Consider the following 72,089-nt stretch of genomic DNA (forward strand, 5'->3'; position numbering starts at 1 on the left):
TCGGGTCCTCCGAAGTCCCATCAGTGACATCATCCATGACGTCACCTTGCTGACGTATTTGATGACGTAAGCCCTAACCCTGTTCGGGTCCTCCTATTTCACCAACGGAGCCTCCGAACTCCTCTTTGGATCGTCCGAACTTCTCGGGCCTCCGATCCTGACTCCGATCACGTTCGGGTCCTCCGAACACCAGTTCAGTTCGGAGCGTCCGAACCTCACGAGCCATGCCCACCATTTTTGAGTGTCCTGGATCTATTTTTGGACTCCGTTAATTCATTTGAAATTTCTTTAATCATGTTTTATTTAATTTAAACATGATCACTTGATTAATTTACCTATTAATCATAAAATTTGGATACGGGTTACTACATTCTCTCCCACTTAAGAAATTTCGTCCTCGAAATTTAAGTCTTAGAGGAAAATATGAACAGTCAAACAAATGATCTTTATTACAACTGAACAAGTACAAACTCAATACAAGAAGTACAAAATCTCAAAATAACTCGGGATGCTCGGCTAACATCCGGCTCTCTAACTCCCAAGTAGCTTCCTCTGTACCTCTGCGTTGCCACTGTACCAACACTAATGGTATACGCTTGTTATGAAGTACCTTGTCCTTCCTGTACAGAATCCGCAGGGGTTTCTCCACATATGATAGATCCTGATCTACCTTTACCTCGGTCGGATGCAAAATATGCGACTCGTCCGCCACGTATTGCCTCAACAAGGACACGTGGAACACATTTTGGATCTCCGAAAGATCGGGTGGCAAGGCCACACGATAAGCCACATCCCAACCTTCTCGAGAATCTCAAAAGGACTAATAAATCTCGGTGTCAGCTTATCCTTGCGACCAAATCTCATCACCTTTCGGAAAGGTGACACACGCAAGAAAACATGCTCTCCCACCTCGAAGTGTAACGGTCTCCGGTGAGTGTTCGCGTAGCTAGCCTGTCGATCCTGAGCCGCCTTAATCATGCGTCGGATCAATTCCACTGCATTAGTCATCTGCTGAATCATCTGAGGACCCTCAACCCGACACTCGCCGACCTCGTCCCAAAACAAAGGCGTACGACAACGACGTCCATAAAGAGCCTCAAATTGTGTCATGCCAATGCTGCGATGAAAACTATTGTTATAAGCGAACTCCACCAAGGGTAAATGATCATGCCACGCTGGGCCAAAATCCATCACCGCCGCGCGAAGCATATCCTCTAAAATGTGAATAGTACGCTCGGATTGTCCATCCATCTCTGGATGATAAGCCGTACTCAGGCTCAAAGTAGTACCAAGGGCTCGCTGGAAACTACCCCAAAATCTCGAGGTAAATCTCGGATCTCTATCGCTCATAATGCTCAACGGAATCCCATGCAATCGAACAATCTCCTGCACATAAAATTGCGCCATCCTATCAAAGGTATAATCCCGGTTATAGGGAAGAAAATACGCTGACTTCGACAATCGGTCCACGACAACACAAATAGCATCACAATTCCTGGAAGACATAGGCAAGTGAGTGAAAAAATCCATCATCACATGCTCCCACTTCCACTCAGGAATCTCTAAGCTGTGAAGTAACCCTCCGGGTCGTCTAAACTCTGCCTTGACCTGCTGACACACAAGGCATCGCGATACAAACTGATAAACACTGCGCTTCATCCCTTTCCACCAAAAACTTGTGCGAAGATCCTTATACATTTTCATGCTGCCTGGATGTACAGAGAATCGACTGCGGTGAGCTTGCGACAGGATCTCATCCCTCAAAGCAGAATCCTCGGGTACAACCACTCGTCCAGAAAGAAACAATAGACCGTCACCTTGCAGATGGAAACCAGAAGTACTATCACCCTCAGCCAAACGGGACAACTTCTGAATCTTCAGATCAGAATTCTGAGCTTCCCGAATTCGTCGATACAATGCTGGCTCTGCAAGCACAGAAGAAACACGAATTCCTTGCTGTTCTTTCTTATGAAGGAATGTGAATCCCAAAGAACAACACTCCTCTACTGCCTTCGAAACTGAACTGGTACGAAGGGAACTCATATAGACCTTGCGACTAAGCGCATCAGCAACGGGTTTCGAAGAACCTGGATGGTACTTGATCTCACAATCATAATCCTTCAACAGATCCATCCAACGATGCTGCCGCATGTTCAACTAATCTTGAGTGAACAGATACTTCAAACTCTTATGATCGGTGAAGATCTCAAATCGTTCTCCGTACAAATAGTGACGCCATATCTTCAAAGCAAAGACAATTGCTGCAAGCTCTAGATCATGTACGGGATAGTTCTCCTCGTGAGTCTTCAACTGTCTGGAAGCATAAGCGATCACGTGGCCATTCTGAGTCAACACGCACCCCAAACCCTAGAGAGAAGCATCGGTGAAGAATACAAAACCACCTGATCCAGACGGCAAAACAAGAACTGGAGCTGTCGTCAAACGATGTCTCAACTCACGAAAACTGTCTTCACAAGCGTCAGACCACACGAAAGAAACATCTTTCTTCGTCAACTGAGTCAAAGGCTTAGCTATATGAGAGAAGTTCTCCACAAAACGTCGATAGTACCCTGCCAAACCAAGGAAACTACGAATCTCAGAAGCTGTAGTCGGATGCGACCAATTCAAAATAGCCTCTGTGTTGCTAGGGTCAACAGATATGCCCTCCTGAGAAATGACATGACCAAGGAACACAACTCGGTCAATCCAGAAGTCACACTTACTCAACTTCGCGTACAACTGTCTCTCCCTCAAGACCTGTAGTACAGTATAGAGATGATAGGCATGATCATCCATGCTGCAAGAATACACCAAAATGTCATCGATGAACACTACCACGAACTTATCCAGAAAGTCGCGGAAAACTCTGTTCATCAGATCCATAAAAACAGCTGGAGCATTCGTCAGACCAAACGGCATCACTAGAAACTCATAGTTTCCATACCGTGTACGAAATGCTGTCTTAGGAACATCCTCCTGTCGAACTCGCAACTGATGATACCCAGACCGAAGATCAATCTTTGAATAGACATAAGTACCCTGTAACTGATCAAAGAGATCATCTATCCGCGGAAGAGGATACTTATTCTTCACTGTCACTTGATTCAACTGACGGTAATCAATACACAACGGCATTGAACCATCTTTCTTCTTGACAAACAGCACTGGGGCTCCCCACGGCGAAACACTGGGTCGAATATAACCCTTATCAAGAAGATCTTGTAATTGCTTCTGCAGTTCTTTCATTTCTGATGGCGCTAAAGGATAAGGAGTTCTGGAAATTGGTGCAGTCCCTGACAGTAACTTGATGCCAAACTCGATCTCCTTCACTGGTGGCAAACCTAGAATCTCTTCCGGAAATACATCTGGAAAGTCACGAACCACTGGTATCTCTTGGATATCTGGCTCTCCCATGGATGCGTCAATGGCGTAGATAAGGTAGCCTTCCCTGCTAGACTCTAAAGCACGGACCTTCAGAGCAGAAACTACTGGCATCGGAGGCCGCGCTCCCTCATCATAAGAAATACCATGACTCGTCATCCTCGGGTCAAAATTGAAAAAACCTCTGATAGCAATCCACTATCGCTCGGTATGCAGTCAATAGATCTATCCCAATGATGCAATCGAAATCCTCCATCGCTAGAATCATCAGGTTAGCACTAAGCTGATGCCCCTCAAAATCCAAAACACAACCCACAACTAGACGCTTGGCTAAAACCTCTCTACCCATAGGAGTAGAAACCACTAATAACACGTCTAGAGGAATATATGGCAACTTATATTTCTTAGCAAAATGTGCTGAGACAAAAGAATGTGATGCACCGGTATCGATTAAAACATATGCAGGAAAACCACAAACTACAGATACCTGCAATCATCCAATCTTTGTCAGCCTCTGCTTGTTCCTGGTTAAGCGCAAAGACCTGACTCTGGGCACGTGGCCTCAAAGAAGAATGACCTTGAGAAGGTGTCTGAGCAGGCTGTCGCTGAGACTGTTGAGGCTGCTGGCGCTGCTGCGAAAACTGCTGCTGGTACTGAGGTGGCTGAACAGATGCCTGAGAACCTCCGGAACCACTCGCTGCCCCAATCAGCATCGAACAATCCCTCTTCATGTGACCCTCCTGGCCACACTGGAAACATGCACTGGTCGATCGACCACACTGCCCTGGTGGATGTCTGCGTCTGCACTGACGACAATGGTTCGGCCTCTGACCGCCAAAGTTATGCACTCCACCAGATCTAGAGGAAGAAGAAGAAGAAGTACCTCCTGGCTTCTTGAAAAACTGCCCCTTAGGGCCCAAGGCACTGGCACTCGCTGACCTGGAAAAAGAAGAGTAAAGTCCCCTGTTCCTTCGAATACTGTCCTCAGCCTGGCGACAACGGTCCCCCAAATCCTCATAGGTCCCATCGCCGCCCACAACAACCATCCGATGAATATCAGGGTTCAAACCCTGAAGAAAATGGTCGTACTTTGCCATAGAACTATCAACAACATGAGGACAAAAAGTTAGTAGATCAAAGAATTTCTGTTGGTACTCCTCGATCGACATCGTCCCCTGTCGCATACTCAGCAACTCACTGGATTTTGCCTGACGAAGAGCTGGAGGAAAATACAACCTTTGATAAGCAGTACGGAACTCAGCCCACGTAGCTGCTCCTCTAGCTGCTATGAATGGTGCGGAAGTAGATCTCCACCACTTCCTCGCGCGTCCCTCTAGCATAAAGGCAAGAATCTCCATCCTATCCTCGGCTGTGCAACGGAACTCCTGGAAACACTGCTCCATCCTTTCAAGCCAATCCTCCGCCTCTTCAGCTGTCTCACCTCCCGAAAAAGGCTTCGGGATAACCTCCTTGAATCTGCACATGCTCACTCGCTTGCGCTCCTCAGGCTGTCCTTGACGACGTCTATGATCATTCGGATCGCCCCAACGACCCGCCGCCTCTGCTATCGTGGCTCTCATCGTAATCTGCCATCTGTTACACAATAACAAATAATAACTTAATCCGCTTTACGAAATTCCCAGTGCAATGCGCTCTGATACCAAAAATGTAGTGACCCAACCCGGATCCACAATCTAATCAGAGTTACAGTAAAAGCGCATGCTATTAAACTTAAAGCGTAAAGAGCGGCTAATTAAAATACAACAAATCCAATCGACGGAATTCAACTGACGATAACAATTGCGTATAAATACTGTTATACAACCAAATCAAAGGTTCAGGGTAAACAAATCCCTACCCTCTACAACCTCACCCTCTCCTAAGCTCAATCCTGCTGAGAGCCGCCTGGACCGTCCAGCCTCAAGCCTGCCCCGCCACAAGGTACACCACAATACCAAACACAGGGGCGTGAGAGACAACGCTCAATACAATAAGCAATGATATAAATACAAATATGCGCACATAGATGATTTAAAGCTCAAGTGAAAACACTTGCTCATGGCGCCGGGAATATACAGTACCGGCTAGAGAGCAACTCCGCGGGGTACTCGTATACTCTCTATCAGGGTTGAGCCAACCCCATCCTGACCCGAATCCAAAACAGGATACAAGCCCCATATGGAAATTGACATACCTGAATCGAGTCCAAAATGAGATCATTGTTCCCTATGGAGACTGTCAATGACTCACATCTCTTCGGATGCAGTCATACGTAAAATCATGCATGTGCTAAGGCGGTAAAACATGATAAAACATGATAAACATATAGCACATACTCATGCAACATGCAAATATATCATGCCGGCTATCTCGGTCAGTACGTACGTACCTCTAACACTGTTGGTCAAAACCTAGCTCCAGTGGCCTATATTCCAAGCCTACTAGTCCAGTCTACTGCTACTACAATGAAAATATCCATGCATCAATAATAAAGCTCTAAAAGCCTTAACTAAGCTAATGCATACTCCTAAATATTTTTAGGATGCCAAAGTTATACCTGCGTCCGTCGTTAGCCCTTTGCTGTCGATAGCCTCAAAACTAGGCCACAGCTCCGCTACGACATCTAGACTGCTATGCCACTTCCGGATTTCCCGTAGGGTGCCTAGGTCTCCCTAGATCTGAGTTAGAAGGCTTAGGAATCGAGAGAGAAGAGAGGAAATGAGCGAGTTACAAATGAACCTCGGCTCCTCTATTTATAGACGGCGTTCGGGCCGTTCGAACTCGGCTTCGGGCCCTCCGAACTTGTTTGGATCCTCCGATCATGACTTCGGATCATCCGAACACAATCGGATCGTCCGATCCTAACTTCGGGTCCTCCGAAGTCCCATTAGTGATGTCATCCATGACGTCACCTTGCTGACGTATTTGATGACATAAGCCCTAACCCTGTTCCGGTCCTCCGATTTCACCGACGGAGCCTCCAAACTCCTCTTCGGATCGTCCGAACTCCTCGGGCCTCCGATCCTGACTCCGATCATGTTCGGGTCCTCCGAATACCAGTTCGGAGCGTCCGAACCTCCCGAGTCATGCCCACCATTTTTGAGTGTCCTGGATCTATTTTTGGACTTCGTTAATTCATTTGAAATTTCTTTAATCATGTTTTATTTAATTTAAACATGATCACTTGATTAATTTACCTATTAATCATAAAATTTGGATACGGGTTACTACAATTATCATGCTCACGAGTCTTGTATTTATCGGTGAATATCCGACTCGCACTTTTCATTTATTTTTAAGCATGCTTGTATTCATATTTTATCCATTATTTTGTATTGTCATGTTAATGAAAATTAACTAATAAAATGCATTGTTATTTTTCTAGTACCACCATGTCAAATTTGGCAAAGCTTGAATTCATTGCGCTCGATATTACCGAGAAAAATTATATGTCATGGACTCTCGATGTAGAGATGCATCTTGAGTCATTGGGTCTGAATGATACTATCAAAGAAAACAATATATCATCCTCACAAGATAAAGAAAAGGCTATGATTTTCTTACGCCGACATCTTGATGAAGGATTGAAATATGAGTATCTCACAGAAAAGACCCAATGATTTTATGGAAAGGGTTAAAGGAAATATTTGAGCATATAAGGGAAGTTATACTTCTGATCGCCCATGATGAATGAAATTCTTTAAGATTCTAAGACTTAAAAAAAAGTCAGTGATTACAACTCTGCTATGTATCGAATAGTTTCGCAATTGAAATTTTGTGGACATGTGATTACTGGAATGGAAATGCTTGAGAAAACATTTTCCACTTTCCAAGCATCAAATATAACTCTACAACAACAGTATAGAGTGCTTGGATTTTCGAGATATTCTGAACTCATTGCATGTCTTCTTGTGGCGAAAAATAACAAAGAATTATTAATGAGAAATCATCAATCCCGACCCACTGGATCAACGGAATTTCCAGAAGCAAATGTCGTAAGTAAAAATGAAAATCAAAATCAAAGGCATAGACAAGATTTTGGTCGTGGACGAGGTTGAGGATGTGGGCATGGGCGTGGGCGTGGACGTAGAAATGATCGCGGTCTTGGTCACGGCCGTGGATATAAAAACAATCGATATAGTTACTTCAATAACTCATCTCAAAAGGGCGTCATGAACCACCCCAACAAAAAGGCAGCATAAAAACATGAGTGAAAATTAAAATCACTCAAAAAGATCTGAGAGTGATTGTTATAGATGTGGCACTCCAGGACATTGGTCACGTACTTACCGAGCCACAAAGCACCTTTGTAAGCTCTATAAAGAATCGATAAAAGGGAAAAAAAAATAGACCAATTTTTTTGAAAATAGTGACCATTTAAGTAGATCAACTCATTTCGATGTTGCTGATTTTTTGAATGATTTTGAAAACATTTATTAATATATTGGTGGGACTAGAATGTAACATATTATATTTTTCATGTATTCTTGTGTTATTATGAAACATTATATATTTTGCATATGTATTGTCCTTAATTTTTCTTTATTGCATAATTTTTTTTGAAGTTAAATATGGAAAATGCTATGAGCAAAGATAAACAAGGAAAAAATCCCATGGAAGCTTGCATACCTGATAGTGGTACAACGCACACTATTATCCAAGATAAAGATATTTCTTGGAACTAAAACCAACAAAAACAATGGTGAATACAATATCAAGTCCTGTAGACTTGATTGAAGATTGTGGTAAAGCACATTTTTTGTTACATAATGGTGCAAAATTTTTTATAAATGATGCTTTATATTCACCACAATCAAAAAGAAATTTGTTGTGTTTTAATGACATATATTGTAATGACCACACCCTCTGCTCTGCCACATCAGACTCCGCTCCGGGTGGGTCTCACTCATGGTCTTCTCACCCCTGGCAGTGGATTTCATACCCTCCCCAGACTCGAACCTTGGACCTCCAGGATAAGTACCAAGATTTACCAAGTCTGGTACTTATCCTGGAGGTCCAAGGTTCGAGTTTGGGGAGGGTATGAAACTCACTTCCAGGGGTGAGAAGACCATGAGTGAGACCCACTTGGAGCGGAGCCTGATGTGGCAGAGCAGAGGGTGTGGTCATTACATAAAAGGCCAGACTTGGTAAATCTTGGTACTTATCCTAGAGGTCCAAGGTTCGAGTCTAGGGAGGATATCAAACTCACTGCCAGGGGTAAGAAGACCATGAGTGAGACCCACCCGGAGCGGAGCTTGATGTGGCAGAGCAGAGGGTGTGGTCATTACATATATTCTTATGGGTATGATACTGAGACAATAACTGATGAAAATTAGAAATATATGTGTATTATCACATATCAATCAGGAAATAAATATGTAGTTGAAAAACTACCAATGCTCCCTACTGGATTGCATTATTCCCATATAAGTCCAATTGAATCAAATATGGTGATTAATAATTCTTCAATATTAACCAATTTTCATGATTGATTGGGACATCCTGGTTCAATAATAATGCAAAAAATTATAGAAAATACACATGGTCATCCACTGAAAGACCAGAAGATCTTTCAGAATAATAAGTTTCAATGTAAAACATGTTCTCTTAGAAAACTTATTATAAGACCATCATCAGCTACAATTTAAACTGAATCATCCATATTTATTGAACGTATTTAGGGTGATATTTGTGGGCCAATTCATCCACCATGTGGACCATTTCGATACTTTATGGTATTGATCGATGCCTCTAGCAGATGGTCACATGTATGCTTATTGTCAACTCGGAATGTGGCATTTGCAAGATTAATGGATCAAATAATAAAATTGTGGAATCAATTTCCCGATTATACAATCAAAAAAATAAGACTTGATAATTCTGGAGAATTTACTTCCTAAACTTTCAATGACTATTGTCTGTCAATGAGAATCACTGTTGAACATCATGTTTCTCATGTTCATACACAAAATGGATTAGCTGAATCATTGATTAAACTTCTACAACTGATTGCTAGACCAATGATTATGAAAATAAAACTCCCTTTTCTATAGGGGGACATGCAATTTTACATGCTGCTACATTAATTCACATCAGACCAAGTGCATATCATAAATACTCCCCATTTCAGCTTTCATTTGGTAAAGAACCAGACATTTCTCATCTAAGAATTTTTGGATGTATGTTATATGTTCCTATTGCACCACCTCAACGATAAAAAAATAGGTCATCAAAGAAAGATCGGTATTTATATCGGTTATGATAGCCCATCAATCATTCGATATCTTGAGCCTCAGACAGGCGATGTGTTTACAACATGTTTTGTTGATTGTCATTTTAATGAAGAAATCTTTCCAATGTTAGGGGGAGAAAAAAAACACATCGAAAAAGAAATTATATGGTATGTACCATCATTGTTACACTTGAATCCAAGAACTAAACAATGTGAGAAAGATGTATAGAAAATTGTGTACTTGCAAAGAATAACAAATCAAATGCCAGATGAATTTGCAGACACAAAAGGGGTAACAAAATCATATATACTTGCTGTAAATGCCCCTGCTCGAATTGAAATTCCAAATAAAAAAATTGAAGACACTCATGATGTCATAAAACTCTTGAAGTTTGGAAGGCCAGTCGGTTCCAAGGATAAAAATTCTCGGAAAAGATAATGCATAGAGAAACACAATGATCACAAAATAGAAAATGGTGTTCCAAAAGAAACACATGATAATGAAAATGTTCTGTCAAAACCACAAAATGATGAGAAACGTGAAATCTCTATCAATTATATTAATACTGGAAAAATATGGAACCAAAAAGATATAGAAGAAATTGATGAGATATTTTCTTATAATGTGGCATGTGACATCATAAATGAGAATGAAGATAATGAACCAAAATCTTTTGGTGAATGTAAAACTCGGCAAGATTGGGTAAAATGGAAAGATGTCATCCAGGTTGAATTGGATTCGCTAAATAAACGTAATGTTTTTGGACCTATAGTCCTTACACCTGAAGGTGTAAAACCTGTTGGATACAAATGGGTTTTTGTTCGAAAGTGAAATAAGAAAAATGAAATAGTGTAGTGACCCGCACCGTGATCACCTACTAATCAGAAACTTAGGTATGCAATTAACAAATAATTAATCTTAATCAGGGTAAATGCGGAAATAACTAAAATAACTAATACCAGTAGTGAAACACCTAGTGATTGACCTCGCAATCCTGCCTTGGTCATCACCTAATATCCAAATCTCCGAGAGTACCACCTGCCACTGCCCCATAGAATGGGGTGTCCAGACAACAGAAATAACTGGACGTGAGCATAAACACTCAATACGCAAATACGGGTAAACATACGTATATGATGCATGCAATGAAGTGATCAAGAATCATATCTGGGTATACTGTATCAATCTCCACTCAGACTGGCGCCTAGAACATGAGCTCGTCACATCGGGGAATCAAACCACTGTGCGCGACCACTCATTCCAAACCGGACGTGGATCTAGAATGTCCACTGGAAACACTAGAGACGGAAAGACCCGTCGGTCGAGTGACTTTCAATGCTCCAAACGTCCTAACAAGGGTTGAGCTCCCTATACATAGGCTTATCTCGAAAGATATATTGGCTCAATATTATATGCAAATGCCGCATAATAATCCATGCAATAACATGCAAAACATAACACGTAAATGCAACATATAAATATGCAACCCGCTGGCTATCTCAGTCAGTACTTACGTACCTTAGTTACTAGGCAAACTACACCAGCTCTAAATCCAATCCTATAGTCCGCACTACAATGCAAAATCTTAAAGGTCAAGTAATAACACATAATAATGCAAAAGTCAACCTTAGTCAACTCTAGTCAAAGTTTGACCGATAAATTGCAAACTTTAATGCGTTCTCACCGCTTCACAGCTTTGAATCTCGACTCGAAACTTGGATATTTGGATCTATCACGTCAAAACGATAAAAAATAGGTAACATGTCGATGGTCATCGGAAAATGGGAAGACGGCGGCGATGCGGCGGCGACACGACGGCGATGGGCAAAGTTGCTCCAAAATTCATGAAACTTGGCAGGCTTGTAGAGCTTGAAGATATGATCACAATGGTATAAAAATCGAGCCGATCGGAGTTCAGATGCGCCGGAGATCGGGAAATTACAGGCGGCGACGGCGGCGTGAGCTTTCCAACTCCGATCATGGCCTGAAAATTGTATGAAATCGACGGGTTAAGGTTGGGAAATGTTCTACACACTTCCTAGAACCCCTTAGCAGCTCAAAAACAACAAGAATCGGCCTCAAATCCATCCATTCGCGCGAGGAATACGATGACCAGTGACCCGACCCCTTCTCGACTTCGTGCTCGCCCAATCGAACACCAAAACACACGATTCTTGGTATGATTGTGACCGCCTTGACGAGAGCTACAAGATAGAGGGGTCAATCGATGGCAACGGCGGCGTTCTGACGGCGGCCGTTGACGGGAAGCGATTTGGGGTTCTAGGGATTTAGTGTGTGTTTTTGGTGTTTGTGTGTGAGAGAGAGTAGCACTTACTATTTATAGAAAGTTGGCCCTAAGATGACCCGGTCCGATCTATTTTAACTCCTGTGTGCTACAAAATCACATATGTATTTTAATATCGTCTATAACCCGATATTTTCTAATACATATTTTTAACACAAATCAATTATTTTTAATCTCATTTAATCCCTTGATTAATTCCTTAATCATGTTTAGCCAATTAATCTTGTAAAATGGAACTGGGCTGCTACATTCTCCCCCATTTAAGATAATTTCGTCCTCAAAATAAATCTTAAGTACTGAAATGAACTGAATAAGAACAACAGATTCTTATCATATCATTTTACAAGATACAACACTGAAATTCAAAGAACCATCAAACAACTTTGGTCCTCAAGTGGTATTCTTAGCGCCTCAACACTGACACTAAACCACAAAAGGCAAAATCTTATTCCACAACACTTTTTCTTATGATTCAGAAAACATCATGGTCTCTCCACACATGTCAAATCTGTATCCAGCTGTACCTCAGACGGTTGCAAGATGTAAGACTCATCTGCCACATACCATCACAACAGTGATACATAAAACACATCGTGGATACTAGACCAATATAGCGGTAATGCTAGTCTGTACTATATCTCCTTCACTATCTGACATCCCAATTGGACCAATAAATATTAAAGATGTCTTTTCTGTAAATCAATTATATCAACATTAAATCTGATTTTTCAATCTGCCGCTCCCCCACTACTTCCCAGAACAGTAGAGTATGATATCTCCGACCGTACAACGCTTCAATTGGTGTCATACCAATACTGTAACACCCCAACAAATTTATTACCGAATTAATTAGCAATTAAAATAATTATTGAGTTGGAAAAAAATAATTATTACTGTCAAATGAGTTATAGAGTGTATTTACAAAATACACGTGCCAATTAGTCAATGAGTTTGACTATTTCTGAATATCTGATAATATTGGCATTTTGAGATAATTATTGAGATAATGAAAATAAAAATAATTATTTATGCCAGATAATTTAATTTGAAAATAATAATAATAATATTTGACCGAGCTGACCAGTCAGAGTTCAAGTTTGACGCAATAATTGTTGGAATATATTTTGAGTCCAATTGACTAGTCAAAGTCAATAATTTTAGAAATGGTATTAATTGATGTTGGGTGTGTGTATCAGAAAAATATCAGGTTGGAGACTAATTTTACCATTTGAGTATCAAATAAATTGGTCCGGGTCAGGAAATTATCGATTTGCTATAAATATCAATACACACACTAAAACACCATAAAGAAAACACAGATATCAGAAATTTTGCCCCAATTTTCGAATTTCCCGATTGGCACTATAGCAGTCCACGTTTTTGATTTTTTTGGCCATTCATCGTAGCTCCGATCGAAGATCCAAACGGTCAAGTTGTAGCTAAGATCAAGACGAATCTATTGGTATAAAGAAATCGACAATCAGACTGTTGGATCATCGGGAAAGTGAGAAAGAAAGACGGGTTTGGGGCGGTACTGCTCATCGTCTTCCTCGGTATGATTTTCGTGATTTTAGGCTCGATTTTGTTGGATTTTGAGGTGTTACTAGATTCTTAATGTTGTGTAGAACATTTCCTAAGCTTTTCATAGCTTTTCGTGTAGAAATCGGACCAAATTGAAGCAAATTTCCCTCGCCGGAATCGGTCTGAAATTTGTAGATCTACGCCGCCTCGTTGATCCGTTCCGGGCGTGGCTTATATGGTTGAATCGTCTCTCCGAGCTCTACAATCCTGCCAAATTTCATAATTTTTGGAGCAGTTTTGACATCGCCGCCGGATGCCGCCGCTTCGCCGTCGTCTTCTCCGGCGAGCCACCGGCCGTCGACATGCTAACCATTTTCGATCGTCTTGACGTGATGGATCCGAATATCCAAGTTTCGAGTCGAGATTCGAAATCGTTAAGCGGTGAGAGCGCAATAAAGTTCGGTAATTTTTGGTCAAAGTTTGACCAGAGTTGACCAAGGTTGACTTTTGACCATTGTGTGATTTTTCACAGATCGGAAGCCCGTTGAGGATAATTAGTGGCAGAAATCAGCAGTTTAGGAATTTTAGCTTCCAAAATTGGATAATTATGAGATTTTCAAGTTCCAATACGCGCAATCGCAACCGTATTAGTTTTTCGTGCGTTTTAAATGCTTAGGCATGTTATATCTTTCCTTTCTCACACCATTTAGATCAGTATATTCACTGTTTTGATGATTAAATTGTGTTGTTGCATTTGTATGGGGATATGGTAGCTCAAATTTTAACTCATGCATCATTCGTGTTTTTATGTATTGTGAATGATTTTTCCGTCATGGCTAGTTCTTAGCTGTTGTTCACTGGTTTGATGGTTGGATTAGGTCCCTTTGGGTGTTGGTTTAAGATGTCTTGAAATAATGTCGGCTAGGTGAACAGTTGGATGATTGTAAGGATGGTTTATCTAGCGGGCAGCTCAGGCAGAGCTCGGGCGAGTGGGTTGTCCGGGTCGGGTAAAGTGTATTAGAGTCATATGTTATGGTTTGGTTCCGGATTATTTTATTTTGGGTTGGATAATTTATTTAAGAGTTTAAGTGTTTAGTTTATTCATTGAGTCGATTTTGTTATTGGGCCTAAGATGTTCATTGGGCTTAATTTAGTTATTGGGTGTAAAATGTTTATTGTGTTCAATTTATTTATTGGGCTTATTTGTTTATTTGGGATAAAATGTTATTTGGTCTTGAATGAATTGATTTAGTTATTGAGCCAAGCTTATTGGGCTTAAGATATTTATTGGAGGTTTAATTTAATAATAGAGCTAAATATGTTAATGAGCCTAAGTTGTTTAATTATTTGGTTGGGCTAAGTTAAAAGTTGGACTAAGTACTATTTTGTCAATATAAGTCTGATTGAGTCATTTTAAGTGTGATTGAGCTAGTATAAGTATTTTTGGGCCAGTATAAATGTTAATGAGCCAGTCTAAGTTTATGAGCTTTAGTTAAGGGGCAGCAACTCGAACTAGCCATTGGCAAACAAAATAGTCCGTAAATATATATTTAATAGATGTATATGTATATTTTGATATAAATATGATTTTTATGGAAAATGAATTAAATATATATTTACGGGCAAAATTTTAAGAAAATGATATTTCTAAATTCATGATTCATGCATGTATTTTATGATGAGATAACGGGCATGTAAAGAAAATATTTTTGGGAAGTTGAAGTGATTTGTGACAAACACGGGACTGGAGGTCGGGATACCGGGCCACATGACCTTTCCACTTACGATTATGAGCCTATGGATCCCCAAAAGTTGGGTGAAGTGGCATAGGGAGTTAGGGGTTATACCCCACAAGCCGCCACCACGTACGATGGATTTAGATTGATCAATCGAATTAGGTTACACTTCACTGATATGACCCACAGAAAATGATTTTTATGTTTATGACATGCCAATGCTTATGTTACGTATTATGATACGTATTATGTTATGATTTAGATTACGACGCAGTTTATACATACGATTTTACGATCATGCATGCATTAGAATCCTCAGGTTATTTTTATATACGTTATGTGTTTACATGTGGTTTTATTTAGTAGTACTCGTTATTAAAGATAGAGCATGCTGGGCCTTTAGGCTCACTAGATCTAAATGGTGTGCAGGTGAGTTTTATGTTATTCAGGAGGTTGTGGTCCCGACTGGTGGTGAAGACCTCTGTGCATCCGTGGCGAGCTAGCACACCCGTGTGTAAGAGTGGGTGCCCAGTGAGCCAACTGTGTGGCTATGGGCTTTGATGACTCTTTGTATAAACAATCTTTTGTTTAATATTATTTACACTTTTATGGCAATGACTTTATATTACTTCATATTGTTATATTGTGATATACTATTGTTGTTTTGATAAAGACCTTGAATATACTATAGTGTATGTAAGATGTGGTAGAACATGGAGATGTCTATCATGAAATACATCTTATAGTCACTGTATGTTCTAAAACCGTTCCTAGTCGATTGAGCCGTCCGATAATAAGGATAAGGATCGCTCGAGTTTGAGACTAGCATTTGCGATGCGGAGTACCACGTTTCATTGGTAGGGAACATGGAGATGTTCGAAGCATGCAAATGGATATTCATAGGATGAATAATCGAACTACCCTATCCGGACTTTCCAAGTGGTTATCACTTATCGAGTGGATTAAGTCCGCGGTTTTGGTTGTACACCATTAGTCCTTACGACTTGAAACATCATGGAGACTCTATATGCTAGTGCTGTGCTTTGACTCGTTTACCGACTCTATGGGGGTCATCAGGTGTCGAGATTGGGTACAGTTACGACACATATAGGAGTCAATGCATTGTTGTCAAGGATTCACCACATACTTGCGAGTGTGGATATCCTATGCGATCTGAGGAGATATTAGTGTGATAAATCTCTGGCCAGAGTAATTGATGTGATTTAAGAAATGGTTTCTTAGTAGCACATGCGATGTCACTAATTTGATCTTCAAGATGTATTGCATAGTTATCGAATCTTGAGCGACTCTCGATATACCAATGGTTGTTGATTCGATCGGGATATATGGATGAAGGGACCGTACTGTACGCTAACCAAAATCTACTGGTTCTTGTAGGCACTATCAGTGATACCTAGGGAATCATGGGGCGATGTTTGCTAGGCGCTTTACCATGATTCATTGGGCAAGTCGGAAAGTGTTGTTCCGAGTCACAAGGAGTTGTGAGCCCACGGCTAGCTGTATCCCTGAACCATTGAGGGTCACACAGTGTAATGGAGTTTTAATCCCCGTTGAGATAGTTAAATTTAAAGAGTTAAATTTAATGAACTAAGGAGTTGGACTTCTTAAATAAGAGTAAGGGAGTAGGATTTCCTAAAATGACATAGGGATGGACATTTTTGGAAACCACTGAATTCGGATTCAGGAAAATTTATTTTGACTTTAAAATGTGCAGAAATGGTTTCTGTGCACATTGGTGAAATCAGTTCATCAATCGGAGTCACGATGAATTTTATATTAATTTCTGAACGAGCGGGCTTTGCTTGTCGGGCCCCAGCTTATGACTAATGGGCCCTAAGGTGTTAGTGGCCTGCATTATAAATAAGTTATTTCAGTACAGAAATTACACACAACAGGTCATAATTTTTGAGAGCAAAAATCGAAAACCCTAGTCTCTCTAAAGAAAATTTCGGCCGACCCCTCCCCTCTGCCCGAGAAAATTCCGGTCTGTGATTTTGAATCGCGGTCAGGAATAACGAATCAGATTCGTGTAATCTCTTCGCAGAAAACTTCTGATAGATTTTCTAGTGCAATCTATCAGAGGGATTAAACCTCTGTTCGTGGACCTGATTGAAGGAGTTCATCGGTTCCAGGGAGAGACAACAAGAGCAGATCAAATCTGTTGGTGTCCATTAATCTCGTTGCGAGATTGGAGGTAAAATTTAATAACTGTTATTTAAATTTTACACACACAATAATTTAATCGTTGAACGGTTGATACCCACACTATGGAATTGTTCCATAACAAAATTTTTAAACTTCCGCTGCACCGGGTATCAATCGTGATTGATCTGATCGCCAGTTTTCCAACAGTGGTATCAGAGCCAGGTTGCTCAGATCAAACGATTAAATTAATCAATTGTACAAAATTTTTGAGTCTCGGTTTTTGAAACAAAATAAATATTTTTAAATAAAAAAATTATTTTTCGGGGCAAAACCCGGGCAGCGATTGGATCGCTGCCCGGTGGGGCAGCAATTGTTGCTGCCCCGGGCGGCGCACGGCGCCGCCCAAAGGGGGCGCACGGCGCCGCCCAAAGCAGCGCTGTGCGCTGCCCAGCGCAGCGCTGGGCGCTGCGCAGGGCAGCGCTCGGCGCCGCCCAGGGGCGGCGCCAGGCGCTGCCCTAAGGGGGCAGCCGGGCTGCCCCCGGCCCGCGCCCCGGGTGCGGGCCGGCCCGGGAGTGTCCCGGGCGGCCCGCGGGAAAAATTATATTTTTATTTAAAAATTAATTTTAATATTTAAAATTTTATTTTTGGTCCGGTCAAAATTGTTTTTGATTGGTTCACGAGATTTCGGATCGAATTGTTCGAGTCCGTAAATTTTAAAATTGATTTTGGATAAATTTGAATTTTTGGAAAATTTTAATATTTTATCCGTAAATTGAATTTTGAAATCAATTATTTTGGTACAATTGATGATAAGATATGATCTTATGATATATTAAGTAAAATATGATTTTATTTGTAAAATTGGATTTTATAGATAAAATATGATTTTATTTGATATAGAGATAAAATATGATTTTATATGTGAAATGAGATTTTATATATAAAATATGATTTTATCTTGTTTAAATTTGAATTGCCACAGCATGTTATCCAATAAATTAATTTTGAATTAAATGTTATTGGATAAGGATGATCGATTGCCATGACCAATTTTGTAGGTGTATGTTAGGAATTTACATTTTGTCTTTATTATTGTTGGTTTTATTAATGGGCCTGGTTTATGGCCCGATATGAATGTCATATGTAATAAAAGTGGGCTTGGTTTATAGCCCGTTCCCACCCCCTAAAAATGTATCCCCTACTTGTCATTGTTATTTATTGTAAATACATTAGATTTAGTGGGAGATCAAGATTTGAAGATGGTGGGCCCAGCAGACAATGAAGACTGAAGAAATGTAAATTGGAAGCATATGTAATAGGATTGCATTTGCATACTGCATATTACCTAGGATTGGACTGAGACCCGTGATTGGCAACCACGGGTCAATTAGAAATGGAATCGATCATCCTATATAATATGTGATATTATGATTGTATGCATGTTTAGACATAAATTGCGTGAATCCGGCAATGCATGCAATAAATTAAATATGATGAGACAAATATTTTTATAAATAAAATCCCTCATTTTAAATATGATTTAAAATTTATATCAAGATAAATAAAGGAAATTTAAATATTGTTTAAATGTTCCTACCTTCCATCAACGGTCAATGTATGTGATGCTACCCGCGGATACGGTCCGGCTCATATTATTGGGGGGGCCCGTCCGTCGGAAAGCTGTACATTGGATCGACAAATGTTGTAAGTTGGGTGGAACTCCCATGGGATCGGCTCATATTATTGGGGGATCCACATGGCGACCGTCCATCACAACTTAATATTGATGGGTCATCTTGACATGTCACTTTAAACGGCGTCATATTATTGGGCCCTTATTGGACATGAGGTAAATACATGGGGGTTGCTTTGGAAGCAATTGGGCTCTACCTTTTGAGAATTATGGTTGGCTGATATTATTCGGGACCATAAGTTTGTCAATTGGACTCCATGTTCTCACTAAGGAAAAAGTTTCCCGTTTCCACTAGAGGGTGGTGAAATCGTTAAAATAGTGGGAGTGAGATTCATAAAATCAAATTCGCCTATTTTATGTCTTAGTAAATTGTTAAACAATCATTGATATATGTCTGTTTTTCTTTTCAGTATTTCATACAATGAATTCGCGAAATCCATTATTCTCGATCCTCGAACAAAACAAGTTGACTGGCGCCAACTATACGGAATGGTTCCGGAAGTTGAAGATTGTCTTAACTTCGGAGAAAATGCTCTACGTGTTAGAGAAAGCACCTCCGAAGGAAGCACCAGCTGACATAAGTCCGGAGGAATTGGCCAAACTTGATGCATGGTGTGACCATGACATCAAGACCAAATGCTATATGCAAGCCTCGATGTCTGATGAACTCCAGAGGCGATTTGAGGACACGGTGAATGCTGCTGACATTCACACGCAACTCAAGGAACTTTTTGGGGCTCAGTCGAGAGCTGAAAGGTTCGCTACTGTTAAGGAGTTGATGACGTGCCGCATGCGTGAAGGGACTTCGGTCCGTGATCATGGGGTACGAGTGATTTGGCTCATACAGAAGTTAGCGACCCTTGATTTGGTGTTGGAGCATGAACTCAATGTGGACTTGCTGCTTCTATCTCTTCCTTCTTCATTTGATGGATTCGTGATAAATTTTAATTTGAACAAGATAGAGGCCACCCTTGAAGAGATGGTCAATATGCTCGTTACATATGAATCCACACTTAAGAAGGATAAGCCAGCTTTCTTGGTGGGCTCCTCATCTTCTGCTAAGAAAGGGCCAAGTATGAAGGGCAAGAAACGTTCTGCCCCACCCAAGAAAGTGGAACCCGAGAAGAAGCAAAAGACAAAGGCTTCAAACAATGGAAAATCCAAGGATGTTTGCCATTACTGCAAGAAGCCGGGTCATTGGAAGCGCAACTGCAAGGAGTATCTTGAGCAGTTAGGAACTGCAAAGGGTATGTTCTATATCGAAATAAACATGTCACTTAATACAACTTCTTGGGTATTGGATACCGGATGTGGATCTCACATTTGCAATGATTTGCAGGTGATGACAAGAAGTCGCAGGCTTAGAATGGGTGAGACCCAGCTGAGGCTCGGGAATGGTTCCAGAGTTGAAGCTACGGCCATTGGAGATGTTTGTTTGATTTTGCAGAATGGTTTTAAATTATTGTTGAGAGATGTTTTATTTGTGCCAGATTTAATTAAAAACATTATTTCTATTTCTATGCTTGATAGAGATGGTTATTCTTGTAATTTTGTGAATGGGATTTGCAATATTTACAAGAATGAATGTTTAATTGGAAATGGACAACTTGAAAACGATCTATACAATTTAAAACTAAAAGACGTTCCAGTGAATTGTATTGACAAACCGGCGACAACAAACAAAAGGAAAATCGATAGTCAAAACCCGGCAAACCTTTGGCACGCTAGACTAGGTCATATTTCCTCAAGGAGGATGAACAAGCTAGTGGGAGAGGGCATGTTTGATATGTCTGATATTAACTCTCTACCTACTTGTGAATCCTGCCTAAAAGGAAAAATGACTAAATCTCATTTTAAGGGGAAGCCTGAGCGTAGTCAAAATCTGTTGGATTTGATCCATACAGATGTTTGTGGTCCATTTAGAGTAGGGACTCAACATGGCCACACCTACTTCATTACCTTTACTGATGATTATTCAAGGTATGGGTATTTATATTTAATGAAATATAAGTCTGAAGCATTTGAAAAGTTCAAAGAATTCAAGGCTGAAGTAGAAAACAAGCTAGGAAAAAGTATTAAAGCACTTCGATCGGATCGAGGTGGAGAATACTTAAGTACCGAGTTTTTGGACTATCTAAAAGAGAATGAGATTCTCTCTCAGTGGACTCCTCCTATGACACCACAGCTTAATGGTGTATCGGAGCGTCGTAATCGAACTTTGTTGGACATGGTTCGATCTATGATGAGCTTCACTGAGCTTCCACCTTCGTTTTGGGGCTATGCGCTTGAAACGGCGGTATTGTTGTTGAACAACGTCCACACTAAAGCAGTGGACAAAACACCATACGAGTTATGGAATGGCAAAGCTCCTAAGTATTCGTACTTGAGGATTTGGGGATGTCCTGCTTACGTGAAGCGGACAGTGGGAGATAAGTTGGATAGTCGATCCAGCTTATGTTATTTTGTAGGGTATCCGAAGAATTCAATCGGATATTATTTCTATTATCCTGCTGAAACAAAGGTGTTTGTTTCTAGGAATGCCACCTTCTTGGAGAAGGAGTTCTTATTGGATAAGAAAGGCGAGATGATGGAACTCGAAGAAGTTCGAGAAGAACCCAAAATACAAAATAACGATCCTACACCTCAGGAACCATTGCTGGACACGCCTGCACCTAGAAGGTCCGAGAGGACTTCTAGACCTCCAGTTCGATATGGTCTTCTTTTTGAAGGGGATCAAGATGAACCCGACATTGGATGTGATCCAAGAAACTTCAAGGAAGCAATTTCTGATGCGGATTCGAATTTATGGCTTGAAGCTATGCAGTCTGAATTGGATTCGATGCATACGAACCAAGTCTGGTCTTTAGTAGATCCTCCCGATGGAATTGTTCCAATAGGGTGTAAATGGATCTACAAAAGAAAGCTTGGGCCTGATGGTAAGGTATTGACCTACAAGGCGCGATTGGTGGCTAAAGGTTATACTCAAAGGCAAGGAGTTGACTATGACGAAACCTTTTCACCAGTTGCAATGTTCAAGTCCATAAGAATCCTAATTGTCATAGCTGCATGGTATGACTATGAGATATGGCAAATGGATGTGAAGACTGCTTTTCTTAATGGAGACATTAAGGAGGAAATCTATATGAAGTAGCCTGAGGGGTTCACATCCATGGGAAGCGAGCATAAGGTATGCAAGCTTCAGAGATCAATTTATGGTCTAAAACAAGCATCAAGAAGTTGGAACCAGAAATTTGATGAAACAATAAAAGATTTTGGTTTCATCAAGAACCCGGAGGAACCGTGCGTGTACAAGAAAGTAGTTAAGGATGCTGTGACATTCTTAGTACTTTATGTTGATGACATCCTACTCATTGGGAATGATGTAGGGATGTTGCAGTCAACAAAGATATGGTTATCAGGTAGATTTTCGATGAAGGATTTGGGAGAGGCATCCTACATTCTTGGGATACAGATCTATAGAGATAGGTCTAAGAGAATGATAGGACTCACTCAATCAACCTACATCGATACCATATTGAAACGGTTTTCAATGGATGGGTCCAAAAGAGGACATCTACCCATGTGTCATGGAGTTTCTCTATCCAAGTCTATGTGTCCAAGACTGATGAAGAGATAGAGAATATGACACATGTACCATATGCGTCAGCTATAGGTAGTATCATGTATGGGATGATATCTACCAGACCGGATGTAGCATTTGCTCTGAGTGTCACGAGCAGATATCAGTCTAATCCTGGTCAAATGCATTGGAAAGCCGTGAAGGACATTCTTGAGTACTTGCGAAGGACTAAGAATATGTTCATGGTTTATGGAGGACGAGAACTCAAATTGGAAGGCTATACCGACTCTAGCTTCCAAAGTGATGTGGATGACTCGAAGTCAACCTCTGGATTGTGTTCATGCTCAATGGCGGTGCTGTCTCTTGGAAGAGTTCCAAGCAGGACACCACAGCGGATTCCACCACTGAGGCTGAATACATTGCAGCATCAGCTGCTGCTAAAGAGGCCGTTTGGATGAGGAATTTCGTCCAAGAGTTGGGCGTCATTCCTGAATTTGTTGGTCCAGTCCCGGTGTACTGCGACAACACGGGTGCCGTTGCTCAAGCAAAGGAACCAAGGTCTCATCAAAGATCCAAACACGTACTGAGGAAATACCACATAATCCGGGAGATTGTGGAAAGAGGAGACATCATTGTCGAACGAGTGGCCTCTGCAGACAATATCGCTGATCCGCTTACTAAGCCCTTGCCAGGACCATTGTTTGACAAACATCGCGAAGCAATGGGTCTGCGTAGTATGACTAGTTGGCTATAGGGCAAGTGGGAGATTGTAAGAGTGGGTGCCCAGTGAGCCAACTGTGTGGCTATGGGCTTTGATGACTCTTTGTATAAACAATCTTTTGTTTAATATTATTTACACTTTTATGGCAATGACTTTATATTACTTCATATTGTTATATTGTGATATACTATTGTTGGTTTGATAAAGACCTTGAATATACTATAGTGTATGTAAGATGTGGTAGAACATGGAGATGTCTATCATGAAATACATCTTATAGTCACTGTATGTTCTAAAACCGTTCCTAGTCGATTGAGCCGTCCGATAATAAGGATAAGGATCGCTCGAGTTTGAGACTAGCATTTGCGATGCGGAGTACCACGTTTCATTGGTAGGGAACATGGAGATGTTCAAAGCATGCAAATGGATATTCATAGGATGAATAATCGAACTACCCTATCCGGACTTTCCAAGTGGTTATCACTTATCGAGTGGATTAAGTCCGCGGTTTTGGTTGTACACCATTAGTCCTTACGACTTGAAACATCATGGAGACTCTATATGCTAGTGCTGTGCTTTGACTCGTTTACCGACTCTATGGGGGTCATCAGGTGTCGAGATTGGGTACAGTTACGACACATATAGGAGTCAATGCATTGTTGTCAAGGATTCACCACATACTTGCGAGTGTGGATATCCTATGCGATCTGAGGAGATATTAGTGTGATAAATCTCTGGCCAGAGTAATTGATGTGATTTAAGAAATGGTTTCTTAGTAGCACATGCGATGTCACTAATTTGATCTTCAAGATGTATTGCATAGTTATCGAATCTTGAGCGACTCTCGATATACCAATGGTTGTTGATTCGATCGGGATATATGGATGAAGGGACCGTACTGTACGCTAACCAAAATCTACTGGTTCTTGTAGGCACTATCAGTGATACCTAGGGAATCATGGGGCGATGTTGCTAGGCGCTTTACCATGATTCGTTGGGCAAGTCAGAAAGTGTTGTTCCGAGTCACAAGGAGTTGTGAGCCCACGGCTAGCTGTATCCCTGAACCATTGAGGGTCACACAGTGTAATGGAGTTTTAATCCCCGTTGAGATAGTTAAATTTAAAGAGTTAAATTTAATGAACTAAGGAGTTGGACTTCTTAAATAAGAGTAAGGGAGTAGGATTTCCTAAAATGACATAGGGATGGACATTTTTGGAAACCACTGAATTCGGATTCAGGAAAATTTATTTTGACTTTAAAATGTGCAGAAATGGTTTCTGTGCACATTGGTGAAATCAGTTCATCAATCGGAGTCACGATGAATTTTATATTAATTTCTGAACGAGCGGGCTTTGCTTGTCGGGCCCCAGCTTATGACTAATGGGCCCTAAGGTGTTAGTGGCCTGCATTATAAATAAGTTATTTCAGTACAGAAATTACACACAACAGGTCATAATTTTTGAGAGCAAAAATCTAAAACCCTAGTCTCTCTAAAAGAAAATTTCGGCCGACCCCTCCCCTCTGCCCGAGAAAATTCCGGTCTGTGATTTTGAATCGCGGTCAGGAATAACGAATCAGATTCGTGTAATCTCTTCGCAGAAAACTTCTGATAGATTTTCTAGTGCAATCTATCAGAGGGATTAAACCTCTGTTCGTGGACCTGATTGAAGGAGTTCATCGGTTCCAGGGAGAGACAACAAGAGCAGATCAAATCTGTTGGTGTCCATTAATCTCGTTGCGAGATTGGAGGTAAAATTTAATAACTGTTATTTAAATTTTACACACACAATAATTTAATCGTTGAACGGTTGATACCCACACTATGGAATTGTTCCATAACAAAATTTTTAAACTTCCGCTGCACCGGGTATCAATCGTGATTGATCTGATCGCCAGTTTTCCAACACCGTGACCTTCGCCAGCTCATGTTTCAATTGATTTAGTTTATGATGAGATATTTTATGTATTGAGCTATTTTTCGCACATGTTTACTATTTTTCATTAGTTTGCATACTTTTGAGATTATAGTCGTTTGCATGTATTTTAACCTGTTCGAGTTTTTAAACTTTTAAGATGCAATCGATTTTTATTATGCATTAAATTTTATGAAAATTTATTTTAAGTATAGATGCATATATGTATGGGCATATATGTAATATAAAAAAAAAACCTTCGTGTTTGGGTCGTTTCATTTGATATCAGAGCAAGGTCCTTGGAGGGTTGGCTAGCCTGCTACGTGGAGCTCAGAAGTCGCACTACCAGTCTGTGAGTTTTAAATGCTTTTAATTATGTTTTACGAATGGGACCCATTAGTTAGTTTTCACTAAAATTCATGTTATAAGGCTTTTAAATTAAAATACATACCTATGCACTAAGGTTGCGTGAGGGATTATAGGGAATTGCAGTATGTCTCCGAGTCGCGTAGTTTGCGATGCGGGTAATCAGGATCCACCTTCGTCTCTGCCTTCACCTGCAGCTCTACCACTCGTAGCTTTTGAGAGGGCCAGCATGGGCATGCTAGCTAGTATCACGAGTTTACTTGAGCATCAAGCTGGACAGCTTAGGAGGGCGCACGAGGAGGACATCACTGAGAGGTTCTGAAAGCAAGGATCAAAGGATTTTGCGTTGACCCATGATCCACTTGTGGCTTAGGAGTAGATTCTAGCGTTGTAGACGATCTTTGACTTCATGGGGTCCCAGAATGCTGATTGGGTCAGATGCGCAATCTACATGTTAAAGGATGATGCAACTCTCTGGTGGGAAGGCGCAGTGACTGGTCTTGATCTGACCAGGATGATTTGAAGGGATTTCAAGACGGCTTTATTTGAAAAGTACTTCACAGAGGATGTGCGAGGTCATCTGATTCGTGACTTCATGAGCCTTCGACAGGGAGACAGGACTGTGGCTGATAAGTGCATTTTATGCACTTAATTTATATATGATTTGAATTGACTTTTGTGATGTATCGAGTGGGTATTATGAATATTTGTTGTTGTTTTTGTGAGTTGCAAGAATTGGCGCGAAAGTAGCAAGAAGAAGCGAAATGATGAATTATGAAGCAGCAAATTCAAAAAATTACTGGGAATTATTGAAGCATCAAAATCAAATTTCCACCGTTCATATTCAAAATTTCTCATGCGAGAGGAAGGCGCGCCATCCCTGGACGTGAAAAGAAGTGTAAATTCGAGGCTCAGGCGTGCCCTCGCCACTCTATTGCACGCCCGCGCCGCTCTGTGCGAGAAATTGGCATATTTTTGCAACTTTAAAACTCTCGATTTGTCGGGCTTTCTTTGACGGGCTTTGAGGACATATAAAAGGGACTTCAAGGACACAATCAAGGGGAGAGCCGCCGCACAACAACACACACAAATTTGAGAGATTTGAGAAGAGAAGAAGAGGCACCCAAACAAGAAAACCATACAACTACGCATTCAAGTAGGCTTGGGACACGGATTTGAGACGTGAGAGCGAACGACAAGGGATAATCGAATCACACGACAGAGGAAATTCATCTGGGGACGAAGAATCAACTCTACTATGTGATTTTTATTATTTGCCTTGATTTATGATGAGATTTTTGAATATGTCTATGTGTTTGATTATTTCATAATAAACTTATTAGTTGTTTCTAGATATTGATGGATCTTGATTGGAGTTTCATGTTTTGACTATTATTTTGCCTACTATTATTTGTTCTTAACAAACTTATTAGTTGTTTCTAGATATTGATGGATCTTGATTGGAGTTTCATGTTTTGACTATTATTTTGCCTACTATTATTTGTTCTTAACAATTTATTTGTGTATTCTTGATTTGATTGTCTTTCAATTACTTGATCACTAATTGAATTGTTATATTTATTTGAAATCTGGCGCTCGGGAGAGTAGATTTTGAATAGGATCATAGGAAACACAACCTAGGATTTTTGTAGAGTCGGGAGGCTTACAAGTTCCTTTGAGGTCATTGAAAGAGAACCATAGAATTTGATAAATTATTTTGTTGTTTGATTTCTGATAGGGATATCGAAATTAGCATTAGAATAATAACATTTACTCGGTGCTCGGGAGAGGAAGTAAATAACAATTAAGGGTTTTTGGCCTATAAATTGGAATAGATGATATAATCAATTGATATGATTTGCATGAATGAAAATCGAGTGATATCTTGTATCTAGAACCCGTCTCATATCGTGTACCCAAAGCCATCCTTAAAATTATGGATTTATTTTATTTTATTTTATTTTATTGAATTTTAAACTTTGATTTTCTGAACAAAGTTGAGATTATTTTAATTATAGTATTTAGTGTGAATATAAATTTTCAATCCTCGTGGGAACGATACTCTACTCATCGTATATTAAATTGACACCGTGCACTTGCGGGCACAAAAATATCGCAACAAGTTTTTGGCGCCGTTGCCGGGGATTGATTCAATTTATTGTGCACTAATATCGCAACAAATTCTCACATATCTCACAATCTAACCGTTGCTTTGAACAAATAAATCATGCCCAGTGATTTTCGGAAGTCGCTTCATCATGTTTTTGAACTTGTTCTGTGCAACAAATTTGAAAAATTCATATCTCTCAATCCATCCGTTTGATTGACCTGAAATTTTGACAGAAGCTTTATAACATCATAAGCTTGTATCTGATATGTGGCGATTGAATTTAGATTTCTCAAACATTCCCAGTTATTTTCTGAAGTCGAATCTTCATGGTTTCGTTCCTTGCAGAAGTGGGTATTGTGCAGCATATATGAAAAAATTCATATCTCTCATTCTAGCCGTTGGATTGCTCTCAAATTTGGACAGTACATGTAAAAATCCTTTATATAGATTATGACTGGTGGAGATCCAATTTGGAGTCATAGAAAATTTCCAGTAATTTTTGGAAGTTGCTACTCCATACTTTGGCTTCATCTTGTCTTTTTCTAAATATCTCTTAACAATGTTCCATGACATCCACATAACATTGTGTCCATTATATGAGCAAATTGAGACTTCATAAATACATTGATAGCTTCAAAATAACTTTCAATAATTTATTTGTCAATAAATCTAATCTGCAAAATCTCACTTTAAATGGTTAGTAACAATTAACCGAGTTTTGTAATCATCAAAACATAATATTATGAGACTTGTTAATGCATTAAAAACATTAATCTCATCACACGAGATTTGTATGTGTTTAAGGCGTAACAATCTCCCCCTTTTTTATGATCACAAAACTTGGTTAAATAAGAGAAATAAATGTACAATATTAAATAAACAATTTAAATTTGGACAATATAATTGCATGAATAAAACTCCCCCTAAATTAAACAATTAGCTAAGAAGAGAATGTTTATCAAATAACCAATTTTATTCTCCATGCATTTAACCGAACTAACTATCCCCCTTAGTTAAAGTATTTAACCAAACTAATTCTCCCCCTTTTTGTGATAATCAAAAAAACTGGAAAAGTAAATGTAAAACAAGAGAATTGAAATATAATTTCTAAAAAGAAACACATAAATTTCACATAAAATGTGAGCTTTATAACTTTGAATAAATATAATTAATTTGTATTATCCAACATTAAATTGCTCGAATTTAATATTAAGCTCCCCCTTAATATGAAATTAAATTTAAAATTATGTCTACAAGCGATTACAACTCAATCATGCCAAGTTCACCACGCAAACGAATAAAAGTATTTTCATCTAGTGGTTTTGTAAAAATATCAGCAATTTGATTAGTTGTGTCAACATATTGAAGTTCAACTTCATTTCGTTCGATGTGGTCACGAATAAAATGATGACGAATGTCAATATGTTTGGTGCGCGAATGTTGAATCGGATTCTTTGTAAGACATATGGCGCTTGTGTTGTCACAAAAAATAGGAATTTTTGAAAAAGATACACCATAGTAGAGCAATTGATGCTTCATCCAAAGAATTTGCGCACAACAACTACCGACAACCATATATTCGGCTTCGCTCGTTGACAACGCAACACAATTTTGTTTCTTTGAAAACCGAGAAACTAAACAATTTTTTAAAAAGAAACAAGTTCCACTAGTGCTTTTACGGTCCACCTTATATCCACCAAAGTCGGCATCACAGTAAGCTTTTAAATCAAAGAAAAAATTTTTCGAATACCACAAGCCGAGATTTGGAGTATTTGAAAGATATTTGAAAATGCGTTTTAAGGCGAACAAATGTGATTCCTTTGGACATGATTGAAATCATGCACACAAGCAAACACTAAACATAATGTCCGGTCTACTAGCAGTAGCATAAAGTAAAGAGCCAATCATACTACGAAAGGAAGATTGATCTACAGTTTTACCATTTTCATCCTTGTCGAGTCTGATTGCTGTGATCATCGGTGTGGATGATGATTTTGTGTTCTCCATCCCAAACTTCTTTAGAATCTCCTTGATGTATTTGCTTTGGTTCACAAAGAACCCATCCTTGCACTGTTTGATTTGCAATCCGAGGAAATAGTTAAGTTCCCCCATCATGCTCATCTCAAAGTGTTCCTGCATAAGCTTGGAGAAATCTTGACAGAGAGTTTCGTCAGTAGAACCAAATATTAATCATCAACATAAATTTGCACAATCAAAAGATCATTTTTGACATTCTTGGTGAATAAAGTAATGTCGATCTTTCCTCTTGAAAAACCATTTGAAAGCAAAAAAGTAGACAGTTTATCATACCAAGCTCTAGGAGCTTGTTTCAATCCATACAAAGCTTTGTTTAATCTATACACATGATCAGGCAGTAAAGCATCAACAAAGCCATCAGGTTGTTCAATATAAACCTCCTCTTTCAATTCACCATTAAGAAATGCACTCTTAACATCCATTTGAAATACTTGAAATTTCTAGAACAAGCAAAAGCAAGTAGCATGCAAATAGATTCTAGTCTAGCAACAGGAGCATATGTCTCATCATAATCAATGCCTTCTTCTTGACTATAACCTTTTGCTACAAGCCTAGCTTTATTTCTAGTGATCGTACCATGCTCATCAAGTTTATTCCTATAAACCCATTTAGTGCCAATAATAGATCTATCATGCGGCCTAGGAACAAGATTCCAAACATCATTACGTTTAAACTCATTCAACTCATCTTGCATAGCAATAATCCAAGAATCATCTAATAAAGCATCATCAATACACTTAGGTTCAATATGCGAAACAAAAGCAAGATGATTGCAAATATTATTAATTGAAGAGCGAGTGGTTACTCCCTTCGAAGGACTTCCAATGATAAGATCCATAGGATGATCTTTGTGAAGCGTCCAATCCTTCGGAAGTGGTGTTTCCTCAACAAAAATATCTATATCATTTAAGCTTGAGGAGGCCATCTCTTCTTCGAGTAATTCTACATCATCGTTATTATTACGAGGAACTATAGACATAGATTCATCAAATATTACATGCATTGATTCTTCAACAAGTAAAGTGCGTTTATTAAATACTCTAAAAGCCTTAATTGACGTAGAATATCCGAGAAAGATGCCTTTGTCGGACTTGGCATCAAACTTACCGAGGTTGTCCTTACCATTATTATGAATATAGCATTTTGATCCAAAAGCTCGAAAGTATGAAATATTAGGCTTTCTCCTTCTCCATAATTCATATGGAGTTTTCTTGAGAATTGACCTTATTGATACACGATTGATGAGATTTTCGAGTCCCGATACGCGCAACCGCAACCGTATTAGTTTTTCGTGCGTTTTAAACGCAAAGACATGTTATATCTTTCCTTTCTCACACCATTTAGATCAGTATATTCACTGTTTTGATGATTAAATTGTGTTGTTGCATTTGTATGGGGATATGGTAGCTCAAATTTTAACTCATGCATCATTCGTGTTTTTATGTATTGTGAATGATTTTTCTGTCATGGCTAGTTCTTAGCTGTTGTTCACTGGTTTGATGGTTGGATTAGGTCCCTTTGGGTGTTGGTTTAAGATGTCTTGAAATAGTTTTGGCTAGGTGAACAGTTGGGTGATTGTAAGGATGGTTTATCTAGCGGGCAGCTCAGGCAGGGCTCGGGCGAGTGGGTTGTCCAGGTCGGGTAAAGTGTATTAGGGTCATATGTTATGGTTTGGTTTCGGATTATTTTATTTTGGGCCGGGTAATTTATTTAAGAGTTTAAGTGTTTAGTTTATTCATTAGGTCGATTTTGTTATTGGGCTTAAGATGTTCATTGGGCTTAATTTAGTTATTGGGTCTAAAATATTTATTGTGTTCAATTTATTTATAGGGCTTAGTTGTTTATTTGGGATAAAGTGTTATTTGGGCTTAAATGAATTGATTTAGTTATTGGGCCAAGCTTATTGAGCTTAAGATATTTATTGAAGGTTTAATTTAATAATAGAGCTAAATATGTTAATGAGCCTAATTTGTTTAATTATTTGGTTGGACTAAGTTAAAAGTTGGACTAAGTACTATTGTGTCAATCTAAGTCTGATTGGGTCATTTTAAGTATGATTGAGCTAGTATAAGTATTTTTGGGCCAGTATAAATGTTAATGAGTCAGTCTAAGTTTATGGGCTTTAGTTAAGGGGCAGCAACTCGAACTAGCCAGTGGCAAACAAAATAGTCCGTAAATATATATTTAATATATGTATATGTATATTTTGATATAAATATGATTTTTATGGAAAATGAATTCAATATATATTTACGGGCAAAATTTTAAGAAAATGATATTTCTAAGTTCATGATTCATGCATGTATTTTATGATGAGATAACGGGTATGTAAAGAAAATATTTTTGGAAAGTTGAAGTGATTTGTGACAAACACGGGACTGGAGGTCGGGATACCGGGCCCGATGACCTTTCCACTTACGATTATGAGCCTATGGATCCCCAAAGGTTGGGTGAAGTGGCATAGGGCGTTAGGGGTTATACCCCACAGGCCGCCACCACGTACGATGGATTTAGATTGATCAATCGAATTAGGTTACACTTCACTGATATGACCCACAGAAAATGATTTTTATGTTTATGACATGCCAATGCTTATGTTACGTATTATGTTATGATTTAGATTACGACACAGTTTATACATACTATTTTACGATCATGCATGCATTAGAATCCTCAGGTTATTTTTATATACGTTATGTGCTTGCATGTGGTTTTATTTAGTAGTACTCGTTATTAAAGGTAGAGCATGCTGGCCCTTTAGGCTCACTAGATCTAAATGGTGTGCAGGTGAGTTTTATGTTATTCAGGAGGTTGTGGTCCCGACTGGTGGTGAAGACCTCTGTGCATCCGTGGCGAGCTAGCACACCCGTGACCTTCACCAGCTCATGTTTTAGTTGATTTAGTTTATGATGAGATATATTATGTATTAAGCTATTTTTCGCACATGTTTACTATTTTTCATTAGTTTGCATACTTTTGAGATTATAGTCGTTTGCATGGATTTTAACCTGTTCGAGTTTTTAAATTTTTAAGATGCAATCGATTTTTATTATGCATTAAATTTTATGAAAATCTATTTTAAGTATAGATGCATATATGTATGGGCATATATGTAATATAAAAAAAAATCCTTCGTGTTTGGGTCATTTCAAATACTGCGATGATAACTGTTGTACGCGAATTCAATAAGTGACAAATGATCTTTTCAAGATGGACCAAAATCCATAGTACCAGCTTGTCACATATCCTCAAAAGTATAGATAGTACGCTCTGACTGGTCATCATTATCCGAATGATAGGCTGTATTCAGAATAGTTCCTAATACATGTTGAAAACTCCCCCAAAATCTGGAAAACAATTCTGGGATCTCAATCGTTAACTATGCTCACAAGCACTCCGTGCAATCGAACAATCTCCTGGATATACAAACAAGCCATTCTGACAAAATCATAGTCTCAGTTATAAGGAATGAAATGCGCTGTCTTGGTAAGTCAATACATCACAACCCTGATAGCATCATAATTCCTCGAGAATTCCAGCAATGGGTCACAAATTCCATCGTGATAACTCTCATTTCCTCTCAGGAATCGATAACTATGATACAAACTCCCAGGTTGACGATGTTCATTCTAAATCTGTTGGCACACCAATATTAAGAAACATACTGGTACACAAAGCACTTCATACTTTTCCACCAGAACCGATTACTCAAGTTTTCGTATACCAAAATAATTCTCGTACTAAGGAATAACATCCTGTCATAACATAAGTGACAACGTCGTTATCCATAATTCTTGATTTCCTGAATCCTTCAGATTCTCTTCTTGGAATTACCCATTTTTATTCTGTTGAATCAAAAATCGATTAGTACCATCCCTAGTACTAATAATCTGGTTTGAATATTGACATCAATATCATAACTTGAGATAACATCTGGAATTAGGATACTTGTTTTCCTGCCACGGATAATAATAATTCATTGCTGAATTCTGACTCGCGTTACTAGATGAACAAAACTATTTCATCCCCCCCTTGCGAAGTCCTTAAATCAATTCAATCTAGCTAACCCCTGACTCGATCCTATCGAATCAGATACATCAATGGTCTAACGTATCCAATAGACATCCCGGAAAACCAGTGACAACAATCCGGCTAGGCCTAGTAACAAATAGATCTCAGTTGTTGTCCTTTTTCCCCGTCTACACACTTGATGCTATCCTGTTAGTACCCATTTGAAATTCAAACACTTTCTAGATCAAAATCTGATGAATATTTTCCACAAATACTTGTGAAAACATACCTGAATACTGAATACCTGAGTATTGTACTCATCTTATTAGTTTTTCCCAGTGATTAACCATTGCTCAATCCAAAATGCTCTTTTTACAAAAGAAACATTAATCTCCCCCATTACTGGGTTACAACATCTGTATCTACTACAGATAAATCAAAACATAGTTTATTGGGTTCCCAAAATCACAAGTGTTACATCTTATCATTCCTTCTTAACAGAAGAAAATCCAAAAGATGAACTAACACATTTCATGAGAAATTTTGAATATACCTTACAAACCATGTTCTTAAGCATACGATCTTACAGAACTATCTCCAGTACTTTCTAGTCCATAATATCCCAAATCAGTACTGATTAGACTTAACATCCATATCCATTACTTTTGATCCACTGTAGCTCATATCTAGCCCAAAAGGATCTATCAATTAAATCTATCAATCACTAATTCTTGATTTTCTAGAATCTCACACTATTGATCAACAACTATGATCTTTGTGATTCTGTTCAACGAGAAATTTCTGAATCCAAAATACTTGGAATAACAAGTTGTAAGGCACGGGATTAATTAAAAATTAATTCGAATTTAATTTGATTTTAATCCAAGTATATTTAATTTGGGAATAATTAGAGTTTCGATTTAAATTCTAATATTCTTAAATTATTTAGGATTGAAATTGAATTAAAATAAGGGTCGGGGACCAAATTGCAAATATTGAAGAATTGAGGGACTAAACTGCAATTTTGTTTGAAGTTATCAGATGTTATTTGAATAATCAGCATGTATACGTGTATCTCACATGTTTATTCAGCACTTGGAACAGAGCAAAGCCGAGAGCCTATCTTTTCATTTGATTTGATCTTTGAATCCTCATAACTTTTGCTCCGAATATCCGATTTCGATTCCGTAAATTGTTCTGGAATCCTTACAACGAGGGCTTTGATCTCGTGTAAGTGTTATGACGTTTTTGTGAGGTTTCAAAATCAGTTTATGAACAAAGATCATATTTTATGGTTTGATTATGTTCTTAAGATTCTATTGCTCGTATATTCGAAACCGGATTGAATAGCTTATGTTATTTGTACCCAACCATGAACTCCAGCTTATATTTGATACGTATAATGGTTGGTATGAAGATTTAGATGCTGTTTATTGAGTTAGATACACGTATCAATGGTTTTGAAGATAGAATTGATGTCGATATTTTGTCGGTTACCGATTTTCAATCGCTACGCCGTCAAATTGTGTTTTGAAGCTGTTTTGATAGCCTGTGTTTGAGCTGAAGTCTGTATCTAGATGATATGAATGTTATAGCATTTTATTCTTCAATTTCAGTCGAGTTTTAAAGGCCAACGAATCAAGACGTCAACTTTGTACCGAAGAAGTTTGATTGAGGTTTGAAATGAGTTTGATTGACAATATTAGGATGTTTTCGAATCGATTTCGATACGATAGATTGGAATGAAGTTTGATATATGTGTATTTGATGTATTTTTCAGATTTGAAGAGTTCAGAATCGAGATAAACGAAGGTATAATGACGACATCACGAGTTAGGGACTTTGAAACTCAAGAACGTCTATTCTTAAGTTGGCCCGTAAAAACCACATACTTTATATGTTTTGATTTATGTTTTGATGTTGTTGATCCATCTCAGGTAGTGGATCTTTGAGTTTGAGTCGATATGATAGTATATTGAATTGATTCTATGCCAAGGTTACGGTTAACCTTATTTTCTAGCCCGGAATGGCTACGATAGATGGATATCCATGTCAAGATCGTTTACGAATCTTGATGGCAATGAAGTGATATGAATCAATTCTTATTGAAGCGTTGATTACTCTATTTGTTGAGTCGAATTTTAAATAGAGTTGATATGATTGATTTAACGCTTTCTATATATGCTGGTTATACTGAGAATTATTTCTCACCGGAGTTTATCCGGCTGTTGTCTTATTTTGTATGTGTGCATGACAACAGAGAGGGCAAGAGCTGATCAACGACGTCATTGACAGCTGGGAGAGAGTCTAGCATGTGAGGACTCGGGTTGTAGAGGAAGTCTTGAACTCTAGAAGCATTAAACCTTAGAACTTGTTGGTTTTGGAATACATGTATGAAACTTGAGATAGTTTATGTCGTTTACCGATCTTTAGCAATTTTTTCGATGTAATAAATGCATGTATAAATGCTTGAGACCCTGTTTATATGTAGATGCAAGTTTCAGATCTTTTAAACCATGCCTTGTATTGATTTTGGTGATGAGAATTGATGGTGCACGGTTTTGACAGCAAAAACTTTGATCTGCTGATTTCTGGAATTGGAGCCCGCTCGATCGGGTGAACTTGACCGATCGAGCGAGGCCTTTAAAATGAAAAATAGAGAACTGAAATCTTGGGCTCGCTCGATCGGATGAATTCAACCGATCGAGCGAGGCCAAAATGGTTTTCCATCCGAGAGCTGAGCTTATGTGCTCGCTCGATCGGGTGAGTTTACCCGATCAAGCGAGACACTGTTTATAAAAAAAAAAAAAATTTTTACTTTGATCTTGGTTTATTTAATTGATGTTTAATGAATGTTAATTGTTCATTAATGCCCTAATATAAGATTAGTAATCCGAGGTCCCCACAACAGGTGGTATCAGAGCATAAGTTTCTCGGACTGAGAATAGATGAGCGGGGTAGATCGAGTCTTTTATTTTGATTTATTTATTGCTTTCAGACTTGTATGGTAAATGATTTATTGATTACAGATATTGAATTGTCACATGATGCTGTGATAATTTGCGAAGAATATGCCATACAGTGTTTTGAAGTATATGCTATCTGATTCTCTGATTGAAGTAATATCTTGTATTGAATGAGTATGAATTAGAACTCGATCTTTTGAGAAGGCATAATTGTGTTAATCAGAGACGGACTGAAACAAATTTATTATATCTGTGATTGAATTGTGCACTAATCTCGTTGATTATCAGATATGCCTCCCCGACCAGCACCGAGAGTAAGACAGACATTGGCAATGAATCAGCCTGAACAGACGAATGCTGCACAGGTTCCAGTGACAGCAACTGAACAGGGACAGGGTAGTACTTCTACTGATGAGTTTAGTGATGCTAATCCAATGGAGAAACTTTTGAAACGATTTCAGTCATTCAAACCGCCGAAGTTGCACGGAACAGAGAATGCTGTGGAATGTGAGAATTGGTTGGAAGATATTGAGAAATTATTCGAGTCCCTCGACTATACAGATGATCGTCGTGTCAGACATGTGATTCATCACTACATGGCCTTGCCAAAAGTTGGTGGATAGCGACGAAGAGAGCATTGGAAAATCAAGGTACTATTATTACCTGGTCTGTATTTTGAACTGTTTTCTATCAACGGTTCTTTCCTGTTTCTTATCGAAAGGACAAGGGAGCGGAATTTGCAAGTTTGCAACAGGGCCAAATGAATATCGAAGAATATGTTGCAAAATTTACGAGTTTGATGAAGTTTGCTCCACATGTCACTATCAGTGACGAAGCACAAGCCAATCAGTTTATTAATGGCTTGAATCCTGACGTATTTACACTTGTGAATTCGGGAAGACTAAAACAACAAAGAGCTCTGTTTGTTCCCCAGCCAATGAGACAACCTCAAGAGCAGCCACAGATTCCACCACCACCTCGATTTAATGCTGGAGGGAGTAGTAGTGGTAAGAAGAATTTTTTCAAGGGCAAAGGTAAACAGTTTAAATGCCCTGGTAGTAGCTCTTCTAGTTCAAGTGGATCTAGACAATTCAAAGGTGGACCGAAATCTGGTACTTCTGATGTTATTTGTACCAAGTGTGGAAGACGTCATACCAATGAGCAATGCCGAGGAGTTTTTGGTACTTGTTATATATGCAATCAAACAGGTCATTTTGCAAGGGTATGCCCACAAAGAGGTGCTGGAAATGCACAAGGTGCTGGATCATCTCGACCCGTGACACAGCCAGAGAGGCAAGCAACCTCGGTGCATTCATTTCAACCTCAACCATCAACGCAGAGCCGTACTGGAGGAATTCAAGCTGGGAGTCAACCATAGAGGCAACAAGCACGAGTGTTTGCACTGACTGAAGAGCAAGCACAAGCGGCACCGGATGATGTGATTGCAGGTAACTGTTCTCTTTATGGTTATCCTGCCTATGTCTTATTCGATACTGGTGCGTCGCATACCTTCATTTTTGAACAATTTGTTACATTGTATTCATTGCCTGTTGAGTCATTAACTACTGTGGTGTCTATATCTTCACCGTTGGGAAAGGGTATAGTATCAGTGAAGTCTGTTAGAAACTGTGTACTACAGTATGAAGGTAATGAAGTTGAGCTTGACTGTATTGTTCTTGGTTTGTCAGATTTTGAATGCATAATCGGTATTGATATGCTAACCAAGTACAGAGCAACAGTTGACTGTTTTCAGAAGATAGTGAGGTTCAGACCAATGATGGCTGACGAATGGAAATTTTATGGTAAGGGTGCTAGATCTAAAATTCCCTTGATATCTGTTATTGCTATGACTGATTTGTTACAGAAGGGAGCAGAGGGATTTTTGATCTATGTAGTTGATGTGTTGAAGACTAGTCCGAAATTAACTGATCTACCAGTGGTGAATGAGTTTGCAGATGTATTTCCTGACAAAATTCCGGGATTGCCACCATACAGAGAGGTAGACTTCGATATTGAATTGATGCCAGATACACAGCCGATATCAAAAGCACCGTACCGAATGACACCGATTGAACTGAAAGAACTGAAAGACCAACTCGAAGATTTGTTGGCCAAAGGATATATCAGACCGAGTGTATCCCCATGGGGTGCTCCGGTATTATTTGTTAGAAAGAAAGACAGATCGATGAGATTATGTATTGACTACCGGCAATTGAACAAAGCAACGGTAAAGAATCGTTATCCTTTACCTCGTATAGATGATTTATTTGATCAATTGCAGGGTTCGTCGGTATATTCGAAGATTGATCTACTTTCCTGGTTATCATCAATTGAGGGTTAGAGACGAGGATATTCCTAAGACTGCATTTAGAACCAGGTATGGCCATTATGAATTCATAGTCATGCCTTTTGGTCTAACGAATGCACCAGAAGTTTTTATGGGATTGATGAATAGAGTATTTCAAAAATATCTAGACGACTTTGTGATTATCTTTATCGATGATATTTTGATATACTCTAAGAATATGTGTGAACATGCTGATCATCTTCGAATTGTACTGAGAACATTAAGAGAAGAGAAATTGTATGCCAAGTTATCCAAATGTGAATTTTGGTTGCAGAGAGTTGTTTTTCTTGGTCATATAATTTCAGGAGATGACATTTCAGTTGATCCGAATAAGGTTGAAGCTGTGATTAGTTGGCAGAGACCGACATCTGTGCCAGAAATTTGAAGTTTTATGGGCTTAGCTGGTTATTACCATCAATTCATTCGAGATTTTTTATCGATAGCAAAGCCTATTACACAGCTTACACAGAAGAATGCACCATTTATTTGGTCTGAGGCGTGTGAAAGAAGTTTTATCGAACTAAAGAAGAGATTAACTATAGCGCCGGTTTTGAAAATCCCTACAGGTACTGGTGATTTTGTTGTTTATTGTGATGCTTCTCACCAGGGTTTGGGATGTATTTTAATGCAGAAAGGACATGTTGTCGCTTATGCTTCTTGACAACTTAAACCACATGAAGTCAGGTATCCGATTCATGATCTTGAATTGGCTGCAATCGTCATTGCATTAAAGATCTGGAGACATTACTTATACGGCAAGAAGTTTGAAATCTTTTCTGATCACAAAAGTCTGAAGTATTTGTTCTCACAATCTGAATTGAATATGAGACAATGACGATGGCTTGATTTATTGAAGGATTTTGATTGTGGAAATAAAAACTATTCGGGGAAATCTAATGCAGCAGTGGATGCCCTGAGTAGAAAGGTTTGTGTTTTATCCTTGTCTACGGTAGGTGTATCTAATTTGATTGAGGATTGTTGTATTTTTGGGTATGTATTTGAGACAGATAGAATGCCAATGAGAGTTTATACAATCAGTGCTGAGCTAGAATTGTTAATTCGTATCAAAGAAGCGCAGAAAGCTGATCAGAATGTACAGAAATCAATTGAAATGATCCGATCAGGACATCAGTCTGAGTACAAGGTTAGTGACGATGATAGCTTGTATGTGAATAACCGATTAGTTGTTCCCAATATTACAGACTTGAGACAGAATATTATGAAAGAAGCTCATTGCAGTCGCTTCAGTGTTCATCCTGGAGGCAGAAAGATGTACAACGACTTGAAGAGTCAGTACTGGTGGAAACAAATGAAGTCTGATGTGACTGAATTTGTATCAAAATGTTTGAATTGCCAACAGGTGAAAGCTGAAAGAAAGAAACTTGGTGGCTTATTACAGAGTTTATCGATTCCTGAATGGAAGTGGGATCACATTTCCATGGACTTTGTAACGAAGTTTCCACGATCATCTCGAGGATGCGATGCTGTTTGGGTGATCATCGACAGATTGACAAAATCTGCATGCTTTATTCCTTATCGAATGACTTATCGTCATGATCAAATGGCAGATCTCTATATTCGAGAAGTGGTAAGACTACACGGTGTGCCAAAGTCGATTGTATCTGACCGAGATCCGAGGTTTACTTCGCACTTTTGGCATAGTCTACAAGAAGCTCTAGGTACGCGCTTACATTTGAGTACTACTTACTATCCTCAAACTGATGGTCAGCCTGAACGAACTATTCAGATGCTTGAGGATATGCTGAGAGCTGTAGTACTTTATTTTGGGACTACCTGGCAAGATGCTATACCACTCGTGGAATTTTCGTATAACAATAGTTATCAGACGAGTATAGATATGGCACCATTCGAAGCATTATATGGGAAGAAGTGTCGATCTCCTTTGTATTGGGATGATGCTTATGAGGTACCTGAGTTAGGGCCAGATATGATCAAACAAATGACTGAGAAGGTAAAACTGATACAGCAACGAATGAGAACAGCGCAACACAGACAGACCAGATATGCGAATGTACGACGACGGCCGTTATCTTTTGATCAGGGAGATAGAGTGTTTCTGAAGATTTCACCATTCAGAGGCACCGTTCGATTTGGCAAACGAGGAAAATTATCTCCGAGGTATATTGGGCCGTACGAGATTCTCGAGAAGATAGGCAATCTTGCTTATCGACTTGCTCTTCCTATGTCTTTATTTGGAATACATGATGTCTTTCATGTATCAATGCTAAGGAAGTATATATCTGATGCGTCTCATGTGATTCAATCTGTTGAAGCTGAGTTGGATGACACTCTTAGCTATTTCGAGTAACCTATTCAAATTCTCGATAGAAAGACAAAACAACTCCGAACGAAAACCATTCCATTGATGAAGATTCAATGGAGTCGGCACGGAGTTGAAGAAGCAACGTGGGAAGTTGAAGAAGACATGAGACAGAGATTTCCTTACTTATTCCACTGATGTGAGTTCTTATTCAGTTTTCAGTTATTCTTTATTCTTATGAGTATACAGACTGCATATCTATACTGTTTATGATTTCGAGGACGAACTCATGTCTTAGTTGGGGAGAAATGTAAGTCCCGGGATTAATTAAAAATTAATCCAAATTTAATTTGATTTTAATCCGAGTATATTTAATTTGGAAATATTTAGAGTTTTGATTTAAATTCTAATATTCTTAAATTATTTAGGATTGAAATTGAATTAAAATAAGGGTGGGTCGAGGACCAAATTGCAAATATTAAAGAATTAAGGGACTAAACTACAATTTTGTTTGAAGTTATCAGATGTTATTTGAGTAATCAGCATGTATACGTGTATCTCACATGTTTATTCAGCACTTGGAACAGAGCAAAGCCGAGAGCCTATCTTTTCATTTGATTTGATCTTTGAATCCTCATAACTTTTGCTTCGAATATCCGATTTTGATTTCGTAAATTGTTCTGGAATCCTTAAGATGAGGGCTTCGATCTCGTGTAAGTGTTATGAAATTTTTGTGAGGTTTAGAAATTAGTTTATGAACAGAGATCAGATTTTATGATTATGTTCTTGAGATTCTATTGCTCGTATATTCGAAACCGGATTGTATAGCTTATGTTATTTGTACCCAACCATGAATTCCAGCTTATATTTGATATGTATAATGGTTGGTATGAAGATTTAGATGTTGTTTATTGAGTTAGATGCAAGTATGAATGGTTTTGAAGATAGAATTGATGTCGATATTTTGTCGGTTACCGATTTTCAATCGCTACGCCGTCGAATTGTGTTTTGAAGCTGTTTTGATAGCCTATGTTTGAGCTGAAGTCTGTATCTAGATGATATGAATGTTATAGCATTTTATTATTCAATTTTAGTCGATTTTGAAAGGCCAACGAATCAAGACGTCAACTTTGTACCGAAGAAGTTTGATTGAGGTTTGAAATGAGTTTGATTGACGATCTTAGGATGTTTTCGGCTCGATTTCGATACGATAGATTGGAATGAAGTTTGATATAAGTGTATTTGATGTATTTTTCAGATTTGAAGAGTTCAAAATCGAGATAAATGAAGGTATAATGACGACATCATGAGTTAGGGACTTTGAAACTCAAGAATGTCTATTCTTGAGTTGGCCCGTAAAAACCACATACTTGATATGTTTTGATTTATGTTTTGATGTTGTCGATCCATCTCAGGTAGTGGATCTTTGAGTTTGAGTCGATATGATAGTATATTGAATTGATTCTATGCCAAGGTTGCGGTTAACCTTATTTTCTAGCCCGAAATGGCTTCGATAGATGGATATCCATGTCAAGATTGTTTACGAATATTGATGGAAATGAAGTGATATGAATCAATTCTTATTGAAGCTTTGATTACTCTATTTGTTGAGTCGAGTTTTAAATAGAGTTGATATGATTGATTTAACGCTTTCTATATATGTTGGTTATACTGAGAATTATTTCTCACCGGAGTTTATCCGGCTGTTGTCTTATTTTGTATGTGTGCATGATAACAGAGAGGGCAGGAGCTGATCAACGACGTCATTGACAGCTGGGAGAGAGTCTAGCATGTAAGGACTTGGGTTGTAGAGGAAGTCTTGAATTCTAGAAGCATTAAACCTTAGAACTTGTTGGTTTTGGAATACATGTATGAAACTTGAGATAGTTTATGTCGTTTACCGATCTTTAGCGATTTGTTCGATGTAATAAATGCATGTATAAATGTTTGAGACCCTGTTTATATGTAGATGCAAGTTTCAGATCTTTTAAACCATGTCTTGTATTGATTTTGGTGATGAGAATTGATGGTGCACGGTTTTGACAGCAAAAACTTTGATCTGCTGATTTCTGGAATTGGAGCCCGCTCGATCGGGTGAACTTGACCGATCGAGCGAGGCCTTTAAAATGAAAAACAGAGAACTAAAATCTTGGGCTCGCTAGATCGGATGAATTCAACCGATCGAGCGAGTCCAAAATGGTTTTCCATCCGAGAGCTGAGCTTATGTGCTCGCTCGATCGGGTGAGTTTACCCGATCGAGCGAGACACTGTTTATAAAAAAAAAAATTTTACTTTGCTCTTGGTTTATTTAATTGATGTTTAATGAATGTTAATTGTTCATTAATGCCCTAATATGAGATTAGTAATCCGAGGTCCCCACACAAGTTCACTATCCTTATCTCTGACGATGTCAAATGATAATCAAAGGTAATACCTAACACAAATCCTGCACCAAACTGGATTTATCATCAAACTGTTCCTATCCAAACCAATGACACTAGTATAATTAATTTTCAGACTAATGATCATTCTATTTCCTGTACAACCTCGGTCACTGTGAAATCTCATTTCATATCTATGACATAGTCAGAAGATAATCCAATGATCATTGATAACTTACATGACTCGATCAACAACTCTGATCTCGTTTCCATAAGTCTGCTAATTCCGAACACTTGGAATTACAAAGTTCGCACTGAACTCATCATTCCTATCTCTGACAGAGTTAGAAAATAGCTAAAGGGTAGTCTGGCACTAATCCCATACCAATCTGGACCTACTACCACTAATTACATCCACACAAGATAAACACAAAAATGAAAAAAGCCAAAGCAGATTTTTCCCCGATCCCATATCATGGATTCCTTGTCCCAAGGAATGTTACGTTGCATCTCTGACGAAGTCAGACAATACTCCGAATAACCACTAGTAGAAATCCTTCCACCTACTAGATCTATCCATCTAGTGATATTCCAATATCGAAGACCATCTATCTGCTCAGAATAATCACTCGTCAAGGAAAATCTCTTCCAAGACTAATCTTGACAATAGAAATCCAACATCTGTATCTCTGAAGAAAGCCAGACGATAAATAAATCTCTACGAGAGAATCCAAATAATTATACCCCTACTGTGACTGGTACAAAACACCAGACTGAGGTAGTCTCCCCCTGGATAACCATCTGAAGCAAGCAAAGCTCTCAGACACCCTCTGAAACACGAAAGGTTTCTAGAGAAATAGAAACATGGGTTTGTATTTCCTCCCCGTCTAGTCATATATCCACACAGTCCACAGTACTTGGTATAACTCATCACTGTACCTCAGATGAAAACATATCATCCCTGGCAAATATTATATCTCGATGAAATATTCTAGGGAATACATCTAGAACTATCTAACTGGAAACCTGCAATTACCCAGTAAGTTACTATAGTTGAACACTGATCAACTAAACACTGGATTAATCTCAAGAAAATCTCAAAAGATCAAATACCTAATCAATCCCAGTTTTGTACAATTCTTATTACAATCTCATGAAATAGAAAAATCACTAGAATCTAATTACATCGAATGATGTACAATCTTAAACTGAAACTGGTACAACACATGTCTAGACTCATTAACACCAATGATTCAATACTTAAAACTGAAATACTGTTTACACCCAAACACAATATTTATAACCCAAGTTAATCCAACAATATCAGTACATTGTCCCAAAGAATCTTATTGCATGCTCTGATACCATAAATTTAGTTACCCGCACCGTGATCACCTACTAATCAAAAACTTAGGCATGCAATTAACAAATAATTAATCTTAATCAGGATAGATGCGGAAATAACTAAAATAACTAATACCAGTAGTGAAACACCTAGTGATTGACCTCGCAATCCCGCCTTGGTCATCACCTAATATCCAAATCTCCGAGAGTACCACCTGACACTGCCCCATCGAATAGGGTGTCCAGTCAACAGAAATAACTGGACGTGAACATAAACTCTCAATACGCAAATACGGGTAAACATACGTATATGATTCATGCAATGAAGTGATCAGGAATCATATCTGGGTATACTGTATCAATCTACGCTAAGACTGGCGCCTAGGACATGAGCTCGTCACATCGGGGAATCAAACCACTGTGCGCGACCACTCATTCCAAACCAGACGTGGATCTAGAATGTCCACTGGAAACACTAGAGACGGAACGACCCGTCGGTCGAGGGACTCTCAATGATCCAAATGTCCTAACAAGGGTTGAGCTCCTTATACACAGGCTTATCTAGAAAGATATGCTGGCTCAATATGATATGCAAATCCATGCAATAACATGCAAAACATAACACATAAATGCAATATATAAATATGCAACCCGCTGGCTATCTCAGTCAGTACTTACGTACCTTAGTACTAGGAAAACTACACCAGCTCTAAATCCAAGCCTATAGTCTGCACTACAATGCAAAATCTTAAAGGTCAAGTAATAACACATAATAATGCAAAAGTCAACCTTAGTCAACTCTGGTCAAACTTTGAACGATAAATTGCAAACTTTAATGCGTTATCACCGCTTCACAGCTTTGAATCTTGACTCGAAACTTGGATATTTGGATCTATCATGTCGAGACGATAAAAAATGGGTAACATGTCGATGGTCATCGGAAAATGGGAAGACGGCGGCAACGCGGCGGCGACACGGCGGCGATGGGCAAAGTTGCTCCAAAATTCATGAAACTTGGCAGGCTTGTACAGCTTGAAGAGACGATCACAATGGTATAAAAATCGAGTCGATCGGAGTTCAGATGGGCCGGAGATCTGGAAATTACAGGTGGCGGCGGTGTGAGCTTTCCAACTCCGATCTTGGCCTAAAAATGGTCTGAAATCGACGGGTTAAGGTTGGGAAATGTTCTACACACATACTAGAACCTCTTAGCAGCTCAAAAACAACAAGAATCGGCCTCAAATCCGTCCATTCGCATGAGGAAGACGATGAACAGTGACCCAACCCCTTCTCGACTTCGTGCTCGCCCAATCGGACAACAAAACTCACGATTCTTGGTATGGTTGTGACCGCCTCGACGAGAGCTACAAGATGGAGGGGACAATCGACGGCAACGGCGGCGTTCGGACGACGACCGGCGATGAGAAGCGATTTGGGGATTTAGGTATTTAGTGTGTGTTTTTGGTGTTTGTGTGTGAGAGAGAGTAGCACTTACTATTTATAGAAAGTTGGCCCTAAGATGACCCGGTCCGATCTATTTTAACTCCTGTGTGCTACAAAATCACATATGTATTTTAATATCGTCTATAACCCGATATTTTCTAACACATATTTTTAACATACAAATCAATTATTTTTAATCTCATTTAATCCCTTGATTAATTCCTTAATCATGTTTAGCCAATTATTCTTGTAAAATAGAACTGGTCTACTACAAATAGTAATATATAAAGCTAAACTTGTTGCACAAGGTTTTTCTCAAAGGCCTGAAATTGATAATGAAAAAACGTATTCTCCCGTTATGGATGAAATTACGTTTTGGTATTTGATTAGTTTGGCAGTGTCTGAAAATTTTCAAATGTGTCTTATGGATGTTGATACAGCTTACTTATACGGATCACTTGGTAGTGTTATATACATGAAAATCCCTGAAGGATTTAAGATGCCTGAAGCACAATGTTCAAAACCCAGAGAATTTTATTCTGTGAAATTGCAAAGATCATTATATGGGTTAAAGTAATTCGGCCGAATGTGGTATAATATGTTAAGTGAACACTTGATGAAAAAGAGATATGTAAATGATCCAATATGCCCTTGTGTTTTCATCAAGAAAATAACATCCGGATGTGTACTTATTGCTGTATATATTGATGATTTAAACATCATTGGAATGAATAAGGAAATTCAAGAAGTTATGCTATACTTGAAGAAAAAATTCGAAATGAAGGACCTTGGAAAACCAAGTATTGTCTGGGTTTACAAATCAAACAAAAAGAACGTGAAATTTTTGTTCACCAGTCAAATTATACAGAAAATGTCCTTAAATGTTTTAATATGGATAAATCAAATCCTTTAAGTACTCCTGAAACGTCCCTACTTCTAGTTTAAATTAAACTAAGTAAAAATACGGATTTTCAAAAAAAATCAAAATATTAAAAATTTTATTAAAAATTTCGGCATGACCTCTCTGTTTATATTACAACCAACCTGTCTCAAACATCAATCAAAATAAAATAAAAGAAATAGATGACTAACGACACAAGAACTAGACCGAGACAAGAACGAGGCCCAAGAGAGAGGTTCGGCATATCAAATGTCCACAAGATTAGAAATCTAATGTTTACATGCCCAAAAACAATGCTATCAAAACATTACATATACATCTGACAAATAAGCAAAATAAATGCTTCTTAACATAAGAATTCTATTAACTATGCGGAAGAAGAGCATTGGTCGGAGGGTTGTGCCGTGCCCGCATCGCAGTCCACTCGATAGTCTTGCCCCTCGATCTAAATGAAATACTCCTCACCTGAAAACAATAAGTGTAGTGAGTCTAAAAGACTCAGTAATAATATGGGGGGGGGGGGATAACGAGTACTACGTAAATACAAGCACATTCAGATTTAAAGTAGCATATACTGAAAATACTGTTTTGTGCCCTTACTTTAAACAAAATAGACTTCTAAAATGAGAGAACATGAATATAACATATGCATGGCTAAGTCATGTATGATCAATGAAACTGCATAAACTGTATCTGAATCTGTAACTGTAACTGTGAACTTAGATCCTTGATTGTGACTCTGTGATTTCGATCATGATCATGGCTACAGTGCACAATGCCGCAAGGAGGTCGAGATGAAACCACCCAATCTTTCCCTATATTGGTAAGGGAGACCAGAATAGCTTCGGCCCCACACGAACACATGCTAAGGTAAGAAAACCCATAATGATTTGGTAAGGGAGGCCAAAACGTCTTCCAGCCCCACACGAACACATGAATATGTAGTCACAACCATCTTACTTCGTTCAAAATATACTTTTTTCCTTTATTGAATATGAGACTTAGCATGCATATATAAATATGACGTACATGTATATGTTAATCAATAATCATGCATATGACTCACACATGGATGATCGGGATGGTGATTTAGGAGCCAAACCAAAGGATGAAAAATAATAAACCAAAACGTATCGCTTAAAGACAAATTGAGCGGTTTGTCCGTAAAATTCGTAACTTACTCAATTCTCACTCAAAAACGGTTCCGCTTGAAACCCCCACTTCCTAACACTTAGAATTAACTTTAGAAATCATCCTTATATTTTATTTCCCAAGCAACCATTTTATGAAAGTCAGATTTCCGGGCAACAGCCCCTATTCCACAAAATTCTGCACGCACCTATCCATCCAAGCGCTTAGAACTCGACCAAAACTTAACCGACTTACTTCCCGCTTGAAACGACGTATTTCTAACATCCTAGAACGATTCTAATCCCTAGCCCTTAACCAAAACCCGAGTTTAAACCCTGTTTTAAACCGGCCTCTTGACAGCCCAAGCACTTCCAAAATTCTGCTCAACCTTGCCCCTTTACTCTCAACCAAATACTTAACTACGTGACTCCCAAGTTCCAAGCCTCAAAGTTAGGGTCAAGACCCGCACTTAGGTTCATTTACAGCACCTATAACCCGCCCATAATCTGCTCAAACTTAGCCCAACATGGTAGCCTCCAGCCACCTCAAACCGATCCCAACAATTTCCTCCCCATTCGAAAAGCCTCAATGCAAATCCTACGAGCTAACTTTATCATCCTAAACACTACCATGTGAACTACATATCAACCATGGTAGCTCTAAATCACCATCCAACTCATCACCATTAACTCAACCGACCGAACCAAGCATTTACATGATTAGCAAATTTTCTGGAAATTTTGACATTCATAAGAACATAAAATTCTGGAAATTATCGAGAACTCAAGGCATAAATATAATCATGTTACAAGTTCATAACCATTCCAAAACCCATCAAAAAATATAATTTTTCCAGCAAGACTAGCGAGAAGAAATCAAATCCGTGCAAGTGCAATGACCGAAAAAAAAACAGGGCAATAATGTGTAAGTGTATTTCGAAAATTTCATAGAATACAATACACACAATATATATACTAATCTACAAGGGGAAAAGAAGAAGCATATCCTTGCCTAAACCGAGAGAGATCAGAAATGGGGAAATCTCGATAGCTGGAAGCCGAGCTCGGGAATGGGGAAAAAAGCTTATTCAGCTCGCCTGGAGAGAGACCTTGCCGGGAACCGAGCAGCTGGCGGCGGCCGAAGGATGAGGAAGAAATGAGAGTGCCGATCGCTTTAGAGAAAAATGGAGAGGAATCAGGGAAAAAGAAATTCGATCGGTTGAAGCTTGAGGAAGGGGAAGAAGGAAATGGGCCGAGTAACGGCTTTAATGGGCCGATGCAATTTGGCCGGGTGAAAATCCTTTTGGGCCAGGTCAACACATATCTTTAAATGTGTAAGAAATTAATGCGTAATATATAATATGCAGTATTTTAATATTACGCGAGTAAAATGTTAGACTCAGATTTCGCAAATACTCAAATTTGAAAACCTAAGAATTAAACACTTTAAATATTCTGATGTCACGACAACGAGTAAAATATTTAAATATCAAATAAAGCGATTTAAAATAATTTAAATTAACAAGACAAACATTTAAAATCAATTTAATTAAATACACAAGCGAAAATAAAAATCTTTAAAATGATTTGAGCAATTAAAAAGGATTTAAATAAATAAGCTAGACATTTAAAATAATTTAAAATAACTAACCGCTAAACTAAGGCTATTTAAAATAAATAAGTTGGACACTCGAAAATATTTAAACAAAAAAGCTAACCAGTTAAATCATTTAAAAGAATAAACTAAACAATTAAAAATCATTTAGACAGATAAAATTTAAACAATTAAAAACATTAATTAAATAGTTAGTACAATAAAAATTATTTGAATAAAAAATAAAAATATTTTATTAACACATAATTCACATAAAGAATTTAAATTAGTTAAACATAAAAATAATAATCCTAATATTTATTAAATTTAATGCATGAGATTTAGTAGATTGGATTTTTGGCGTCACAATTACTTTCCCCCTTAAGTGAAATTTCGTCTTCAAAATTCAAGGCTTATTAACTAGGTTCGAATACCTTAGACCAGATCAACACCAAATTCCAACTTGCACTCACATGAGTTGGCCCAAATCAACTTTCGTTGCGCACTCTGATGCTTATTGATATCTACATCATCAAAGATCTGACTAACTCTTATTGCAATATAAAACTTACAATTCTTACCTATTCCCAAGTGATCTTATCCTCAAGAAAATTCTATCACTCCTCAAATTTACTTTCGATCTAAATTTACAAACTTAAAAACGTCATCTTACCGCAACTGATAAGTTCTACAACCTACAAATTCTTAGATCTTTAAGTTATTGCGTAACTACCTCTTGCTAACTTAATACTCTTCGTCGGAATTCCAAGCAATAGAGTCCATATAACCAATAAATAACTTATGTCGACCTTACTCATAACTTAAAAACTTTCTAACAACAAAACTACGCTTAATGTCTATTTACCATTAAACTTAGCTCATACAATCTAGAACTTGAGCTCTTAAGAAATTCACAAGTTCCCAAAATACTTAGCAACTATCACTAAACTTTCCTAAAAAGGATAGCTAAGGAACTATAAAATTCTACCTCGACGGTCACAGAAGGGCCGACAAAACAAGTTAATTTCCTTATATTCCCAAATCATTAATATCACGGGACAAAGATACCTTCAAGATCAACTTAAGAACCATTTCAAAATTCTAAAGGTCTACGACACTTATTTGCAGTGCTACGCTTATTGATTCTGGTCTATGATCAATCCCTTATTAGTTACTATAACTCGCAACGCTTCTAAGGATGTCTAAAAAATTTCCTTAAGCAACGACTCTAGTTCAGCTAACTTACAAGCGGGCAACTGACTCTCCTCAACTTAGAATTGATCGACCTATTTTTATAAATAAATCTAATCCAATCCTTGATAAGAAAATACAACCATAAAATCCACTGTTATTATCCACTTATTGGATTAGACGGTCTCTAAGTATCAAATAATTCTAACATATCACCTGAAGACATATCTCAAATCTCTAGTTCAACTTGATAGCAAGTTTGGAAATCCAAAAATTCCCAAATTATTATATGGTACAACCTGAATTCATATTTCAAGAACTTAGTACCCAATTAGACACCTTGAAGAGTTTGTAACCCGATCGCAAATGCTTTCTAATTACTCCCCCCAGTACCTTAGCATTTCACAGGTAAGCAAATATATCGCTTATCCAGAAAAATTCCTAAATATTTTATTCATCATTCTATGCAGTCACTCCTTCGATTGAGCAGGGTATTACAAAGACAGATCAGATGGATGCCATAGCTACACCAATGGAGACCTTATTGAAGAGGTTCCAATCTTTTCGAACCCCGACTTTGAAGGGTACGGAGAATCCAGTTGACTGCGAGAGTTGGTTGGACAATATAGATCAGTTTTTTGATTCTCTCGACTATTCTGATGACCGCAAAACCAGGTTGGTTATTCATCAGCTCCAGGGTGTTGCTAAGAACTGGTGGATCATGACTAAGAGAGCCATTGAAAATCGAGGTACAACTATTAACTAGAATCTTTTCAAATCTAAGTTTTATAAGCGGTTTTTCTCACTTTCGTACCAAAAGGATAAGGGTGTCGAGTTCGCTAATCTGAAACATGGGAACTTTAATATTGATGAGTATGTTACCAAGTTTGATAGCTTATTGAGGTTTGCACCGCACATTGCCGACAACAAAGAAGAAAAAGCCGATCAGTTCATCAATAATTTCGCGGAGGCCCAATAATTTACTCATAATAATTTTGCGGAGGCCCAATAATTTAATATTGTATCCTGGTATCTTTACTCTTGTTAATATTGGGAGGCCCAATAATTTCGCGGATGCTATGGATCAAGCGAAAGGAGCCGAATCAGGATTGATGAGACAACGAGAAAATCAGTTTGTACCTCAGCAGCAACAGAGACAGTTTCAGGCCCAACCGTCTCATTATCAGAACCAACCACAGAGATCAGAGGGTGGTAACAGTGGAGGTTTTGAAAAGGAGCACTTCCGTACAAAGGGGAAACCGTTTAAGAAGTCCAGGAGCAGTTCTTCAAGTTCATGTGGCTCGAAGCAGTATAGTTAAGAACATAATTTAGGATTCTCTAGAGCGGCTTGTAACAAGTGTGGAGGTCTCCACTCCAGTGATCAGTGTAGAGGTGTGTCTGGGATTTGTTATATCTGTCAACAGTTTGGACACTATGCAAGATTCTGTCCTCAGCGTGTTCCTGAGAGATCACAGGGAGGAAGTTCGTCGAGACAGTCAGCTCAGCCCGAGAGGCAAGCATCTGTTGTACATTCCTTTCATCCACCTAAGTAGAGTCGACAAGGAGGTGGACAGAACGCGAATCAGCCTCCTAGATAGCAAGCTAGAGTTTTTGCTTTGAATGAGGATCACTCTCAGGCAGCACCTGATGACATCATAGCAGGTAACTATTCGATATTTGGTTATCCTGCTCATGTTTTGATTGATACGGGTGCATCTCGCTCTTTTAATTCTGAGAAATTTGTTTTGATGCATGCCTTGCCTTGCAAGCCTTTGCTTGCTGTAGTTGCTGTTACTTCACCTTTGAGTGGAGGAATTGTTTCTGTGAGGTTAGTCAGGAACTGTGAACTGCAATTCGATGAGAATGTGATTGAATTTGATTGTATTGTACTTGGGTTATCCGATTTTGATTGCATTGTTGGTATATATGCTTTGACCAAGTACAAGTGTGGGGACCTCGGGTTGCTAATCTCATCTTAGGGCAATTAATGAAACAATTAATCAAGTCTTAAAATAAATACTCAAACCAAATGGTAAAAAAAAAAATTCTTTTCTAACACAGCACCTCGCTCGATCGGATGAACTCGTTCGATCGAGCGAGCCCAAAAACTCAATTCTCGGGTCTGAAATATTTTTGGCCGCGCTCGATCCCACGAACTCACACGATCGAGCGAGCCCAAAAAATCAAATTCTCTGTTTTGGAAAATCACATGCCACGCTCAATCCAATGAATACATGTGCTCGAGCGTGCGAGCTCTGTTCGAAAATCTGCAGAACTCTTTAGCTGACAAAGTATGAAAATCCAATACCACAATCATGCAAAACCAACTCAAAACATGGTTTATCAATTCTGGAACATGCATATGTGCATAAACCAAATATCGAGCATAAAGTCATGCGTTTATTACATCAAACGGAGCATTTAAAAGAGGTTAAACTAACAACATTCAACCAAACATCATAAGTGTTTCATGTCTAACTTTTCTTAACAAGTTTGATGTATTATATAGTATAACTTCAGCTACAATCTGAGTCCTCACTTGCAAAACTCTCTTAGAAGCTGTCAATGTCGTCTTTGACCAGCTCCTGCCCCCTCTATTGCCATGCACACATATAAAACAAAGCAACAACCGGATAAACTCTGGTGAAAAATCATTCCCAGTATAATCGACATATATAAAGCATTAAAAAAATCATATCAACTCTATTTATAATCGACTCAACGATAGAGTAAATAACACATATATTGATCAAGAATTGATTCATAATTCGTCGTTGCCATCAAGATTCGTAACCGATCTTGACATGGATATCCATCTATCGTAGTCATTCTTGACTCAAAAATAAGGTCGCCTCAGACCTTGGCATAAAATCAATTTAATAGCATATCATATCATCATCATATCGACTCAAACTCAAAGATACACTACCTGTGATGGATCAACAATATCAAAATAAAATAAAAAATATAAACAAGTTTGTGATTTTGGCAGGACAACTCAAGAAGCTTCATTCTCGAGTTTCAAATCCCTGACTCGCGATGTCGTCTATACCTTCGTATTTCTCGTTTATGAATACTTCAAATCTGAAATATAACAATCAGAACATTCAAGCTTCATTCAAGATGATCAATCCAAAATCTGATCAAAATCTTAAATATCACTTCAATACAATCACTTCAAACCTCAAGCAAACTTCTTCGGTTCAAAGTCGGACTTCTTGAGTTGATCGAGCTTGAAACTAATTTTAAATGTAATGATTATGATCAAGAAGCATCAGTATACAATCACAAGATCCTCAGCTCAATCATAGGCTAACAAAACAACTTGAAAAACTAAATCGGCGGCATAGAGATTGAAAATCGATAACCGACAAAACATCGAAATCAATTCTCAACTCATATCAGCATAAAACTTATAAAAGCCAGCAACATATCATCATAATCCCACATATCAGCAGGTATGTAGCTCGAATCAAAAGCTTGAAATCATAAGAACACAATCGATAGTCGTTCGTCGATTCGGTTTTGAAAATAAACGATACAACACTTCAAGAACATGATCATATGCAAACGTACTGATTTCTTCCATATCTTGATTCTCAAAACATGCAGAAAGAAATAAAACTTACACTAGATCTAAGCCCTTGTCACAAGGATTCCAGAACACTTTTCGGAATCGAAATCGGACGATCGGATCAAAAGATACGGCGATTCAAAAATCAAAATTTCAAAGAAAAAGAAAAGATCTCGGCTCCTCTGTTAAATTTTTCTGAATTCTTATGACATTTACACGTACACATGCTGATACATCAAATAATAATCTGATAAATTCAATTATAATTGCATTTTAGCCCCTCAATTCTTCAATATTAGCAATTTGGTCCTCGGCCCTTATTTTAATTCAATTTCAATCCTAAATAATTTAAGAATATTAAAATTTAAATCGAAACTCTAAATATTCCCAAATTAAATATACTCAGATGAAAATTAAATAATCTCGGATTAAATCAAATAATCCCGGGCCTTACATTTCTCCCTCACTAAGACATGAGTTCGTCCTCGAATTCATACACAGTATAGATATGCAGTCAGAATACTCATAAGAATAAATAATAATCAGAAAACTGAATAAGAACTCACATCAGTGGAATAGATAGGGAAATCTCTGCCTCATGTCATCTTCTACTTCCCACGTCACCTCTTTAACTCCGTGCCGACTCCATTGAATCTTCACCAATGGAATGGTATTTGTTCTGAGTTGCTTTTCCTTTCTATAGAGTATATGAATCGGCTGTTCAAAATAGCTAAGAGTTTTATCCAACTCAGCTTCATGAAGATGCAAGATTTGAGATTCGTCAGGTTGATACTTGCGTAGCATCGAGACATGAAATACATCGTGGATACCAGATAAAGATGTAGGAAAAACGAGTCGATAAGCAAGATTGCCTATCTTCTTGAGTATCTTATACGGCCCAATAAATCGCGGAGATAACTTCCCTCGCTTGCCAAATCGGACTGTGCCCCTGAACGGTGAAATCTTCAAGAACATTCTATCTCCTTGTTCAAAAGATAATGGCCGACATCGAACATTCGCATATCTGGCTTATCTATGCTGCGCTATTCTCATTCTCTGCCGAATCAACTTCACTTTCTCAGTCATCTGTTTGATCATATCCGGTCCCAACTCAGGCACCTCTGATACATCATCCCAATACAACGGCGATCGACATTTCTTCCCATACAATGCTTCAAATGGAGCCATCTCTATACTCGTCTGATAGCTGTTGTTATATGAAAACTCCACAAGTGGTATTGAATCTTGCCATGTAGTACCAAAATCATGTACTACAGCTCTAAGCATATCCTCAAGAGTCTGCTAGTTCGTTCAGATTGTCCGTCAGTTTGAGGATGATAAGCAGTACTCAAATGTAAGCGCGTACCTAGAGCTTCCTGTAGGCTATGCCAAAAGTGTGAAGTAAATCTAGGATCTCGATCAGATACAATCGACTTTGGCACACCGTGCAGTCTTACCACTTCTCGAATATAGAGATCTGCCATTTGATCATGACGATAAGTCATTCGATAGGGAATAAAACACGCAGATTTCGTCAACTTGTCAATGATCACCCAAACAGCATCGCATCCTCGGGATGATCGTGGCAATTTCGTCACAAAGTCCATGGAAATATGGTCCCATTTCCATTCAGGAATAGGCAAACTCTGTAATAAGCCACCTGGTTTCTTTCTCTCAGCTTTCACCTGTTGGCAATTCAGACATTTTGATAAAATTTCAATCACATCAGACTTCATTTGTTTCCACCAGTACTGATTTTTCAAATCGTTGTACATTTTTTTGCCTCCATGGTGAACAGTGAATCGACTACAATGAGCTTCTTTCAAAATATTCTGTCTCAAATCTGAAAGATTGGGAACAACAATTCTGTTAATCACATACATAATATCATCATCACTAACCTTGTACTAAGACTAATGTCCTGATCTGATCATTTCAATCGACCTCTGAACATTCAAATCAGATTTTTGTGCTTCTTTGATTCGAATCAACAGTTATGGCTGAGCATGGATAGCATATACTCTCATCGGTCTCCTATCTTTCTTAAATATATATCCATAAATACAGCAATCTTCAATCAAATTAGATACACCTATAGTAGACAAGGATAAAGCACATACCTTCCTACTTAGGGCATCTGCTGCTGTATTTGACTTCCCTGGATAATATTTGATTTCACAATCGAAATCTTTCAATAAATCGAGCCATCTTCTTTGTCTCATATTCAGTTTAGATTGTGAAAACAGATACTTCAAACTCTTGTGATCAGAAAATATTTTGAATTTCTTGCCATATAAATAATGTCGCAAGATCTTCAATGCAAAGACGATCGCTGCCAATTCAAGATCATGAATTGAATATCTAACTTCATGTGGTTTCAGTTGTCGTGAGGCAAACACAACAACATGTCCTCTCTGCATCAAAACATATCCCAAACCTTGGTGAGAAGCATCACAATATACAACAAAATCACCAGTACCTGAAGGAATTGTCAAGATTGGTGTTGTAGTCAATCTTTTCTTCAACTCTAGAAAACTAGTTTCACATGCTTCAGACCACACAAACGGTGCATTTTTTTGTGTAAGCTGTGTAATAGGCTTTGCAATAGATGAGAAATCTCGGATAAATCGACGATAATATCCTTCCTAGCCCAATAAACTTCTGATTTCAGGCACAGATGTCGGTCTCTGCCAACTAATCACAGCTTCAAATTTACTCGGATCAACTGAAATACCATCTCCTGAAATAATATGACCCAAAAATACCACATGTGTTAGAGTAGGTGCCCGTCGAGCCAATGTGTTGGCCGATGGTCCTTGTGAGAACTCTTGTATGACAATCTTTATTTTAATAATATTTCATATTATTTAATTTGGCAAATCTTTATCAATATACTCATGCTAGCTGCATAGATAAAGCCCTTGAATATACAAATAGTAGAAAGAATATGAGATAGTCATGTGATGACTATCATGAAACTCATATTTGGAATACTGTATATTCTAAACTGTTCCTAGTCGATTCAGCCGTAATAAAGAAGTATAAAGGCCGCTCAAGCTTGATACTAGTATTTGCGATGTGAGTACCATGTTTCATTGGTAGGGGACATGGAGATGTCCAAACATGCAAATAGGTGCTCCTTGTAGAGTGCACTGAACAACACTCCCTAAAGGACTTTCCAAGTGGTTATCACTTATCGAGTGGAGAAGTCCTAGTTTATGGTTGTACACCATTAGTCCTTATGACCCGGGACAACATGGAGACTCTATATGCTAGTGCTTCACTTTGACTTGTTTACCGACTCCTCTGGAGTCATCAGGTGGCAATGTTGGGTGTTGTGACGAAACATATAGGAGTCAATGCATTGTAGTCGGGGATTCACCACTTACCTACGGGTATGGATATCCTATGTTATCTCATGCATACGTAACTTGAAAACTCTGATCAGAGTAGGTGGTAATTAAGAAAGGGGTTTCTTGAATTACACCTTCGATGCAACTACGGCATGACACATAGTTATCGATTCAATGACAACTCTCGATAAACCAATGGTTGTCGAATCGGTCGGGATATATGAGTTGAAGGGACCGTACTGTACGCTAACCATAATTGATTGGTTCTTGCAGGCACTATCATTTGATACCTAGGGAGTCATGTAAGCGATGCTGCTAGATGTTTACATGACTGGTTGGGTACTATCAGACTTGAGTTTTCTGACGTTCTTATTATCAATGTGTTGATCAATAAGAATGGAGCTATATAGGGTATGCTCATATAAGAGACTTGTTGATCCCGAATCACATGGAGATGTGAACCCACTGCTAGTTATATCAGTGAACCATTGAGGATCACACAAGTACTAGCTTTCTAGATCCCATTGAGATTAAAATAAGTTCAATGTGTTGAACAACTTATAAAGGATTTTATAAGTAAAATAAATTAGAAGTTTGACTTCTAAATTGGAGAATGAATGGAATAAGTAACTTTTAATTTGTGAATGTGTTCCAAGATTAAAGTTGACTTAAAATAATTAGTTTATAAAAATGGTAATTTTCTAAACTATTATTTTGAACTTAGTTAATTAATTCAAGTGTTGAAATAATTTAACACTAGTAGACATTTTAATAATTAAATTAATTCAAGTTTTGAATTAATTAAATACTATTGAGTCTAGTAGAGCTCAAATAAAATAGTGTTATATATAATTATTGTTACTAGTGTACTTGAATGAGTTCAAGTTGAATTTGATTAATTGATTAAACTTAAATGAGTTTAGGTTTAATAATTAATTAAAATAAGTTCAAAAACCATTTGAATATATATATTTATATATATATATATTAGGCGTGTATATATATATATAATATATATATATATATATATATGTGTGTGATGGAATTTGAAGGGTTGGAAGATTGGATGCAATTTTCCATGCAAGTCATGCATTTTTCTATGCATGGTTTTAATTGTATCTAATCAATTCTTCTCCATTAATATAATATACACACATTACACAATATTCTATTCCAATTCCAAGTGATGGCCGAACACTTCTAAGTGTTTTTTCCAAGTTTTTTTTTCATTTTTGAGGGAGAAAAAATGATATCTCAATGCTAAATTCTCTAAATATTCTAGTGCATATTTAGAGCGGATCTATATCATCTAGTCGTGGACCTAATTCGGAGGCTCGAAGTGTTGAATCCATTTTGAGCAACGAGTGCTCTTGGAAGCTTGTAGATTGAGTCTACCTTTTTCAAGAGCCTAGTTGTTTATCAACTTGGTTGGAGCCATAAATCAATCTTTGAGATTGATAGGTAAAATTCTAAACACCCTATGGTTGTTTGAGTTTTTGAATGCTACACAAGTGCTCGGATCTCTTTTGTTAAAAATTTTATATTTCCGCTGCGCTTTCGGGCACGAGTTAACCGATCCTCTTCAGTGGTATCAGAGCCTAGGTTACTCTTTTGTGTAGTATTTGTTGGATATTATGTTGAGGTAAATTTCTAAACGCATGAGAAAATCAAGATTTATCAATTTTGGGGCTGTTTTTATAAAATATTTTTTTTTTTTTGGTTTCGGGCAGCCTATGGGCTGCCCGAAGGGGTCCTAGGGGCAGCTGTGGGCTGCCCCATACTTTTGAATAAAAAAATAAAAAATAAAAAATTTTTGATCGGAATCCGGCGACGGAGTTTCGGTGACGACTATGACGACTTGAGTTTTTCAAAAGGTATTTTGGAATATCATGTGTCATAGGCCATAAATTGTTAAATACATTATAATTGATTTTTATGAAAAATTAAACTTTATAATATGTTTTTTTTCTCATAAAATAAATAGTTAAAGTGTGACTTTGATTATTTATAGTAAATTGTGATTTACAAGAAATTCAATTATAAATAAATTAATTTGAAAGTAAACAAAGGTGTTTGTTTATTTTGTTAATTTATTTTATAATTGTGGTGGTTAGTGATTGGACCAAGATATATAATATTTGATCAATTGATTATTGAGATAATTAATTGATGGTGTATGATATGTGATATTATGCATGAAGGATGATCAAAAGCCCAAGACCAATTTGCTAGGTGTATGCTAGGATATTTTGTGTTGAATGGTTGTAATAATTATCAAATTATAAAGTGGGCTTGGTTTATAGCTCGTTCCCACCCCATGAGATGTATCCCTATTTTCCATGGATATTTTAATGTAAAATATTTGATAGTGGAAGTTCAAGATTGGTATATGGTGGGCCATGATGAATTATGAAGATCCAAGACATGTAAATATTGGAAGCTTATGTAATTGTTGCATTTGCATCCCGTGCATTACCTAGGATTGGACCTTGGCCCGTGTTTGGCTCATATGGGCCGAATAGTTTTGGGGCGATTGATCATCCTTGTTTATAAGTATGTACGTTATTATTTTATAATAACAAAGTTGTATGAATCCGGCAAACATACGATCAAACATGGCAATTTTTAAAAAATTAATGATGAGACCTTTTCAAAATTAAAAACCCTCATTTTGAATTAGATTCAAAATTTATATCAAGCCCGAAAAAGGAAATTATAAATTTGTTTATAATTTCCATGTCTTCCATCGACAATGGATGCATGATGAACGCTACCCGTATTCAATGCTTGGCTCATATTATTGGGGGGGGCTTGGATGCCGGAAAGCTGTGACATCCATTGACATGGTGATGTGAACTACATGGAAATCCCATGACTTTGGCTCATATTATTGGGAGAACTCATGGCGACCATCCATTAAGGTTCGATATCGATGGGTAAGGCTTGACACGTAAAGATGAACGACGTCATTTTATTGGGTCCTAATCAAGCGTGAGGCAAAAGTTTACGTAAAGGTTGCATGAAGATGCAATTGGAAACTACCTTTTAGGAATTGTGATTGGCTGATATTATTCGGGATCATGATTGGCTAATTGGACCTTATGTACCTACTGAGGAAAGGAGTTTCCCATTTTTACTAGAGGGTAGTAAAAATGTCAAAATAGTGGGAGTAAATATTTATAAAGTTAAAGTCCATAGTTTATATCTTATTAAATATTTTAAAATAGTCATTGACATTTATCTGTTATTATTTTTCAGTACAAGTTTTTTGACAATGTCATCAATTCGCAATCCGCTATCTACTATACTCGACAAACATTTACTGACCGGTCCAAATTACCTCGATTGGCTAAGAAATCTGAAAATCGTCTTGAACTCGGAGAGGATTGCATACACACTTGATGATTCGCCCCCTGATACCGCTCCGACTGATTGTAGCCCTGAGAAGCTACAGACTTTCAAGGATTGGTGTGACCATGACTTGAAAGCCAAGTGTTATATATAGGCTTCTATGAATGATGAGCTTGAGCGACATTTTGAGAGTGCAAAGCATGCTGCTGACATTCATTTGCATCTCAAAGAACTCTTTGGTGAACAAACACACCCACTTCGACATGCGATTGTCAAGGAGCTAATCACTTTGCGCATGCGAGATGGGGCTTCGGTCCATGAGCATGGCCTGAAGTTGATTGGGCTCGTGGAGAAACTCGTTAGCATGGATCTTGTGCTACCAACTGAGTTGACCACAGACGTGTTGCTCTTGTCACTGCCTAGCTCATTTGATGCTTTTGTGGTGAATTTCAACATGAACAAGTTAGATCCAACCCTTGAGGAGTTGGTTAACATGCTTGTTACGTTTGAATCCAGAATCAAGAAAGAGAAGCCGGTTCTTTATGTGGGATCTTCATCTGGTTCAAAGATTAGACCACGTGGGAAGGGAAAGAAGCGTTCTTTCCATGCTCCCAAAAAGAATGTGCCCTTGAAGAGTCAAGCTCCAAGTCCCGTTGTGGTAGCCACACCAGTTAAGGCTAACAAGGCTAATGACGTATGTCATCACTGCAAGAAACCTAGACATTAGAAGCGTAATTGCAAGGAATATCTTGACCAAAATGGTTTTGGAAAGGGTATGTTCTACATTGAAGTAAACATTTCACTTAACTCTTCTTCTTGGGTATTGGATACCGGCTGTGGCTCACATCTCTGTAATGATTTGCAGGTGATGGCAAGAAGTAGGAGACTCAGAGATGGTGAGACCTTCTTGAGGATGGGCAATGGGGCAAGAGTTGCAGCCAAAGCTATTGGAGATGTTTACTTATTATTGGACAATGATATTAAATTATGTTTGAGAGATGTTTTGTTTGTACCAAATTTGGTGAAAAACATTGTTTCCATTTCTATGCTTGATAAAGATGGATATTCTTGTTTATTTGGCAAAGGTGTTTGCAATATTTACAAGAATGAATTTTTAATTGGTACAGGACAATTGGAAAATGATCTCTATAATTTAAAATTGAAAGATATTCCTATGTACAATGTCCAAGAGATATCAACAACATCCAAAAGAAAACAAGATACTCTAAATCCAGCACACTTATGGCATGCTCAATTAGGTCATATATCTTTTAAAAGGATGAACAAGCTAGTGGGAGAAGGCATGTTTTATATGTCTGATATTAATTCTCTTAATACTTGTGAACCCTGTCTAAAAGGAAAGATGACCAAAATTCCCTTTAAGGGCCATGTGGAGCGCGCCAAGGAACTGTTGGATTTGATCCATACAGATGTGTGTGGTCTACTTAGCATCACCACTAAGCATGGACATTCTTACTTCATTACCTTTACCGATGACTTCTCTAGGTATGGGTATGTGTATTTGATAAAATACAAATCTGAAGCTTTTGAAAGGTTCAAAGAATTCAGAAATGAAGTGGAGAATCAATTGGGACGAAGCATCAAGGCACTCCAATCGGATCGAGGTGGTGAGTACTTGAGTGCTGAATTCCAAGAGTATCTTAGGGAAAATGGGATTCTCTCACAGTGGACTCCTCCTGGTACACCTCAGTTGAATGGTGTTTCGGAACGTCGTAACCGGACTTTGATGGACATGGTTCGGTCTATGATGGGGTTCATGGAGTTACCGCCATCTTTTTGGGGATATGCGCTTGATACAGCGACACTGTTGTTGAACAATGTCCATTCAAAGGCAGTTGATAAGACACCATATGAGATATGGATGGGAAAGCCTCCTAATTATTCTTATCTTAGAATATGGGGGTGCCCTGCTTATGTGAAGCAGACAGTGGGAGATAAATTGGATGCTCGATCCATTTTATGCTACTTTGTGGGATATCCAAGGAATTCGGTTGAATATTATTTCTATCATCCCAAAGAAACAAAGGTGTTTGTTTCTAGGAATGCAATCTTCTTTGAGAAGGAATTTCTATTGGATAGAAAATGGGAGATGATAGAACTCGAAGAAGTTCAAGAAACACCCACGATTGTGGAACCCACACCCGAAAACCAAGAGAGGAGATACAAGTTCCTAAAAGATCCGAGAGGATCTCGAGACCACCTGTAAGGTATGGTCTGCTTCTTGAAGAGGGACAAGATGAGCCTGACCATGGATGTGATCCAAGAACCTTCAAGGAAGCATTATCTGATGCCTATTCATCCAAGTGGCTAGAAGCAATGGAATCTGAGATGAATTTCATGTATTCGAACCAAGTATGGAATCTTGTGGATCCACCTGAAGGAATTGTTCCTATAGGGTGTAAATGGATTTACAAGAGGAAGCTTGGGACGAATGGGAAGGTTGTGACCTTCAAGGCTCGATTGGTAGCAAAAGGTTATACTCAAAGACAAGGAGTTGACTTTGAAGAAACTTTTTCTCCAGTCGCAATGTTCAAGTCTATTAGGATAATGCTTGCCATTGCCGCATGGTATAACTATGAAATATGGCAGATGGATGTAAAGACAGCTTTTCTTAATGGGGATATTAAGGAAGAAATTTATATGTCTCAACCTGAAGGGTTCACATCTATCGGAAGTGAGCATAAAGTATGCAAACTTCAGAGATCTATTTATGGTCTCAAACAGGCATCTAGGAGTTGGAACCTCAGATTTGATGGTACAATCAAAGAGTTTGGGTTTACTAAGAATCCTGAGGAACCATGTGTGTATAAGAAGGTCAGTGAGAGTGCTGTGACATTCCTGGTACTTTATGTTGATGACATTCTACTCATTGGGAATGATGTAGGAATGTTGCAATCAACTAAAGTATGGTTATCGAGTAAGTTCTCAATGAAGGATTTGGGTGAAGCATCTTTTGTATTGGGAATACAAATCTATCGGGATAGATCGAAAAGATTGCTTGGTCTGACCCAGTCCACATACATTGATACCATCGTGAAGCGGTTCTCGATGGATGAGTCTAAGAGAGGACATATACCAATGTGTCATGGCGTGTCTCTATCCAAGTCCATGTCTCCCAAGAATGATGCAGAGATAGAGACGATGACACGCATTCCATATGCATCTGCAATTGGTAGTATCATGTATGCGATGATATCTACACGTCCTGACGTGGCCTTTGCACTAAGTGTTACAAGTAGATATCAATCGAACCCTGGTCTTTCACATTGGAAAGCTGTGAAAGGCATTCTCACGTATTTGAGAAAGACTAAGAATATGTTCTTGGTCTATGGGGGTGGAGAACTAAAATTGGAAGGCTATACCGACTTTAGCTTCCAAAGCGACGTTGATGATTCGAAGTCAACTTCCGGTTTTATATTCATGCTCAATGGTGCTGCTGTTTGTTGGAAGAGTTCCAAGAAAAATAGCACTGCGGATTCAACCACTAAGGCAGAATATATTGCTGCATCAAATGCTGCAAAGGAACCTGTTTGGATTAGGAATTTCGTCCAAGAGTTGGGCGTTATTCCTAATGGAGTTGATCTAGTCCCGGTGTACTGCGACAACACTGGTGCCGTTGCTCAGGAAAAAGAACCAAGGTCTCATCAGAAATCCAAACATGTACTGAGAAAATACCACATCATCCGGAAAATTGTGGAACGAGGAGATGTCTTGTTAGACAGAGTCGCCTCCGCAGATAATGTTGCTGATCCATTAACTAAGCCTTTACCCGGACCATTGTTCGAAAAGCATCGCGAATCAATGGATTTGAAGAATATGGGTAGTTGGCTCTAGTGCAAGTGGGAGATTGTTAGAGTAGGTGCCCGTCGAGCCAATGTGTTGGCCGATGGTCCTTGTGAGAACTCTTGTATTACAATCTTTATTTTAATAATATTTCACATTATTTAGTTTGGCAAATCTTTATCAATATACCCATGCTAGCTGTATAGATAAAGCCCTTGAATATACAAATAGTAGAAAGAATATGAGATAGTCATGTGATGACTATCATGAAACTCATTTTTGGAATACTGTATATTATAAACTGTTCCTAGTCGATTCAGCCGCCATAAAGAAGGATAAAGGCCGCTCGAGCTTGAGACTAGTATTTGCGATGTGAGTACCATGTTTCATTGGTAGGGGACATGGAGATGTCCAAACATGCAAATAGGTGCTCCTTGTAGAGTGCACTGAACAACCCTCCCTAAAGGACTTTCCAAGTGGTTATCACTTATCGAGTGGAGAAGTCCTAGTTTATGGTTGTACACCATTAGTCCTTATGACCCGGGACAACATGGAGACTCTATATGCTAGTGCTTCACTTTGACTTGTTTACCGACTCATCTGGAGTCATCAGGTGGCAATGTTGGGTGTTGTGACGAAACATATAGGAGTCAATGCATTGTAGTTAGGGATTCACCGCTTACCTACGGGTATGGATATCCTATGTTATCTCATGCATACGTAGCTTGAAATCTCTGATCAGAGTAGGTGGTAATTAAGAAAGGGGTTTCTTGAATTACACCTTCGATGCAACTACGGCATGACACATAGTTATCGATTCAATGACAACTCTCGATAAACCAATGGTTGTCAAATCGGTCGGGATATATGAGTTGAAGGGACCATACTGTACGCTAACCATAATTGATTGGTACTTGCAGGCACTATCGTTTGATACCTAGGGAGTCATGTAAGTGATGCTGCTATACGTTTACATGACTGGTTGGGTACTATCAGACTTGAGTTTTCTGACGTTCTTATTATCAATGTGTTGATCAATACGAATGGAGCTATATAGGGTATGCTCATATAAGGGACTTGTTGATCCCGAATCACATGGAGATGTGAACCCACTGCTAGTTGTATCAGTGAACTATTGAGGGTCACACAAGTACTAGCTTTCTAGATCCCGTTGAGATTAAAATAAGTTCAATGTGTTGAACAACTTATAAAGGAGTTTATAAGTAAAATAAATTAGAAGTCTGACTTCTAAATTGGAGAATGAATGGAATAAGTAACTTTTAATTTGTGAATGTGTTCCAAGATTAAAAGTTGACTTAAAATAATTAGTTTATGAAAATGGTGATTTTCTAAACTATTATTTTGAACTTAGTTAATTAATTCAAGTGTTGAAATAATTTAACACTAGTAGACATTTTAATAATTAAATTAATTCAAGTGTTGAATTAATTAAATACTATTGAGTCTAGTAGAGCTCAAATAAAATAGTGTTATATATAATTATTGTTACTAGAGTGCTTGAATGAGTTCAAGTTGAATTTGATTAATTGATTAAACTTAAATGGGTTTAGGTTTAATAATTAATTAAATTAAGTTCAAAAACCATTTGAATATATATATTTATATATATATATATATATTAGGCGTGTATATATATATATAATATATATATATATATGTATGTGTGTGATGGAATTTGAAGGGTTGGAAGATTGGATGCAATTTTCCATGCAAGTCATGCATTTTTCTATGCATGGTTTTAATTGTATCTAATCAATTCTTCTCCATTAATATAATATACACACATTACACAATATTCTATTCCAATTCCAAGTGATGGCCGAACACTTCTAAGTGTTTTCTCCAAGTTTTTCTTTCATTTTTGAGGGAGAAAAAATGATATCTCAATGCTAAATTCTCTAAATATTCTAGTGCATATTTAGAGCGGATCTAGATCATCTAGTCATGGACCTAATTCGGAGGCTCGAAGTGTTGAATCCATTTTGAGCAAGGAGTGCTCTTGGAAGCTTGTAGATTGAGTCTATCTTTTTCAAGAGCCTAGTTGTTTATCAACTTGGTTGGAGCCATAAATCAATCTTTGAGATTGATAGGTAAAATTCTAAACACCCTATGGTTGTTTGAGTTTTTGAATGCTACACAAGTGCTCAGATCTCTTTTGTTAAAAATTTTATATTTCCGCTGCGCTTTCGAGCACGAGTTAACCGATCCCCTTCAACCAAAACTCGCATTTGGATAGCTTAACATATAGTTTCTCTTCTCTTAACGTCTTCAAAACTGTTCTCAAGTGGTCTGCATGATCACATAAATTCTTTGAGTAAATCAAAATATCATCGATACGTGGTAAAGGATATCGATTTTTTACCGTTGCCTTATTCAATTGCCGGTAGTCAATACATAATCTCATCGATCCGTCTTTCTTTCTAACAAACAGAACCGGAGCGCCCCAAGGAGAAACACTTGGTCGGATATAACCTTTGGCTAGCAGATCTTCAAGCTGCTCTTTCAAATCTTTCAATTCAATTGGTGTCATACGATAAGGTGCTTTCGATATCTGCTGTGTACCTGGCATCAATTCTATGCTGAAATCTACCTCTCGAAACGGAGGCAATCCCGGAATCTCGTCAAGGAAAACATCAGCAAACTCACTAACCACTGGAAAGTCAGCCAATTTCGGGCTAGTTTTCAGTACATCAACTGCGTAAATGAGAAATCCCTCTGCACCTTTCTGCAATAGTTTAGTGATGGAAAGAACAGATATCAAGGGAATTCTGGCTCGTGAACCCTTACCGTAAAATTTCCACTCGTCAGCCACCTCCGGTCTGAACCTCACAATCTTCTGAAAACAATCAACTGTGACTCTATACTTGGTTTAACATATCGATACCGATGATACAATCAAAGCCAGATAAACCAAGCACAATACAGTCTAACTCAATCTCATGAACCTCAAACTGCAGTGTACAATTTTTGACAGACTTCACTGATATAATACCTCTTCCCAATGGTGATCAAATAGACACTACCGTATCTAAGGGTTCAACAGGCAATTCATGTAATGCAACAAATTGCTCCGAAATAAAGGTATGTGATGCACCAGAATCAAATAAGACATAGGCAGGATAACTAGAAATAAAACAGTTACCTGCAATCACATCATCTGGTGCAGCTTGTGCTTGCTCCTCAGTTAGTGCAAACACTCGAGCCTGTTGCCTCTGCTGCTGGCTCCCAGTTTGACTTCGTCCAGCACGGCTCTGTGACGATGGCTGAGGTTGGAATGAATGCACTGAGGATGCTTTCCTCTCTGGCTGTGTCACTGATCGAGATGATCCAGCACCCGGTGCACTTCCAGAACCTCGCTGTGGGCATACTCTCGCAAAATGACCTGGTTGTTGGTAAATATGACAGGTGCCAAACACTCCTCTACACTGCTCATTGGTGTGACGTCCCCCATACATAGAACAGTAAACATCAGAAGTACCGGATTTTTGCCCACCCATGAACTGTTTGGATCCACTTGAACTCGAAGAGCTACCACCTGGACGTTTAAACTGTTTGCTTTTACCTTTAAATAAATTTTTCTTACCACTACTACTTCCTCCAGCATCAAATCGAGGTGGTGATGGAATCTGTGGCTGGTCTTGTGTTTTTTTCATCGGCTGTGGCACAAACTCTGCTCCTCGTTGCCTCAATATCCCTATTTCAGCTCCCTTTGCATGATTCAGAGCATCTGCAAAGTTATTCGGTCGTCCAGCATTAACAAGGGTAAACACGTCAGGGTTCAAGCCATTTATAAGCTGATCAGCTTGAGCTTCATCACTCCCAGCATTATGTGGAGCAAACTTCAGTAGACTGGTAAACTTTGCAACATATTCTTCAATATTCATTTGGCCTTGTTGCAAACTTGCAAACTCCGCTCCCTTATCCTTTCGATAAGAAACAGGTAAAAAGCGTTGATAGAATGCAGTTTTAAAGACATCCCAAGTAATAACAGTACCTCGATGTTCAAATGCTCTCTTCGTCGCTATCCACCAATTTTTCGCAAGGCCATGTAATTGATGAATTATTAGTCTCACACGACGATCACCAGTATAATCGAGGGAATCGAATAACTTCTCGATGTCCTCTAGCCAATTATCACAATCCACAGCATTCTCAGTTCCTTATAACTTCGGTGGGTTGAAGGATTGAAATCGTTTCAGAAGTTTCTCCATTGGATTAGCATCACCAAACACATCAGCAGAAGTACTACTCTGTCCAGGTTCAGGTGTTGTCACTGGTATCTGTGCAGCATTAGTCTATTCAGGCTGATTTACTGTCAATGTCTGTCTAACTCTCGGTGCTGGTCGGGGAGGAATATCTGATAATCAAACATATTAGTGTACAGTTCATTATCATATCGTAACACATTTTTGTTTCAGGCTCTCCTTTGATTAGAATTTCCATGCATCTTCCAGAGATCGAGTTCTTATTCATACTTATTCAATACATGTTGTTACTCAACTTCAAAAAATCAGATAGCATGTAATTCGAAAGACTGTACTACATACTCTTCTCATTTAATCACGGAATCATGTGATCATAAACATCGGAAGGTAATAAGTCATATACCATAAAAGAATGAAATCACTAAATAAAGTAATCAAACAGACTAGATCTACCCCGTTCATCTATTTTCAGTCCGAGAAACTTAAGCTTTGATACCACCTGGTGTGGGGACCTCGGGTTGCCAATATCATCTTAGGGCAATTAATGAAACAATTAATCAAGTCTTTAAAATAAATACTCAAACCAAATGCTAAAAAAAATAATTTCTAACACAGCACCTCGATCGATCGGATGAACTCGTCCGATCGAGCGAGCCCAAAAACTCAATTCTCGGGTCTAAAATATTTTTGGCCGCGCTCGATCCCACAAACTCACACGATCAAGCGAGCCCAAAAAATAAAATTCTCTATCTTGGAAAATCACATGTTGCGCTCGATCCGATGAATACATGCGCTCGAGCGTGCGAGCTATGTTCAAAAATCTGCAGAACTCTTTAGCTGACAAAGTATGAAAATCCAATCCCACAATCATGAAAAACCAACTCAAAAAATGGTTTATCAATTCTGGAACATGCATATGTACATAAACCAAATATCGAGCATAAATTCATGCGTTTATTACATCAAACGGAGCATTTAAAATTGGTTAAACTAACAACATTCAATCAAACATGTGAGACCCCTTTTCTAATCATCTAATCTTGGGATAAAAAATAATTGAGCATAAAAGAACCAAGATTAAAAGCAAAGGAAATATTTTTTTTCGGATGAATAGTGCCGCGCTCGATCGCACGAACTCGTGCGATCGAGCGCACACAAAAAATCCAGTTCTCTGTGAATAGTGCCGCGCTCGATCGCACGAACTCGTGCGAACGAGCGCACCCAAAAATGCAAGGTTTCTGCCCAGAAAACAACATAACATAAATTAAGGCTAACCAACTCCATTCAAGCCATTAAATACTTCAAAATATAAATATGCACTACAACTCCACATGCATATACAATACAATACAAGTCGAATACAATCTAAGTTCGATGATAGGGTCATTCGACAAGTCAAATAAATTCGATTTTCCTAAACATGATTCAAGACATGAAATTTCATCAACCCTATAATGAAAGATTGCTAAAAGGACAAACTTCTAGACGGTGTCACACTCTATCACTTTCAACTCGATCTAGTCATGCATCCTCTGACTCGATCCTGCCCCACCTGTCGTCAAGTACGCATACAAACAAAATGACAGCCGAATAATCCGGTGAGAATATAATTCCCAGTAAAAGAGACAAATCAAGCAATTCCAAATAGTATATAAAATCATGTTATATAAAACAACGAGTCAATCAATTCAAAAAGGCATATCAGCACTCAACTCGAAATGCATTAGAATGCAATGCATGACTTCAAAACTCGGGATTATCTAATCGGATAATCGAATATCAATCGGTACTCGGTTGGGATCCTGGGATCAAGTTTGCACGAACAACTCACCAACACACCCATTCAGGGTGGATGTCGCTCAACTCAAACCCCTAGACTTCAGAGCAATTATAAGAAGTATTCTAGCAATTGGAAAAACTCGAAATCCAAAGCCACTTCAATATAGCTCCCTAAATCGTCTAAGTTCAAAACAAATCGAGTCTTCGGCTCAAGATGTATGCAAGTGAAATTAAATTCATTCAAGTTAAAATCAAATAATTCAAATAGCATACAAGTATGTGATTTCTTTTGGGCACTCGAACTAATTCAAATTCAAGTTAATCGTCTCATTCATTAAATTGTCGTCTTCTTACCTTTCAAGTTCGTCGAGGATTCAAATCTGAAAATAACAACGAACTAAATCAATATCGAATCGAATCAAAACGAATCAAAACAAGAAGCTCAATAATATACCGTCTTCAACTCTCGAATCGATTCAACTTCAAAGTTCGTTCCAAACCCGGATCATCAAACCAAATCTGAAAATGTTGAACATACGGATTCGATATCAATTCAACAACTCAAACAAACCCGGAAATCAAACCAAAATAATAGAACCGATAATCCAAAACTCAATTTTGACGGCATAACGGCTATAAATGGTCCAACCA

Source organism: Henckelia pumila, unplaced genomic scaffold (assembly GCF_033568475.1).
Source record: "Henckelia pumila isolate YLH828 unplaced genomic scaffold, ASM3356847v2 CTG_664:::fragment_1, whole genome shotgun sequence".
Classification (NCBI taxonomy): domain Eukaryota; kingdom Viridiplantae; phylum Streptophyta; class Magnoliopsida; order Lamiales; family Gesneriaceae; genus Henckelia; species Henckelia pumila.